Below are 72089 nucleotides of genomic sequence, written 5' to 3'. Positions count from 1 at the left end.
AACAGTCCTAAAATCCACATCATAGTGAACATTTTTATATAATGCAACTTATTAATAATAAAACCCACACATAAAAATCAAATAACATCCAAACAATGTTATAAAATACTAGATTTTGATATATATTATCAGGCTTGCTACATTTCTAAGATTAATATGTCCTGAAGTTTAAATTATCCAAGTTTTTAAATGATAATTTCTTTTAATTCCATGTTGTAAAGATTAATTTTCATTCTTTTATCTTTAAAATAAACTTGCTTCATTGGAGTTAAATTGAAGATTAGTATCCTTTGTATATTAATGGCAACATGGAATCACATATTTAAAATATAAAGAGCATGACAAATTTAACTGTTATTTTATATATGCTTGAATTAATTCAGAAGGAAAATTTAATAAAATTATCATAGAAAATTAACAAGTATTTTCCCATGAATGTCAGTCATTTATTCTTCCATCAATGGTGCATGTGTAATAATTGGAGGTTCTGAAGATTAGCATTAAGAATATAATTTTATTACAGGTTTGGGTGATAGGCTTAGTCAAAGTCAAGCTTCCCTTAAAATTGGAATACTTCAAATCTGAAGTTCATAAATTTTAGGATTCATTTACTCTTGACAATATGCCACATCTTAGTTCAAAGAAAGATATATACACATCTAAGGGATAAGGAATAAATCTCAATGGCGTTATTAACTGTATATAACTCTTTAAAATGCAGGATTTACATGACTTAAGTACAAGCTAATAAAAAAATCATAAATTAATTTTCTTTAGCATAGTCTAGGAGCTTTAAGTGAAAGTAGAAAGAGTTCATAAAATGTTCTACTGGTTTCATATTCTTCAATGTACTAAAGGACAAAAAATTGATCATAATATTTGAATCCCACTGTGGAATTAATTTAGCTGATTGGAGAGAAAATAAAGTATACATATATTAAAGTAATATCTAGAACAATCAATAAATCTTTTGAAATAAATACAATCCAGAAAATCAATTACTTTTATTATTTTTAGTAAAAATTGTAATCTGATTGATACACTCATTTAATTAAGTTTATATTGATTGCAATATATTATTGACAATTTATTTGTGGAATATTTTTTGTAAAAATAGAAATAAGTACATGAGGAAAAGCACTGTTTTTCCTATATAGAATTAATTGTAACAAATGTGAGTAATTTTATCCATATGAATAAATTATTTGTTGCAGTTGCACTAATATTACTATTTTGACATTAACATTTTCCAATTTTTTAAACTCAAACATTTACCTCTAAATAGTAAAACTGAGGATACAATCATGAAGTAGCTAAAATTATGTTACAAGGCCCTTTATTCATCTAATGTATGATCACGAATTATTTGAAGAATTGTAGTGTATTAAGAGAATGAAATTTAATGGAATATTTTGAAAACATTAAAAATGTCATGGAACCTCACCATGGAGTGGGCAGGAACCAGGAGGTCCAAAGGAGTAGGGGTGGTGGGAGGGGAAGGGGAAAGGCAAGAAGGGAAAGGAAAAATTATGAGAAAGAAAAAAATTGAAACAAAGTCTATGTAAATAGGGAAGGGTGGTGAGGGTGAAGGGCTCATAGGTAATAGGGGAAAAAATAAGAACTAAGATACATCATGTTCAGGTACAAACACCCAATGATAAATGTAAATGTATTGCATACCTAAAATGTACCAATTAATATATAAATAAATCAAAAAATGTCATGGAAGTTTGCCTACTGACACAGACAAGTATTAATGATATTCCATGACAGATAATAATTATGTCATAAACTGTCATTACTACTCTTGCTCCATGCTACTCTGTAAGGCAGGTAAGGCAAGTATAGGGTAATTGCGGTTGGCATTTTTGATCTCTAGTTTGCAAGGCTGATTATTTTCCAGCCAGGTCTTGTTTCAGGGAAACATCAATCGAAAATGATAGGTTGCAAACATCACAGGTAAATAGCTACACCTATGAATTCAGATTTCATATATAAGTATTATGGTTTGGATAAATGCCCATCAATGATCAAATTGGGTTTTTTTCCCATTAAATTTATTGGTACATTTTAGGTATAAAATACAGTTACATTCATCATTAGGATCTTGTAACATTACATGAGTATCTGGTTCTTATTTTTTTCCCCTTCCCTTGACCTCCCTTGAACCCCTCCACCCTTTCCTATTTGCAAATACCTTGTTTCCATTTTTTTCCTCTTCTCATATTTTTTCCTTTCCCTTTTTTCCCGTCCCCTACCCCTCCCAATTCCCCTGCTCTTTTAGGCCTTTTCTTCCTGTTACACAATATCAGTTACACATTTTTCAAATTACAATATTAATATCTAGGAGACATTACCACAGATTTTACAGAATTTAAAAGGATATAGAAAACATATTACAAAAGTCTTTTTTGAAATAAATTGGACAACTTCTAAGAAGTACCTTGGAAGACAAATTAATGAAACTAACTTTGGAGGAAATATAAAATTTGAATAGCACCTATTAAAGAAAGTATATTCCTGGCTTGAAAACCTACCTATATGACAAGAGCAGGCTCATATACATTTTAACTGATAAATTATATTAAACAATTAAAGCAGAAAAAAGAAGGAACACTTCTCCCCTCATTTTAGGAAATCAACATTGTGCTAATCCTAAAACTGGATAAAGATAATAGAAGAAAAAGTATGAACATAGATAGAAATTTGTTTAACAAAACAAACTATTGGAAGTCAGATCTGGCAGGATGTAGAAAGTGGTTTATTATAGAGATGGCAGTGTTAGTCCAGCATTGGAAGATCCACCCCCAAAGTCATCATTTTAACAGAGCAAAGGAAAAAGCCATATGATCCTGTCACTAGTTGGAGAAAAAGTATTGGACTAAATTCCACAGCTGTTCATGGTAAAAGTTATCAGGAGACTAGAAGTAGAACAGAACCTTCTCAACAGATTAAAGACATGTACTCCATACTTCCAGCGAGAATCCCTTATAGGAATGGAGAAGATACAATGCTTTCTCCTTAAGGTGTGGAACAAAGGCAGATATGCTTACTCTTTATCTGTCCATTAAACTTTGAAACCTAGGCCCAACCAAAATAATCTGGCAATAAAATGACACAATTAGGATAGGATTGACAAGGTAGAAGTAAAATCTTTATATATAGATGAAATGATCATCTACAGAGAAAATACTAAGAAATTTCTAGGAGCCCCTAGAATTTGTATTTGAATTTAGCAGGATTAGAAAACACATGGTATATATAAAAATTCAGGTCTATGTATACTTGCTATAAATGAAGAATTGAATATTGAAATTTAAAGGTTATGTAGTAGTACAAAAGAGCTAGAAAAGTTTTTTTAAAAAGACAAAAAACTGTTGAAAGATGTTTACTACCTAATTTTAAGACTTCTTCTAAAGCTACAGTAATCAAGGCAGTGTTGGTGTAAGGAAAGACATATAGATCATTGGAATAAAACAGAGAATCTAGAAATAGAACCACACACATATATGGTCCACTGAGTTTTGAAAGATTATTTAACATTAGCATTTTATAGAATATGAACTCAATTCAAGAGCTGAGGAAGAGAAAGTGTTTTCAGCAAATGGCACTAGAACACCTGGTATCCATATATAAAATATTAACCTCAACCCTTTGTTTCCATATATGAAAATAACTTGAATGGATCTATGAACCTAAATATGAAAGCCTCAAAGTATAAAACTAAGAAGAAATTATAAGGGAGAATGTTTATGAATTTAAGGTAGGCAAGAACTACCTAGGATACAAAAATCATGATGTATAAAAGAAAAAAATTGATAAATGAGATTTCATCAAAATTTAGAACTTTAAGTGGCATCATTAAAATGAAAAGTAGTCCTTAAACAGACCGTATTTACAATGCATATAACCTATGACCAGAATATATAAAGAACTCTTACAGCTCATTAATAAACAACCCATTTAAAACGTAGACATAAGATGATAAATAGCCAGTATAGCACAAGGAAACATGTGCAATTCTAGAATCAGAAAAATACTAATCAGTACATTAACAAGATTGAATTATACACTCATTAGGGAGATGAAGTTAAAAGTTTTAAAAGCCTTGTCATGACTTTTTCTTTTTGTTGGATTCTCCCCCTTTGCGTTTAATTTGTAATGCCCAGTGGATTCATTCTGCTGGGTTTCTGGGGGTCATGATCCTCATTGTCTTTTCCTAGGATATTGTCTAAAACTTTTTGGAGTGCTGGTTTGATATTCATGAAGTTCCTGAGGTGCTCTTTATCATGAAAGTATCTTATGTCTCCATCAATTTTGGAAGATAATTTTGCAGGGTACATCAATCTGGGTTGGAGGCTGTTTTCCTTTAGGGCTTGAAATGCATCACTCCAAGCTCTTCTTGCCTTGCGGGTTTGCACTGAGAAGTCTGCTGTGATTCTGATGGGCTTTCCTTTGTATGGGATTTGTTTCTTTTCTCTCACTGCTTGTAGAATTTTGTTCTGTTGGGTTTCTGGAATCCTAACTATTATATGACTATGTGTAGATTTTCTTTGATCAAGGCTAGCTGGAGATCTATATACCTCACTTATCTGTATGTCAAGTTCTTTTCCCCTCCTTGGGGAGTTTTCTGCCATCACTTCTGTGAACAGTTTTTTTTACGTCATCTGTACTTTCTCGTCTTTCTTCATTGACTCCAATCAGTCTTATGTTATTCTTCTTTGCATCATCTAGGAGCTGCTAGATTGATTTCTCGTGTTCACTTACAATTTTAAAGCAATTTTTCTTTTCCTCCTCACTAATTGCAATCTTATCTTCTATATCTGAAATTCTATCTTCACGTTGATTCATTCTGCTGTGCAGACTTTTGATGGAGTTTTAATCTCCTGGAAATCTGTTTGCATCTGTTCTATGGATTCCATTTGCTTCCTATGTTGGGATTCCATTATGTTCCTCAGATCCTCTATTTTTTTATCTGTGTCCTCTCTAGATTTATTAATCATGTCTTGCACCATGAGCAAAGTCTTTGCTGTTATCTGAGTAATTATTTCTGATTTCATTTTTCCCAGATCCTCTTTTGTTGCCAGTTCAGAGAGTCCAGGTGGTTGAGTATCAGATTGTTCCATCTCATTTCCCTTTGGGGTTGCTGTAGGTGATCTGGAAGTCTGTTTTTGAGGCTTGTTTACATGTATTCTCATTTCCACGGGGGGGGGGTGCTTCCAGCACCCGCTTAGCTCACCTTCTCTCCCCTAGGAGCATGGAATGGTGGCAGGGGAGCTTCCTTCTGGGTGCTGGGACCAGCTCAGCTTCTCTGATGATCAAACTGTTAAAGGCTTTATTCTCAGGCCATGAGCCAAAAGGGAGGCAATGGATCTTTTATAGGGAGGTGGTGTTTAGAATCAGGAAGTTAGGAATATTTGACTGAGGTCTTTTTTCTGTTTTTCTCTTTTCTCTCTTTCCCCCAGGTCAGCAGTTTTACTCTTCCATTCTCTCCTGCCATGATACTACCCAGTCCACCTCAGCCTATCTACTGTGGACTGAAACTTCTAAAACTGAACTAAAATATGTTGTTTTTCTTTCTAAGTTTACTATCTGAAGTAATTGTGATATTAATGGAAAACTGAACATTTAATGATATGTTAAATTGTCATTTGATATCCAATTACAGAAAAAAATGTATGGAAAGAATTGTCAGGAAGTAGGAAAAGCTGAACCACTGACTACCAAACTTTTAAAAGTTATTAAACATCTAAAATTATTGAGGTTATTTGAAACTTTTATTTCAAACATAGCTACTCTTATCCATTATATTTTATATTGAAACAGAAATTATTTAAAACATAAGAATACAAGTACACTTCCAATTATCTATCAAAATAATTACATATATAGAGCTCCCACATTTAAATATTCATAAAAGAATGAGAATTAACAATAATAATAGAGTTTTGACACTGAGATACCATCTTATTCTAGAAAGAATGGCTGTCATCAAGAAATCAAATAACAAATGTTGGCATGGTTTTGGGCAAAAAGGAACCCTTCTCCATTGTTGGTGGAAATCTAAATTCATAAAAGCACTATGGAAATCAGTATGGAGATTCCTCAAAAACTAAAATAGAAATTCCATTTGGCCCCACTATTCTCCTTCTAAGTATCTTTTGGAAACAGTTAAAGTTATCATATTATAATGCTACATGCATACTTATGGTTTAAACAAAAATATATCATAGACAAATCTTGGAAATGTCCTTTATGCCAATCGACAGGTAAATGAATAAAGAAATGTGGTAATTACACATTATGAAGTACTATTCTACCAAAAGGAGAAATACATGTGAGGCAGTTACAGGTAAGTGAATGCAGCTTGAGACTGTAATATTAAGTGAAATAAAGTCAGACATAAAAGCTTAAATATCACATGGTTTCTCTTATATAAAAAAATCAATCTTAAAGTAAAACATAAATAATGGGAAGTAGGGAAAATGTTTTAAATGGGGGGGAGCAAGAAGAGATGAAGAGAGGGAAGAGGGAGTGGAGGGAAAGGGGATGAGACAAAAAAAATCAAGAAAAAAAATTACAAATAAACTTTTTGGAAATGAACCAAAAGTTGGAAGGCGCAGGGAGGGATGAGAGGGATGAACAAAAGAATTAATATGTGTTATGTACATGCAACATCTCCCTGTGATGAATGAAATCACTATGTACTACAAACATGTACTGATAAAAAAAGAATAAGTACATAAATTTTTAAAAAGAATAATAGAGTTTTGGCATTATTATGACAAAAATTTCAGCATGACTGATTTCCTGAGAATCTTGGGAACACACCTTGAACCACATCTTGTGTATTGATGGTTTTAAAATTGTCATTAGTGTGAATTTATCATATATATATATATATATATATATATATATTTCAATTTAAGGACAAATTCCATTTAATCATATATGCACTATTCTGAAATTAGAAAAAATGAAATTATCATCACAGTGTAAATGTCACTGGAAAAATAGACTTATGGAAATAATCTAGTTTAACCTGACTCATAGTTTGTATATAATGCTAAAAACATTTTTTCTTATGTCTCTATACATTGCTATCTTTTTTTTTCATTCTTCTTCTTGCTCTTTGACCTTTCAAACCTTTTCACTTTTTATTTTTTTAAAGAAAGAAGAACAAACTGAATATTACTTTCCTGCTAAATTTAATTATACATAAATAGCTACCAAGTGCCTATCTTTAAAACCTCAAGTACAATGATTATTTTGAATTCACATTCCATACTAAATGAACCAGATTTGGATTTTTCTTTCATATTCTTCAGATTCACTTGTCAGATATTTTCTAAGTTGTAAGCCCTTGTTCAAACCCTCCACAATGAAGGAAAATCACGCATATTTTCCAGCACACAAAGCTTTGGCTCTTCTTCATGTCACTGTAAGATCTTTAATCATTACCTTTGTGTAACTTTTCCATTTAAAAGAATTAAAAGCAGCAAATGAGTAAAATAGTTGGTTAAAAACTTCAGTGTCATGTATCTTTTTCAATATTTACTATGCTTATCAGAGGCAGTAAAAACTGTTGGCATATAGGTTGTACTTTTATCTGTTAATTTAGAAAACTACTATCACATATTGATAATAACAGTGTTAAGACACTCATACTGAGTGGCAGCAAATAAAAGTGTTTTATTGTCTTTAAAAAAAAATAACAAAATGTCTTGCATGAAATTTTTATTAGAATGTAAACTGCAAAGTCATGTTGGTGTTGATGCAATCTTTTTTTAAAAATTATATTGGTACATTTAAGGTATACAATATAATGACATTCATCACTGGAAATTTGCATCTTTACATAACCCATCATGGTTCTGATTTTGCCCCATTTCCCTGACCTCTCTTCAACCCTTTCACCCCTTCCTATCTACAAAGACTTTGTTTCCATTTTTCTTTTTCTCATATTAATTCCATTCCCTTCTTTCTTTTTCCCTACCTCTACCTCTTCCCCTTCCCCTCTGCCAATTTTCTTCCTATTTCACATTAGCTATTATACCTTTTAGTCCTTATTTACACTTTTAGTTTCTCACACTAAAGAACCTATTCAGAATTTACATGTGTATCCTATTTATTTTACTTAAGAGTATTGACTCAATGTTCATCCAATTAGCTATAAATGTCTCTAGTTTCTCATTCTTTATGGCTGAGTAATACTCTATTTTTTAAAAAAAAAAATTTTTTTCTTTATCCAGTCTCCAGTTGATGGGCATTTGGGCTGTTTCCAAGTTCTAGCTATTACAAAGTGTGCTGCTATGAACATGGGTGCACATATATCACTGTAGTATGACTCTTTTAATTCTTTGAGGAGGATACCCAGCAGGGCAATAGCTTGGTCAAATGGGACTTTCATTCCTAGTTCTTTGAGATATCGCCACGTTGATTTCCACAGTGGTTGCACCAGTCTACACTTCCACCAGCATTGGAGTAGGGTTCTTCTTTTCCCACAGCCCCGCCAGCATTTGTTATTGGTTGATTTCATGATAGCAGCCATTCTTTCTATGGTGAGGTGGAATCTCAGCACTGTTTTCATTTGCATCTCTTGAATGACCAGTGATGTTGAACATTTTTCATATGTTTATTTGCTATTTCTACTTCTTTGTCTGAGAAATATCTGTTCATTTCAGGTGGCAATTTTTGGATTCAGTCTTTAAATTTGGGAGGTCTGATTTATTTTTTCAGTTCTTTATATATTCTACATAATAGACCTTTGTCTGAGGGAGAGCTGGTGAAAATTTTTTCCCACATTGTGGGTTGCCTCTTCACACTGTTGGTGGTTTCTCTTGCTGTGCAGAACATTTTTAGTATGAACAGATCCCACTCCTTGATTGTTTGTGCTAGATCACTGGCAACAGAGGCTTTGCTCATAAAATCTTTTCCTACACCAATATCTTCAATAGTTCTTCCTAACCTCTCTTCCAGGAGGTTTAGTGTTTCTGTTTTAATATTTAGATCTTTCATCCATTTATATTTTAGTTTAGTGCATGGTGAGGGATATAGGTCTAGTCTTAATCTTTGGCAAGCTGAAACCCAATTTTTCCAGGATCATTTATTAAAGAGGCTATCTTTCCTAAAGTGAGAGTGTTTGGCTCCTTTGCCAAAGATGAGATGGCTGAGTGTGTCTGGAGTTGTTTCTGCATCTTCTAATCTGTTCCACTGGACCTCAGGTCTGTTTCTTTGCCAGTAGCATGTTGTTATTATCACCATACCTTGTAGTATACTTTCAAGTTCGGGACTGTGATGCCCCCTACCTTGTCTTTATTGGCTAGTACTGCTTTTGCTATTCTAGGTCTCTTCTTGTTCCAAATGAATTTTTGGATTATTTTCTCAAGGTCTGTGAATTATGCTGCTGGGATTTCAATTGGGATTGCATTGAATCTATATAGCAGTTTTGGAAGTATGGCCATTTTCATTATGTTGATTCTTCCTATCCAGAAGCAAGGGAAGTCTTTCCATTTTCTAATATCCTCTTGAATGTCTTTTTTAAGAGTGCTATAGTTTTCAGAGTAGAGGTCTTTGATTTCTTTTGTTAGGTTGATTTATACATATTTCAATTTTTTGGATACTGCTGTTAAAGGAATTGATTGCCCCATTTCTCTCTCAGAGAGTCTGTTGTTCATGTAGAGGAAAGCTATTGATTTTTGTGTGTTGACCTTGTATCCAGCTACTGTACTGAATTTGGTTATTAAGTTTAGAAGACATTTGGTGGAGTTCTTAGGGTCTTCTATATAGAGTATCATGTCATCTCCAAACAATGACAATTTTACTTCTTCATTTCCTATCTTTATTCCTTTTATTTCTTTCTCTTGTCTAATTGCTGTGGCTAATGTTTCCAAAACTATATTGAATAGGAGTGGTGACAGTGGACAACTTTGTCTTCTTCCTGATTTTAGTGTGAAGGATTTCAGTTTTGGACCATTTAGTATGATATTGGCTGCTGGTTATTCATAGATGACTTTCATCAGGTTGAATTAGATACAGTCTATTCCAATTTTTTCTGGGTTTTTTTATCATGAGTGCAGGTTGGATTTTGTCAAATGCCTTTTCTGCATCTATTGAGATGATCATATGGTTTTTGTCTTTGGCTCTATTAATATAGTGCATTACATTTATTTATTTGTGTATGTTGAGCCATCCCTGCATCCCTGGGATGAATCACATTTGGTCAGGGTATATGATCTTCTTGATGATCTTCTGCATTCTGTTTGCCAGTATCTTATTAAGAATATTTGGATCTATGTTCATTAGTGAGATTGGCCTGTAGTTCTCTTTATGGTTAGGTCTTTCTCTGTTTTAGGGATCAAGGTGATGCTTGCTTCCTGAAATGAATTCAGAAGTATTGCCTCCCTTTAAATTTCAATGAAGAGTTTCAACAGTAGTGGCAGTAGTTTCTCTCTAAATGTCTTGTAAATTTACCAGTGAAGCCATCAGGACCTGGGTTTTTCTTAGTTGATAAGTTTTAAATTACATTTTCAATTTAATTGATTAATATTGAGTCATTTAGAATTATTAAGTCATCTTCATTCAACTTTGGCAATTCACACATATCTAGGAATCTGTCCATTTCTTCTGTGCTTTTCATCTTATTGTTATATAGGTTCTCAAAGTAGGTATCGACAATACTCTGGATTTCTTCTGGGTTCATTGTAATTTCACACTTTTCATTCCTAATTGCATGGATTTGGGCCATTTCTTTCCTTTTTCTGATAAGTTTGGGTAAGAGTTTGTCAATTTTGTTTATTCTTTTGGAAAACCAACTCTTGGCTTCATTGATGTTTTGTATTGTTCTCTTAGTCTCCATTGCATTGATTTCTGCCCTGATATTTATGATTTCCTCCCTTCTATGGAATTTGGATTTGTCCTGCTCTTCTTTTTCTAGAAGCTTGAGGTTCAGCATCAGGTTGTGTAATTGATCTCTCTCTGTTTTCTTAATGTGAGTATTCACTGCTATGAATTTCCCTTGTAAGACTGCTTTCATTGTGTCCCATAGATTCCAATATGTTGTATTGGAATTGTCATTTAGTTGTAGGAACTGTCTAATTTCCCCGTGACCCATTGATTAATCAGAAGTGTGTTGTGCAGATTCCATGTGTTTATGAAATTCTTCTGGTTTCTTTTGTTATTGATCTCCAATTTCATCACACCATGGTCTGACAATATACAGGGGATAACTTCAATTCATTTGTACTTACTTAAACATGTTCTATGAGTGAGTATGTGGTCTATTTTAGAGAATGACCCATGTGAGGGTGAAAAGAATGTGTATTCTGTTTTTGTGGCTTTGAACACTCTGTAAACATCTGTTAAGTTAATTTGTTCAAGAGTTTGATTAAGTTCTAGTATTTTGTTGTTTATTTTTTGCCTAGTTGATCTATCTATTTGTAACAGTAGAGTATTGAGGTCACCCACTACTATTGTATTAGTATTTATTTGATTTTTCATGCCCATTAGCATTTGTTTTATACAGTTGGGTGCACTAGTGTTTGTTGCATAGATATTTATGATTGTCATTTCTTCCCATTGGATTGTTCTCTTTACAAGGATGTAATGTCCTTCTTTGTCTCTCTTAATCAGTATTGGTTGGAAATCTACTTGATCTTGCAAAGAGGATGTTTACTCCTGCTTTTTTTTTCAGGTTACTGTCACATGGACTATTGTTTTCTACCCTTTAATGTTCAGTCTATGAGTTTCTTTTTTAATGAAGTGTGTTTCTTGTATGCAGCATATTGTTGGGTTTTCATTCTTGACCCATTCTGCCAGCCTACTTCTTTTGATTGGTGAGTTGAGACCATTAACATTAATGGTTATAAGTGATATGTATTGACTAATCCTTTCATGACTTTTTCTTTTTGTTGGATTTTCCCCCTTTGCATTTAATTTCTTGTCATGCCAGATGGATTCATTCTGCAGGGCTTCTTGGGGTTGTGATCCTCATTGTCTGTCCCTAAGGTTTTGTCTAAAATTTTTTCGAGAGCTGATTCATTATTCATGAAGTTCCTAAGGTGCTCTTTGTCACAAAAGTATCTTATTTCTCCATAAATTTTGAAAGATAATTTTGTAGGGTACATCAATCTGGGTGGAGGCTGTTTTCCTTTAGGGCTTGAAATACATCACTCCAAGCTCTTCTTGCCTTGAGGGTTTGTGTTGAAAAGTCTGCTGTGATTCTGATGGGCTCTCCTTTGTATGTGATTTGTTTCTTTTCTCTATCTGCTTGTAGAACTTTGTTCTTCTTTTGAGTTTCTGGAATCTTAACAATTATATGCCTATGTGTACATTTTTTTTTATCAAGGCTAGCTGGAGTCCTATATGACTCACTTATCTGTATGTCAAATTCTTTCCCCTTACTTGGGAAGTTTTCTGCCATTACTTTTGTGAAGAGTTGTTTTTTATGTCATCTGCACTCTCTCCTGTTTCTTCTTTGACTCCCATCACTCTGATATTATTCTTCTTTACATTGTCAAGCAGCTGCTGGATTAATTTCTTGTGGTCCCTTACTATTTTTAAGAAATTTTTCTTTTCCTGGTCACCAATTGCAATCTTACCTTCTATATCTTAAATTTTATCCTTGCATTGGCTCGTTCTGCTGGGTAAACTTTTAATGGAGTTTTTAATCTCCTGGAAATCTGTTTCCATCTGTTTTTGGATTCCATTTGCTTCCTATTTTGGGATTTCATCATATTTCTCAGCTCCTCTATTTTTTTTCTGTGTCCATTCTTGATTTATTAATCATGTCTTGTACTATTGGCATAAACTGTGCTGTTATCTGAGAAATTATTTCTGATTTCATTTTTTCCAGGTCCCCTTTCATTACCAGTTCAGGGAGTCTAGGTGGTTGAGTATCAGATTATTCCATCTCGTTGCCCTTTGAGGTTCCCTGGTGATCTGGAAGGCTGGGTTTTGGAATTATTTATGTGTCTTCACATTTCAACATACGCAGCCTGCTGTGTCTTTGTTGAGGTGACTTTTTGCTCACCCAGTGGTCTTGAATTCTCAGCAAGCCACCGAGCAGCCTTTACTCTGCTGCTCACCAGTACACCAATTCCTGGGTCCAGAGTGGTGACCTTCTAGATCCCTGAGCTGACCTTTTGTCTGGGAGGGCTTCTGGCTGGGGCCTGAGCACACTTGGGATAGTATCTAAGTGTGCCTCTCACTGGGGTGCCTATGTAGCTATTGTCTATGGACCTTTGGTTGGATGCTGTGCACTCCAGTGTCTGTTGTATGCACAGGCTTTGGCTAGGGTCTCCTTGCACTTATCAATGTTATTGGGCAAGCCTCTGGGTAATGCTTGTGTGTCTGTACAGCATTTCTCCAGGTGGGTCCCTGGCTGTGGCTGATGGTATGGTGAGCCTCTTGCTAAAGCTATGTGCCCCTGCAGCCCCTTTCTGGGCAGTCCTTTGGATTGGGTTGGTGTGCCCAAGCCTCTGGGTTCAGGATGGAGCCCTGGCTGGGATCTGCCCAAAGCTGCACTGGTCCAGGCCACACAGCTGCTCCCAGGGATCTGCCCACACTTAAGTATGGAATAGCAGGTCTCTGGTGGGAGCCCATGTGCCCCTGAACCTCATCTCTGGACAGCCTCCTGGCCTGGGTGGGGGGAGGTTTCTGAGCCTCTCGTGTCAGGGCAGACCTCTAGATGCCTGCAGCCAGGCTGGTCTGAGCCACACTTGTTGATGCAATCTTAAAGGTTATTCAAATATGATTTTCACTAAGTATATTTATAAATTTTAATGTATTCCCCCCACCAGCAGACCGGAGGTGAACCACTCCCAGTGCACAAGAGGAGGCTTTTGGGCCACCATATCACCCCCACCAGCACACAGGAGGTGAGCCGCATGGGTGCCACCAGCACCCCCCCCATCGAAACGAGAAGACACATAAACAAGCCTCAAAAACAGACTTCCAGATCACCTACAGAAACCTGAAAATGAAATGAGATGGAACACTCTGATACTCAACCACCTGGACTCCCTGAAGTGGCAACAAAAGAGGATTTGGAAAAAATGAAATCAGAAATAATTTCTCAGATAATAGCAGAGATTTTGCTCATAGTGCAAGCTATGATTAATAAATCTAGAGAGGAGTTCAGGAACACAATGGAATCCCAACATAGGGAACAAATGGAATCCAGAAAACAGAATCAAACAGATTTCCAGGAGATTAAAAACTCTATTGAAAGTCTATGCAGCAGAATGAGCCAATGTGAGAACAGAATGTCAGATAAGACTGAAGATAAGATTCATACTGATATAGAAGATAAGATTGCAATTAGTGACCAGGAAAAGAAAAATTGCTTTAAAATTGTAAGAAACCATGAGAAATCAATCCAGGAGCTGATAGATGATGCAGAGAAGAATAACATAAGACTGATTGGAGTCAATGAAGAAACAGGAGAGAGTGCAGATGACATAAAAAAAAACTCTTCACAAAAGTAATGGCAGAAAACTTCCCAAGTAAGGGGAAAGAATTTGACATACAGATAAGTGAGGCATATAAGACTCCAGCTAGCCTTGATCAAAAAACATGTGCACATAGGTATATAATTGTTAAGATTCCAGAAACCCAACAGAAGAACAAAGTTCTACAAGTAATTAGACAAAAGTTATACAAAGGAAAGCCCATCAGAATTAGAGCAGACTTCTCAATGCAAACCCTCAAGGCAAGAAGAGCTTGGAGTGACATATTTTAAGCCCTTAAAGAAAACAGCCTCCAACCCAGATTGATGTACCCTACAAAATTATCTTTCAAAATTGATGGACAAATAAGACACTTTTGTGACAAAGCATCTTCAGAACTTCATGAACATCCAAACCAGCACTCCAAAAGATTTTAGACAAAATCCTAGGGACAGACAATGAGGATCACAATCCCAGGAAGCCCAGCAGAATGAGTCCATAGGGAACAACAAGAAATTAAATGCAAAGGGGGAGAATCCAAGAAACAGAAAAGTCATGACAATGATGTCAATATGTATGAATTGTAACCATCAATGTTAATGATCTCAATTCACCAATCAAAAGAAATAGACTGTTGAAATGGGTTAAAAATCAAGATCCAACAATATGCTTCATACAAGAAACACACTTAATTCAAAAAGAAACTCATAGACTGAAAGTTAAAAGGTGGAAAACAATACTCCATGCCACAGGAACCTAAAAAAAAAGCAGGAGTAGCTATTCTTTTTGCAGATCAAGTGGATTTCAAATGAAAATCTGAAACACTCTCATCCCAAGAATTTCAGATAAGGAACACTCAACTTGTATGCACTAATCTATTGTGAACATGTGGTTTCATTCCTCTCAAGTAAAAACTTAAGAACAGGACTGTTGGTTCTTAACAGTAATACAAGAAATTTCTATATTTTTTTTCCAAAATGATTTTATTATTTTACATTGACATTACCAGTATTAGAAGGTTCTAAGTGGTTCACACCTAAGCTGTTGTTCTTTTAAAACTTTTAACCTCATCTCTCTAATGAGTGTATAATTCAATCTTGTTATTGTACTGATTAGTATATTTCTGATTCTAGTGTTGCATACCTTTCCTTCTGATGTACTGGCTATTTATCAACTTCTTGTGTCTACTTTTTAATTGGGTTGTCTATTAATGAGCTGTAAGAGTTCTTTATATATTCTGGTCATAGGTTATATGTGTTATAAATATGATTGGTTTAAGGACTACTTTTCATTTTCTTAATGATGTTATTTAAAGTTCTAAATTTTGATGGAATCTCATTTATCATGTTTTTCTTTTATACATCATGTTTTTTATATCCTAGGAAATTCTTGTCTACCCTAAATTCATAAACATTTTCCCTTATAATTTCTTCTTAAAATTTTACAGTTTCAGTCTTTCATATTTAGGTTCATAGATCCTTTCAAGATATTTTTATGTATGAAAATAAAGGATTGAGGTTAATTTTTTATATACAGATACCAGGTGTTCTAGTGCCATTTGCTGAAAACACTATCTTTTCTTCTGCTCTTGAATTGAGTTTATCTTCTATAAAATGTTAATGCTAAACAATATGTCAAAACTCAGTGGATCATATATGTGTGGTTCTATTTCTAGATTCTCTGTTTTATTCCAATGATCTATATGTCTTTCCTTACACCAACACTGCCTTGATTACTGTAGCTTTGGAGGAAGTCTAAAAATTAGGTACTAAATGTCTTACAACACTTTTTTTATTTTCTTTTTACTCTTTAGGTCCTCTGAACTCCTACATAACTTTTAAATTTCAATATTCAATTCTTCATTTATAGCAAATATACATAGACCTGAATTTTTATATATGCCTTATGTTTTCTAATCCTGCTACATTCAAATACAAATTCTAGGGGCTCCTAGAGATTTCTTAGTATTTTCTCTGTAGATGATCATTTCATCTACATATAAAGATTTTGCTTCTACCTTGCCAATCCTATCCTAATTGTGTCATTTTATTGCCAGACTATTTTAGTTTGGGCCTAGGTTTCAAAATTTAATGGACAGATGAAGAGTAAGCATATCTGCCCTTGTTCCTCACCTTAGGGAGAAAGTATTTTATTTTCTCCATTCATATAAGGTGTTCTCCCTGGAAGTATGGAGCACATGTCTTTGATCTGCTGAGAAGGTTCTGTTCTTTTTCTAGTCTCCTGATAGCTTTTACCATGAACAGCTGTAGAATTTAGTCCAATACTTTTTCTCCAACTAGTGACAGGATCACATGACTTTTTCCCTTCCTCTGTTAAAGTGATGACTTTTGGGGTGGATCTTCCAATGCTGAACCAACACTGCCATCCCTATAATAAAACCACTTTCTACATCTTGCCAGACCTGACTTCTAATAGTTTGTTTCATTAAACAAATTTCTATGTTCATACTTTTTGCTTCTATTATCTTTATCCAGTTTTAGGAGTAGCACAATGTTGGTTTCCTAAAATGAGGGGAGAAGTGTTCCTTTTTATCTGCTTTAAATGTCTGATATAATTCATCAGTTAAAAAATATATGAGCCTGTTGTTTTCACATAGGTAGGTTTTCAAGCTAGGAATATACTTTCTTTAATAGGTACTATTCAAATGTTATACTTCTTCCAGAGTTAGTTGCATTAATTTGTCTTCCAAGTTACTTCTTAGAAGTTGTCAAATTTATTTCAAAATGGATTTTTGAAATAGGCTTTCTATATCCTTTTAAATTCTGTAAAATCTGTGGTAATGTGTTGTAGATCTTGATATTGTAATTTAAAAAATTTATAATTGATATTGTGTAATAGGAAGAAAAGGTCTAAAGCAGTAGGGGAAGTGGAAAGGGTAGGGAAAAAGAAAGAAGGGAAAAGAATAAATACGCAAAAAAGAAAAAAAATGGAAACAAAGTCTTTGCAAGTAGGGAAGGGTGGAGGAAGTGAAGGGAGGGCAGAGGAAGGGGAAAAAAATAAGAACCAAGATACTCATGTAATGGTCCAAGATCCCAATGATGAATGTAACTGTATTTTATACCTAAAATGTACCAATAAACCTAATTGGAAAAGTTTTTTTAATGTATTAGAGGGTATTTGTAGAATTTCAGAAAGTGGGCCTTGAAATATCTTCAGCAGTTACTTTTATTTTCTTGATAAGGGCAAAATTTCTTTTTGCAGTTTTCAAACAAAATAAAATAGCTATTGATAATTAGAGTGGTAGATTTGTCCAGCGATTTCTTTCAAAACTATGTAATGGGCCAACCTTAAGAGTAAGTGTATATTTTTATATAAACAATACAGTTACTTTCTTATGAAATTCAGAAGTTTAATCAAGTAACTTTATGTATTCTAGAGAATTATTTAAATATTAAGAATAAAGAGGAAGAATCACCTATATTTTACAGGTGTTAACTATTGTAAAAACGTTACTATATTTCATACATATAAAAATGTATTTCTTGGGCTAGGGATTTAGCTCAGTGTTTCCAGTGCCTGCCTCGCAAGTGCAAGGTCTGGAGTTTGATCCCTGATGACAAAATTCCTTTTTTAAATGTATTTCTCAATCTCTATATAAAATCAATGGCAATTCATATAATTTGAAAGTTTTATATAAGGTCTGCAACATAACATGATAAAATTGTTAGAATTTTAACATGCAAATTTTTTGTATTTTTCTTGTGACAGTTTGATTTACTTTTTATTATAATTAGATATTTTTAGTATTTTATTTATTCAACAGCAATTTTATTTTATAAATTTTTGGTCACATTTTTTCCCTTTTTTGAAAGTAAGATAATTGATATAATTTTTCTGTATTAATATGGATTATATTTTGGATTGGTACAAATTGATAATGAGTTTGAACTGATGAACAGCCTTTCTGTGTACAGTAGATTTAAATGCTATACTAGGTCTACTTAGCTTTATGTAAGGAAAGAATGGAAAATAAAACATTTTCAACTTATTCATCCTAAGGACCAGCAGCTACTGAAATGTGCATCTTCCTGTGCCTCTTTGCACACACACAGAGTGAGCAGAGATGGCTGAAGAATGTTATTGCATTCAGCCATAGCTTTGGTATCTTACCAGTTTTCTATATCACTTCATTTAAGTTCATGGTTTGCATGAGAACTCACAGCAACCACAAGTCACGGTAAGCTAAAAGGAAACAAGACACACACATCAATTTTCACTTACTTTAATACAGAAGATTCACAGGAAACAGAAATTCTACATCTTTTTTGGATGCAAAACTGGGTCAAAACCTGACTGAATGTTAATCTTTACTGTGACGTGCAATGAGGATATAGCTTTCAGGTTCATAAATTCTGTTTAATCTTTTTCATGTATTTAACATGTACATTTTTATTTGATATATATTTTATTTTCTAATTCATGCCTGACAGTAGTTGCTAAATTAACAATTAAAATTAATCATTCTTTCAATGTGAACCACCAAGTGTGCTAAACACTTACATGCATTACTTTACTGCATTTCCTATTTGTGTATTTTGTCTAAAGAGTCACTTTTCCTAATGACATAATTATATTTTTATGTTTAAATTTTCCATTTATACATAATTATTTTAAGTGTGCTATAAATGATGCTTATACTAATGTCAAAGAAACCATTCTCTAAAATGCAACAAAAAATAAAGATCAAAATTTCCACCCCACAAAGCTTACATGTTGGTGAAGAGAACACAAGCTAAATGAATAAATATGTCCAATATATTTATGAATATATATTCATAGTCGTAAGTGGATCCCCAGAGAAATCACATAGGCAAAATAGGGAGAGGAAATTTTTGAGTTGGAAACAAGGTGACTAATGGCACTTCACTGTGAGGTTGATAGTTAAGTAAAACCTGAAAGAAATGTGAATGTGTGTCTTTGTTGAAAAGATGTTTAGTTTTCCTAAAATTAACATGAGCTTAAGTTTATCTAAAGACAAAGACACCTAGTCTGGGGTGAGAATAGAAGGAAGTGACAATAGAGAATTAAAAACTGGCCAACTTAGTGGAAGATAAAATAGATATAACCCTTGAAGTCATAGGTATAGGCAATAACTTTTTGAACAAAACTTCAGTTGCAGAAGAAATAATAGCAATGAGCAGCAAATGGAAGTATATCAAATTAAAAGCAAAGGAAACAACCAAAAGAATTGAAAGACAACCCACAGAATGTGAAGAAAATTTGTCAGCTATACCTCAGACAGAGGACTAATGTCTGAAATATAAAACGAGTTCAAAAATTAGATTTCCTAAAATGAAAAAACCAATAAAAATTAGTGGGTAACTGAAATACTCTTCACAGAAAAAATACAGATGGTCAACAAACACATGAAAAAATGGTCACCTTCACTGGTCATTACAGAAATGCAAATTACCACGATACTGAAATTTCATTGTTTCATCTTATTTCAGAAAGGATGTCAATCATAAATAAATCAAATAATATCAAATGTTGATGAGGATACAGTGAAAAAAGGACTCTTCTACATTGTTTGTGGGAATGTAAACTAGTACAACCACTATGGAAATCAATATGGAGATGATTTAAAAAACTAAAAATAGATATTCCACTTAACCCAGTTATTCTCCTTCTAGGTATCTTTCTGAAAGACTCAAAGACATCATATAACAGATATATATATATATATATATATATAGATAGATAGATAGATAGATAGATAGATATCAGCACTATCCATTATAGCTAAATCTTGGAAGTAGCTTATATGTCCTCTAACAGATGAAGGGATAAAGAAAATGTTATCTATTTATAATGGAACACTATTAGGCTATAAGGAAAGATAAATCTGTGACATTTGTAAGAAAATGGAGGCATTTTGAAAACAACGTTAAGTGATACAAATCAGACACACAAGCTTAAATATCACTTTGGTTTCTCTCATTTGAATAAACCAAAACTCATACAAATAAAGACCAAAATAAAAGATTGATAGAAATGAGATAGATCTTATGTAAATGGAAAGCAACCAAGAGGCCAAGGGTCGGGGTTGGGGTATAAAATGTTTTAAGTTGTGTCATGTGCATGTACCAACTACTCACAGTGATGTAATTATTATATGTACAAATTTGAACTAAAATAATGTTAATAACCATAATAACAATGATAATGATAATATAAATAGAGAAAAGGACTATGGAGATGGAGGGAGCAAGGAGGGTGGGAAGGGGAATAGGAACAAAAACAATCAAGATATATTAAGTACATATACCTACTTCCTAAGATGAACATCAACCTCACTTACAGCAAAAATGTACTAATTTAAAAAGGCAGAAATAAAATAAAGGAGTTCATAATTTTAAAAATTGCCTATATTATCTCTCTCTCTCCATGCCTTGCTATCTATCCATCCATTCATCCATCCAAAAGTGCATGCCCCATCTTTGTCCATTTTCTGCTGCTAAAACACAACACTACAGATTGAATAATTTATAATGAAAGTAATTTAATTCCCACAGTTCTGGAGGCTGAGGTAGCTGTGAAATCTAATACAGAAGGGCCATATTTGGTGATCATATTATGGCAGAGGGCATCACATGTCGAGATAGCTTATGAGAGAGACAGCAAGAGAGTAGAAATTGGACAAAACTTGTGAGAATTAATTGCTAACTGACTTCTACCATAACTAATTTACTCATTATCAAAGGGTTTAATTCAACTTAAGGCTCTTTTGAAGGTTTCATCTCCCATTATCATCTAAGGGACATTTACATTTCAGCATTAATTTTAGAGGAGGTCTATCCTATAGCACTCTTTCATCTATTAACTTACCTACCTATATATATGTCTCATTGTATATCTATCTGTGTTACTGTGTTACTTCAACATTCCTTCTTAGGAAATCATTATAATATTTTACCAGCATTTTTATTTGAATTTTGTCCTGTCCCTATATTTTGGGTGCTTATATACCAAATCTCAACATACTATATAATTTTTTTTGCTATCTAGTTCCAACTGGCCTTGAACTCACTATCTACTGCAGCCCACTCGCAAACTCACAGCAATCTTTTTGCCTTAGTCTCCTGAGTAATGTCTACAGATGTGCACCAACACTCCTGGTATATAAAGTGAAATAACTGTCTATTTTATACCATTTGTATGCATAATATGTTAAGATTCCCAACTTTTAAAATAAAATAAATAGCCTGGTGTCTTCTATTTTTGTTTGATACTATATGAACTCTGATAGGTAACCAAGCTACACCTACAATGTGTTTCTTTATATCTCTGTGAAGATTTCTCTGGAATATAAACAAAGAATCAATGAATGAAGACTTGCAAATGCTTAACCTAACAAAGTTGTAACAAGTGCATGCAAATTTCTAAGTGAGATTTTACTACTCTGAGTTTTTTAGTATGGGTAGAAATGTGTGTGGGGGGGTGGGAGTGTAAGGCTTGTGATTTTCATCAATAGTTGTCTAATAAAATTTATCCTTTTTTGAACTCCTGATTAATTAGTACTGTATAACATATGAAACAAATCTCAGATAAGATTCTGTAGTTGAATTTTAAGCAGGTAAATAAATATTTCATTATTGCAATAATCTCTGTGATTTTGAAATATATAGATTTACTGTAATGAATTTCTTCCTAAACTTAAAAATGTCCTAAGTCTGTGTATCTACCTGCCTCTTACTTTGCAGTCCACATATTTTAACTTTTATGTTTAAAGTTATTAAAATATTCTGTGCATTTAAGAATTATTTTCTTAAATAGAATTTATTTGTAATGTTTTTATTTTGTTTTATTTCTTTTTCCTTTTTAAAATTAATTTCATTGGTACATCTAAGGTGTACAATATAATGACATTCATCAGGAGAAAAAGAAAAATGGAAACAAAGTATTTTTCCTTTTTTAATGAATTTCTTTCACTTTGCTCTGTTTTGTTCAATATGTTTAATTAACAACTTGAAACATTTTTTGGCTCCATTATTTTTGTAATATCTTGCTAACAGCCATTGTGTTATATAAAGAACTATCATTTACTAAACATATTTATAGGATAAAAGCCTCATATGTTATTTCATATTTACAAATGATCTGGCTGGTTTTATTGTAATATTAATATTTTCTAGCATAAAAATATTAAATTATTCAAAATAAATATGCACAGATTTACCCAGAGGAGTCCTTGTTTATTACTGTTTTCCAAGTATATTAATTAATAATGAAACAAATTTAAAATATCTATTTGGACTAAAATTATGTGGTCATTCTAACAGAAAGAGTTTTTATTGAACTGTTATTTTAAAGTTTTGTGCAATATATAATGATGCTATATTATGAAACAGTAATGTAATGATAAAATAGCTAAAATATGAGGTCTTCTTCATTACAATGTCTACGTCTGAAATAACATAAATCTCAAAGCAACCCTATGAGGGATTAGTCCCATTATACAGATAACAAAATTGAGACATAGTAAACTGAATAAATTGTCTTTAGTTAAACAGATAATAAGTGCTATGTTTTCTGAATTTATTATGTATTTTATAATCACTGAGTACTTGATTTTATATTGATATAAAAGATTTTTAAAGGATTCATTGAAATCACCAAAAGTAGTATTTCAAAATTCACTTTTTTCTTTACCAATCTGTCATGTGGTACCATGTTTTTTGTCAATAGATATCATTTTATATTCTTTTTCCTTCCATAGGTTTGGCAAATATTCATACTGTTTAAATTATGCATTTGAACTTCAAAATCTTTTAAAAGTGTGTCTTTGACATTATAGATGACCATTCCTAATTAAGAAATCTGAAATCTGATGTATTACAAAGTCCAGAATTTATTGAGTATGACATGACACCAAAGTGGAAAATCCCACAATGAAATTCCTGTGACAGGTCAGAATAAAAGTTCACTAACAAATTTTGGTTGTGCAAATTACTTTCATGTTTTGTGTATAAAGAATATATGAAACATCAATGAATTTTATATTTAGCTGAGTCATATCACCAAGAAATCAATTTCTCTCTGTCTCTCTCTCTTTCTGTCTCTCTGTCTCTCTCTCTGTTTCTCTCTCTCTCTCTCTCTCCCTCTCTCTCTCTCTCTGCATGTTCTCCAATGTATACAGTATACATATTCCAACATACTCCAAAATCTAAAACATTCCAAATTTGGGGGTCCCAAACATATCACATAAATGATACTCCACCAATATTGTCTTGAAATACATTTGCATCCTTAATAAATATGTTTTAAATTTAATATCAATATTTTAATTTTTGTTTTGGTAGGGCAAATATTTAACTCATTTTCCACACAAAACCATTCCATTTACATCTCCAATTGACTTTTGGTCCCAGACACTGACCGTGCCAACCCACAGTCACATTCTGACAATTTTTATGAATTGTGCCAAGCCAATGGCTGAGCATGATGAAACTAGTGACAACAGCTCCTTTTTATTAAAACTGGGACTTTTCTTTAGAAGACTAACATTGGCTCAAGAATCCCATCAGCTTAAACAAATGCAAAACTGCATTTCAGTCTGAGACTCTTCCTACCCTATTATCCTTTCTCTTCTCTTTCCTACAACATGGTCAGAAGTTCAGTAGTCTGAAATCTCTTCTCACCTACTTTGGTTTTCTTCCATTTATTCTTCACAGGGTGCAGACCTTTCTTATCTATGGGGAATACTTTCAAACTGTGGATAGTATCAAACGCTAACATACTTTTTCTTATATATCCATAGTTAGGATAAAGTTTAACATACAAATTAGGTTCAGTAAGATTAATAACAATAATAAAATAGAACAAAAGCAATAATATACTATAATTAAAGTTGTGTAAATGTGGACTCTATTTCATTGTCTGAAAATATTTTACTAAAGTATAGTCACACTTTTTGTTTTTACCTGTGTGATGATATGAAATGAAGTGAATGATGCAGGCCACTACATAAGTGTTACTTGAACACAAGTACTATGACACCGTGTCAATTGATCTTTTTTTTTTTTTTTTGGTACCAGGGATAGAACTAAATCCCTCGAACTAAATCGAGCTAAATCCCTCATATGACAATAGATTTTAAAGCTAAGAGGGCTCCTAAGTGACTAATGGAGAGGTAGCAATTACTGCAGAGATACACTGGAAAAAAGGATGATTTATGTACCAACCAAGATGGAACAGGATTATGAAAGATTTTATCATGCAACTGAGAAAGGTACACAATTTAAAATTTATTATTCCTGAAAATTTTCATTTAATATTTTAATGTTTCTATTTTAATATTCCTAACCATGATTGACTGCAGGTAACTGAAACCATGAAAATTCAAATGGTAGATAGAGGAGGACTATTGTAGTTTCTTCAATAAATCTCTTGCATAAAATCTCATATGCATCTGCTTCTTAGAGAACTAAACAAGGGAAAACTGTTCCTACATAAGTGTCTCAACTCATTCACCTTAAACATGAATACATTTTGTTCTTTCCATTTTGAGATAGGCAATGAACTCAAGCAATAACATGCATATTTGAACTTCTTTCATAAATAACCATTTTATATCTTCTGTTTCTTAACACATACAGAATATTATTTAATTTCAATTTATGAAGTTATTTTTATTAAGACTATTTTTATTACTTCCAAACTCTTAAAACAGCCCTAGGATAAAATATATAATAGACTTTAAATGACCTCCATGATTATATTACTAACAAAAAATATTCAGAGAGAAAATTGAAAAATTGAAAGTGTATTAGATATAAATGAGAAATTACATTTATATACATCTAAATTAATATATTTTATATTTCCATGTTATTACATTTTAATCATGAAAGCATTGTGAAGCACATTTAACTCATTCAATTCTGCCATGTAATTATATTGTATAACAGGTTTCCTCATTCCTAAAGTCTTAATATTGCTTGATTTATTAGTTTCCTTGTGGAAATTTTCAAGTTATTTAAAAATCACATATGCATACTGGTTTCCTAAGCATTTTATTTTTAAAAATTATAACCCATTTTCAATTTAAGGTGAGTAGCCTTATACATGTATAACTATTTGATTATATAATTACTGGGATACAAGTATTTCCTCTCAAAATGTAATAATGGTTCATTCATTACCTTCTTTCACTTTGCCATGGCATTCTTTATGGAAGTCCATTTACTATCTCCCAAAATTTCAAGTCAAGTTGACAAAGAGGAGAATCTGAGTGCCCCAATTTATTTTGTTGCATCAGAAAATGAGACATTAATCAATTGATCTGATAGTGGGCTATCCTTGTCTCACACCTGGTACAAGAGATAATTGTCTGCAGTAACCATGTCAGCATGGTGAAAAGTGGTCTTAGAGAGGTTCTGGGGAGGACACAGCACTGGAAATGGCTGAAAAGCAGACTCATAGGAATCTATAGAGGAAGTCTGCAAAAATAAGCAAATGAAAATGAAACAGCTGTGGCTTATTCCTTCACCTTAAATTTTGCCTGGGTTAATTCTTGAAGTTGGGAAATTAGGAAGAATATGACAATAGCAGAGCACCATCCTTTGCAAATCTTATTGCCCTTTGCCCTTGTTATCACAAGACCATGCCTGTATTACACACCAATATATAACTTTGAACAGGTAAATTATTTCTTCTGCTAATACATAGCTGAAATCCTCCCACACATAATGAAAAAATAATTTTACAACAGTAATAGAAATTATCTGACCTATTGCTCATTTTAAAAATTGTAGTTTTGACTCATATATAATAAAAACAGGAACAATAATAAATCTATTAAGTGTTGTTCTTTCATAAAATAATATATAGCCTTTTTGAATGGATATATATGAAAGAAAACAAAATGTTAGTATTTTCTTGGTATGGTCAGATATTCAAGAATATAAATTTCTTTCAAAACTATAATGAATAAGTTTAATAAAAAGTTAAAACAAATGAATCAACTTAAAAATCCATTGAAATGTATTACACTGAATTGATAGAGCTTTAAAGAAGCTTTATTTTATGTAATTCAAATGATGAATGATAACATCTGATTTTAAAGCAATTTTCTATATTCAGGCAACAGAGAAGAATTAATATGAAGGTATTACATTATAATAGTAGTGCAAAAATTCACATGTATTATGAAAAACATAAATATTGAGGCAACCAGTAAGCTTAGTTCCTTTACTTTGTTAGAGCTTATTAATATATTTTAATACTCAGATTTCATCAGCTAAAAACTAGTCAGATCAATACTTGCCTTGGGACTATAATTCTTTACTAAAAAGCAGAGAGGGACACCTTTATTTTCATATCTGCATTATACTTATTGTCATACTAAATTACATTGTTAGAACAACATGTCTTGATTCCTTACATAATAGGCATTATTGGATTAATAACAAAATTAGCCCTTCAATACTAGAGACAGCACATTATATTGAAAAAGAAAGTATTGTCATGAGAGACTGACTTACCTTTGTGTAGTTTCTGAAAGTATAATTCATAACCTATATAGTAAAGTCATACAATTTCCAGAAAGAAATTATATTAAACAAACAATTTATTATGTGGTTTGAAAAATCTCCAGGTTATGCCCTTACTATATAGATTATGTGAAATCAAAGATTTTTGAAATATTATATACTACATGGTATTTAGAATATTACATCTAGTCAAATGTTTTATGTAGAAAGATGACACAAATTATTTGCTACTACTGCCACTTAGAAATAAACTCTAATTCATCACTCATTCAATCTAGGCTGGTTTGGGTGACTTGCTTGACTGAAAGAGAGTAGTGTATTTGATTTGGGGTGAGGATTTCTAAGGCTAAGTGAAAAAATAGTGTACCCTTTATGTTGACCATTTAAAGAGGACACTGAGGTGTCCTAAGGTAACATTTAAGAATTCTGAATATTATATAAACTGTTTTGAACACTCTTAGCCTTTCCTTCTAAGATAACATATAAGTAATTATTCCAACTTGAATGCTCAAATTCAGCTATTTTGCAAGCTAAATGTCATGATGTGACCTTCACTGACATCAAGAAGGGATAAATTATCAAGCAAGACCCATACAAATTTATGACTGATAAAATAATGAGATAAATAAAATAACTTTTATTTTCAAATAAAATTTAGAGTATCATGCTACACAGCTTCAAATAACAAAAAGAGTTTGATACTTAAATGTGGGTGTTGCCTTGGGAAAAACTAAAATATATGGAAGTAGCTTTGGACCAATTGATGGGTAAAATTGAAGAGAACCTCTAAGCAAGTGTTAGCAAAGAGTTACTCAGAGGATATTGTTCTTGGAGGCTTGAATGAAGTTAATAATTTTATAATAGTGGGAAAAATTTGGACAATACTACTACCAGTAGCAATACAGAAAATGGAGAATGTAGCTAACGGCTGGGGATTTAGCTCACTGATGTTGCAGCCTGTTGTGCAAGCGCAAGGACCTGAGTTTGATCCCCAGTACCAAAAAAAAAAAAAAAAAAAAAGTGAAGAAAATGTAGCTAAATATCTGGTGGATTTGGATAAGAAAAATTTTAGAAATAATATTAAAAATGTTTTTCTTTTTTTAATTTTCTGAGTATAAGTTTGCAGTACATAATTATATTCACTGTATAAAACTGGTTTATGTACATAAAAGATTTAAATTTGTTTTTTCAGTTTCCTTCACCCCATTTAATTTTTATACAGTCAGATTCACTTATTTATCTTATAAGAACAGGAAGAAAACCACATTAATAGGCTGAAGAACATGTGAAACATATAAGACGAACTAAGTCAAGGTACACTTTTAGATACATGGTACATGCTAAATTACAGTACCTTTTCTCTCTCTCTTCTTTTCCAATTATTGTTCTTTCACTTCACTTAATATTATGGTCTCAAGGTGCATCAATTTTCCTCAAATGTCTTCTTTATGATTCTTTATGGCAGAGTAGTGCTCCACTATGTAAAAATACCACAATTTCCTTATCCATTCATTGCTTGGCAGACATTTAGGCTGTTTTCAAGATTTAGCTATTATTAATTGTGCTGCTATAAACACATGTATACGTCACTATAGTATGATGTCTTTAACTCAATTCAGAAGATACCTGGAGGTAGAATAGCTAGGTCAAAAGGTATTTCTATTTTTATTTTTGGGGGGAATCTCCATGCTGATATCCATAGTGGTTACATCAGTTTACAGTCCCACTTAAAGAAGAAGTCATCCTTTCTCCCCACAGCCTCTCCAACACTTGTAATTGGTTGATTTCTTGATAGTAGCCATTCTTTTGGGAGTGAAATGGAATCTCAGTGTTATTTTAATTTGCATTTTTCAAATGGCCATCAATGCTGAACAATTTTTCCTATATTCATTGATCATTTGTATTTTTTCAACTGAGATTTTCATTCTTCAGATGCACATTTTTTAACTGAGTCTTTAAATTTAGGAGGTCTTTTCTTTTAGTTCTTTATACATTCTGGATAATTGTCTGAAGAATAGCTGGCAAAATTCTTTTCCATTCCGTAGGTTGACTCTACACTGTATTAGTTGTTTCCTTTCCTGAACAGACGCTTTTTAATTTGATGTGAGACCATTTTTTGATTCTTGGTACTATTTCTAGTATAACCTTTTTTTTTTCTGAAAATCTTTGCCTACACTTAGGTCTTCAAGAATTTTACTTATTTTGTCTTCCAGAATATTGTTTCTGTTCTAATGTTTAGATCTTTGATATATTTTGATTTTAGTTTAGTACATGATGAAAGATATAGGTCTAGGTTCAACCTTGAGGATGTGGCTAGCCAGTTTTCCCAGCACCATGTGTTAAAGAGCTTAGATTTCTTCCAGCAAAGAGATTTTTCAAAGATAACTTAGCTGAGTATTCCTAGAGTTGTTCATGAATCCTCTATTCTACTCCATTGATTGATGAATCTGCCTTTACCTGCCACTAGTTTTTTCAGTGAAGCTTTGCTTCTTTCTTTCTTTTATTACTTTAGCTAATTTACAAGAACTATATTGAACAGAAGGGATGATAATAAAGATCCTTGTCTTGTTCCTGATATTAGATGAAAATCTTTCATCTTCTCTCCATTTAGTATGGTAGTAGCCATTGGTGTGTCATAGATGATTTTTATCAGATTGAAATTAAAGACCTGCTATGCTGATTTTCTCCAGAGGCTTTGGGTTTTTTTGTTTGTTTTTTTGGTTTTTTTGGTACCGGGGATCGAACTTGAGACTTTGTGCTTGTGAGGCATGTGGCAGCACCACTGAGCTAAATCCTTGGTCCCTCCAGAGTTTTTGTCATGAATGTATGTTGGATTTTGTGCTTTCTCTGCATCTATTAAGATGACCATGAGATTTTTTTATTCTTGCTCCTGTTTATGTGGTGTATTACATTTATTAATTTGTGTATGCCGAATCATCCCTGAATTTCTGGAATGAATTCTACTAGGTCCTGTTGTATGATCTTTTTTATGATTTACTGCATTCTATTTGCCAGGATTTTTACATCTATTTTCATCAGAGATTGGCCTGTAGTTCTCTTTTTTGGTTGGGTCCTTTTCTGGTTTTCAATCAGGTAATGCTTGCTTCCAGGAATCACTTTTGGCATACTGCTTCCCTTTTTATTTCATCAAACAGTTTGACGAATACCTGTGTTAGATCTTTAAAGTTCTTGCAGAATTTGGCAGTGAATCCACTGGGACCTGGGCTTTCCTTACTTGTTAGTTGTTTTTTTTTATTACTTCTTCATTTTAACTGACTGATATAGGTTTATTCAAAATTTGTATACCTTCTTGGTTCAGCTTTGTAGCTCATATGCATCTAGGAATTTATTCATTTCCTCGTAATTTTCTATTTTATTAGAGTACATGTTCTCAAAGTAGTTACCGGTAATCTTCTGAATTTCAGCAAAATTCATTGTGATTTCACCTTCTTTTCTAATTCCATGGTTTTCGGTCTTTTTTACCCTTATTTTGTTAAGATTTGCTAAGGGTTTGCCTATCTTGTTTAATCTTTCAAAGAATGAACATTTAGATACATTGAACTTTATATTGTTTTTAAAATTTCAATTTCATTAATTTCTGCCCTGACCTTTGTAATTACCTTCCTCATATTAGCTTTCAGTTTGGATTGTTCTTGTTTCTATAGAACTTTGAGATACATTATTAGGTTATTTATTTGAACTCATTCTGATTTTCTGATGTAGGAATTCATTGTTATGTACTTCCCTCTTAGAATTGCTTCCATAGCATCCCATAGGTTACAGTATGTTGTACTGGCTTTATGGTTTGATTGTAGAATTGAATTTCTTCTTTAATTTCATCTGTGACCCATTGATTATCCAAGAGGACACTATTTAATTTCCATGTCTTTGCATATTTTCTGTGGTGACTTTTTCCACTGATTTCTACTTTCAGTGCATTATGGTCTAATAATGTACATAGGATAATTTTGATTCTTTTGCATCAACTTAAGCATGCTTTACTGGCTAATATGTGGTCTATTTTGGAGAAAGCACCATGTGCTGCTGAGAAGAATGTGTATTTTGCTTTTGTTGGATGGAACACTCTGTAGATATCAGTAAAGTGCATTTGTACAAAGGTTTGATTCCACTCTGATAGTGATTTGTTGCTTTTTTGCTTAGTTGATCTGTCCACTTGTGACAGTGGGGTACTGAGGTCCCCATTTACAGTTGTATTGGTATTTACCTGATTTTTCATGTGATTAGTGTTTGTTTTAAGAAGCTGAGTGCACCAATATTTGGTATGTATATGTTTGTAATTGTTATCTCTTCCTGTTGAACTGTTCCCTCAACCAATATGTAGTGGATTTCTTTATCTCTTCTGATCAATCTTAGCTTGAAATCTACCTTGTCTAAAATTAGAATTCCAACTCCTACTTTTTTCCATGTTCCTGTGGCATGGAATATAGTTTTCAATATTTTAATTTTTAATCTGTGAGTATGTTTCTTGATGAAGTGTTTTTGTATACTGCATATTGTTGGGTTTACTTTATTGATCCATTCCGCTAGTTTGTGTTTTTGTTTGTTTGTTGTTTTAGTTTGCAGGAAGAAATGAAACAAATGTTAAGAGTTTTTCTTTTTTTCCCCTAAACATAAATCACTCAATAAAACCAACTTAACTATAGAAATGTATCAAAGTAAGAGAAAACCACAACAGCCAAAGAAGCAAAGGTTAGGGAGAAGGGGAGGTACAGTACACATATAACATATTCACTCATGCCATATGATTCACCTGTTCAGGATGTCCTTCCAAGAAGGCAAGCACAAGGACCCATCATAAGAAGATGTTTTCCCCAAACATTTGTGAATCTTTCAATTTAAAGCTTAAGATTAATATAGAAAAGAAAGGGAAAAAACATAACCAAAATACACAACCCCAAGAACCACTCAGCCATAATCACCTTCCGTAATTGACCTTAGGCATTTCTTTTCATTTTATAAATAATAAAAATATTGAAAAAATTATTTCCTCATCTTATATTTGTAAAGGTAACAGAATTCAAAAGTTTCTTAGAAAACCAGTCAGTAACTTCCTTCTAGTTTCCACCCCTGTCACTGAAGAACAGCAGGACTAGAATGTTTGGGATATTGGAGCTGCTGGTGGAGAATGGGAAACCCAGCACAGAAGAAATCAGAAAATACAGCAGAAAGGTGCATGGGAGTGGTTCGGAGCAGCCCCATGTGACACATGGCTACCCAGAAAAGAGGAACATGAGGTGGTCAGAAAGGCCTTAAATTTCTCCTTGACATACAAAATTGTATTTTACAAAGATACAAGCAGTTTGGTGGCAAACTTCAATAAACACTTCAATGTTTGCTTTCTCTTTTAAGATTTAAAGTTGCTCAAATTAAATATTTCTACTAATATCACTACATATACCTAAAAAAAGAACAGAAAATGAGGGCTTTTAAAATCAGAACAGGGGAAAAGAGATTGGAATTCTTCAAATTAGTCCTCTTAGCTCCAAATTAAATGAAAAATTTAAAAAATTAATTTCTAATAGTGAACAAACTGAAATCAAGGATTGCTCTCCCTCCCCTATCTTAATCCCTGACCTGTACACCAACAACAAATGAGAATACAGCTAGGACCCAACATGTCGTATTTTGCTGAGAGATGGGGCTGACCTCAGCCTCTGTGGTGGCATCCACCATCCAGTGGGACAGAGCAACAGGGATGTTTTTCACTGTAGTAAGATTCTGCATGGCTGATGGGACATGGGTTGGGATTTTCAGGATCTCCTTAACACTCCTCTGTTCAGCTCCTCACCAGCCATCTTCCCAGGGGCTTTCTCCCCTGAGCAAGGGCTCCCATCAAGTGTGGGTCATATTCACTTTTGGGCTGTAAATTTTCCTCCTTTTCTTGGTTCTCTGTTCCACTCATCATCTTCAATCTCCCCTTCCTCCCCATTGAACTTGTCATGGGCCTAGTTGGGGCTGGTACTGGATTTCTGGAACATAAAACAACCCCAAACAGAGAGAAAGACTTCACAGCCCTGGTCCCAGCTCACCCGCTATCATTCCCTTCACCTTTGTGATAATCATCCAAGTGATACTTCTTGCTTTTGGAATATACTCGATCCCATTCCTCTTCCCTGTTTCTCTTTTGAGAATCATTGTTACTGTGTTATTGTTTCCAGAGTAGTTGTCTCTACCCCTGGCTCTCCCTCCGGCTTAAAACTGAATGGATTTATGGGCTGTGCTGTATTTCCTTTCACTTGGACCCATGAACTCTTTGGCTGCCAGTCTTGATTTGTCAAAGCCCATGGTGCTCTCTTCTCTCTCCTCTGTCTTCTCAGGATACACTTCCACTTTGTAGGAGTGAGATGACTGAGAGGAGGAGGAAAAGGAGAGGGAGAAGAAGGAGAAAGAGGAGGACGTTGGCCAGTGTTGTGGTCTCCGATGCTGTTTCTGCTTCTCTGCTCCTTTATTAATTTTCCCTGTTTTCTCAGTTGACTTTTCCCTTAAATGGCTTCAGTCTCCAGAATCCACTTATTCTCTTGATTTACCTTGTTTAAAATCTCTCTCCTAATATTTTTTTACAATGCTCAATATCAAGACAGAGATCAACAGAATCCAATTTTTGTATTTTCCCTCAGCCTTGTATCCAGATTCTCAAGGGCTTTTCATTTCTTTATGAGCCAAACCATGTTTTCTGAATGTACTGGGGGAAAGGTCAGTCCTGCTGTGTATCTATGAGCTCTTCTTGTTTTTAGCTGCTTCCTGTTTAGCTTCTTTCTTTAGGTATTTAGTAAAATGTTCATGCGACTTCTTTCCAGAGGACCCAAAGTGATTCTCTTTAACATAGTGAACAGTGGTCACTACATGGTGGGCAAACAACTCTGAGGGACTATGCTGAGACTGAGCTCACTGTCTGTGTTGGAAAATGGGATGAAACTTAATTGTTGCTATGGTCTGGATCCCAACAAAGCTTGTGATCTTAAGCCAAAAAGCCATTGGGCTGTGCAAGGTCCTTATAGAAATAGTTCAACTGGACATTAACTTGGGCCTCTTCAGTAATGGAAAATGAAGACTTTTCTGAAGAAAAATCTCCTTTAGCTTCCAGATTTTCATGGCTCTCAGAGATCTTCCTTGGAGGAGGCAATGAGTTTTTCTCTTGGACAACCGTGTAAGTAGCCACTGGGAAATTCTCAGGCACAAACCACCACTGTACATTTTTGATCCTCTTAGCACCTCACTCTCCATTTTTTGATCTCTCTGTGAAAGAGTCCATTTCCAATTCCTCTGCTTTCCCTTCTCTGCATACACCAGACCCTCCCACTTGCCTGATTTCTCTTATTCTCCTTGGATTTTGCTTTCACTGGCTATAATTTTAGGCATAAATTTGGGTTCGTCACTGAACTCAGACTCCTTCCCTTAGTTTAGTCCTTATCTTGGTCATCCATCTCCTCTTTGTGGGAGTCTTTTCAAAGTCGTCATAAGCTTCTACCTTTTGGATGACTGACTCCCCAGTTCACTTTTGCATCTGCATCAGAGAAGTTCCTTTTCTCCTTTTATTTCTCTTTATCAGAATTTGTCTATTTCTGCCACTTAACTTCCCTGTTCTCTGTCTTCTGTTCTAGATACCTCTTCATACAGGCTGCTTCTCATGCAGCACTCCTTCTGAGATAAGCCACGAGTGGAGCCAGTGATTGGGAAATTCTTACCCAAAAGGGTTCTGAGTCTTTTGATTGAGGAATGGATACAATTAACATTGAGAGTTATTACTGTGAGGCATTGATTTATTCCTGTTATTGCATTATTTTCCTGCCGATTTTCTCATTTTCTCCACTTTTGCTTAGTTGCTCATCCCTCCAACTGTTTTCATTCTTTTTGATTTATTGGTATTGTTGGCTTCATTATCTCTTTCTAGGATATCCTTAAGAATTTTTTTCTGGTGCAAGTTTGGCACTCATGAATTTCTTGAGGTGCTCTTTATCATGGAAATATTTAATTTTCCCATAAATTATAAAGGAAAGTTTTGTAGGATACAAAAGTCAGGGTTGGAAGTTGTTATCTTTATGGGTTGAAACACTTCATTTCAGATGACCCTGGCCTTTAAAATTTTTGTAAAGAAATCTACTGTGATTCTTTACCTTTGTATGTGATTCCTTGTCTTTTCTAACAGCTTTTAAGATTTTGTCCCCATGAAAGACTTCTGTAATTTTGAGTAGAATGTGGTGAGGCAAGGTTCTGTTATGGTCATGGCTATTTGGTGCTCTGTATGCCTTATTTATCTCTGTGTTGATTTCTTTCCCTATATTTGGGGAGTTTCTGCAATTATTTCTGTGAAGAGGTTTTCTAATGCCATTTGTGTTGTCTTCTGATTTTTCCTTATTACAATTTTTCTTAGATTAGTCTTCTTTACATCATCTAGCAGGTGTTGGATCTAGTTTTCATTTTCCCTTGTTATTTCTAAGATGTCTTTGAGTAGTGGGTCTTTGAAGGTATCATTATCTTCAAGTTTTGAAACTCTTTCCTCACTTTGGTTCATCCTGTTGCCCATACTTTCAACATGATTTTTAATCTCCTGGATTTCTGATTGAAACCTTTATCTCTAATTTTTGGTAAATGACTCTAATTCTTTGGTAAAATGGTCATTCATGCTTTGTACCATTTAGTTTAGCTCACCTGTCTTTTTATTAGTGTCTTCCGAGAGCTCTTGCATCTTTTTGGTTATTACTTCCATTATCTATTTAGTTACATCTTCTCTAATCCCACTGTTTCTCTTTGAGTTGTTTTCTAACCTCCTCTTCTATGCTTTCAAGTAATTCAGGTGGGTGGCTTATAATATTATGCCCCTTGTTTCCCTTTAGATTATCTTCCAGGGAGTTGGGAGTTTGGGGAAGCATTTTGTTGCCTTTACTTCCCATGTTTCTAATATTTTGATTGTTTGTTTTTGTTTTATGCTAACATTCATGAATGTTTTTAATCTAAAGAATTTGTTGCTAATATAGAGATCTCTTTATTCACCTTTCAGGGAGGTATGTTGGGCATGGATAACTGTAATCCTTTGCCACAGTCCCAAGATTTGACCAACTTGGTTATTTTGGGAGAGAAGGAAGCAGTATAGTCAGCCCATAAATCAAGTTCTGTGTGAATGTACTCTAGTATTATTAATGACATAAAGACCACCTGAATGTTGGCTTACAGAAAAATAGAGATAATTATGTGACCCTGTTTATATCAAGTGAGGCAGCTATAGTGGTTTTGCCAGACATAAATTAGATTTCAACATACCATAAGAACCAGTTATATACCACCCTTAATCCCAGTGAAAAAACTAACAATTATGATGTAAAAATCAAGACAAACCAAGCATTGATTTACAGCTAATATGTACTAAATGCAACAGCTCTATCTCTGCAAATGGTAGAAAAGAATTGAACAATAATTTTACAGTTGACTATCATAAAATTACCAAAATTTTATGGGTACAACATAAAAGATTTAGGGTTTGAGAATGAGAGATGCCAAAGGAAAACTTTGAAACCTTAAACAATGTAATGAGGAGGAGCGAAAAGTGCTACAGAGAATTTATTGAGGAGTAGAAAGATATCTATAGAATTAGTTCTTTACTTTTTCAAATGCATGCATTGTTAAGCATTAATAGAAAGATATTTGTTAAATTTTAAGCAAAATTAAAGGACTTATAAAATAGGACTCACTGAGTATTTGAAATAATGTTTTTCATTTCTAATCTCTCCAGATGGTACTAAGCTTCAAAAAATAAGAAGTGGCTTCTGGGTAAAGATTATCTCCAGTAGGTGGTTCTAGTGTTTTAATATTAAAAATGTATGTGAAGATTTCAGAAAGACTCAATTGTATGCCACACATCCTATTTTAGCTACAGTGAAAAAATACTGAAATATTTAGCCCAAGCAGAACAAGTTCTAGTCTTAGGAAAGATACACAGACCTAGCTTTTGCCTAATGCACATAACTTTAACAAAATTTCCAGGAAAGCAAAAGATATTTAAGCATCATGAGCTAAAAATAAAAGGGGGAGAAGAGTAAGAGGCCATTCAAAGTGTAACAATCAACGATAAAAAACTCCTTAGTGCTCAGTAATTATTTGTGAAGAGGAAACAGATTGATAAAACCCCCAGCAGTAAACAGGGGCCACTTCTTAAACAAAAGTGTATGAATCAAGGTAATTCTCTTTCAACTCTATGTAGATACAATTCTCAACCAATGACAACTTCTAATGAATTATATTCCAAATTCTTATTTTAATATATTAACTTGGCTGGGGCCGGGGATTTAGCTCAGTGGTTTCACCACCTGCTGCGCAAGCGCAAGGAACAGAGTTCGATCCCCGGTACCAAAAAAAAAAAAAAAATGGACTTGAACATCTTGGGAATTCCAAGATTAATAATGATGTTATTAAAATATTAAACAGTTTATATCATAAACAGTTATTTTTATGTCATAATATTATATGATCTTAAAACCAATTTAAACATTTTAACCATCTTCTATTCATGTAACTGAAAGTCATCTTATTATTCCTTTATAAAATTTATCTGAGAATACATATATAAAATACTTTTGAAAGGATGAAGATAGAATACAAATAGAGATATCACATACTAAAACAGTGATGGCAAACCTAAGGTGTGTTTGTTGTTTGTTTGTCTTTTAATACAAGCGATGTTAATAAATGAATTGTTTTTTCTAAACTAAAACCTCAGTATTCAGGTTTAATTTCAGTGTTGGTACTTTGCGATAAATAAGTGGATTTTGGTTTGCAGTTTGGGAATTGGTCTCTAGAAGTTCCCTCTTACTGTCCTAAAACATAAAACAAATGTTCTTATCTATGTATATTCATCTTTTATTCACCAACTAATTACTGAGGAAGCAGTATATGTCAGGCATTGTATTAAGCCTTGAATTCCACTGAGAGTAAGAAAAAGTCACACTGGTTTTCAGGGAACTAATTGTTCAATGGGAAAGACATAATCAAAATATAAATTAGCAATACATAAAACATTTATTAAGCATGGAAAGTTTTGTGAAGGAAAGAAATAAGGACTTCTGATAAAGAACAATTATGGAATTTCCTTTGGATTGACCAGAAAAGAAAGTATTCCATTTAAATATCGTCAGGAATTTACTTGAAGAGGAGAAGTCAGCTTAAAAAAAAAAAGAAAGATAAACCTGGGAAATAGGTATTTAAGGCACAGGAAACAGCAGTTGCAAAGCTTTGAGTTCAAGAAAGAAGGTCTACATGATCTGAAAAACAAATTAGGTTGAAATATGCTTTTTGCTTCATAGATAATGTTTTTTCTGAACAACTACAAAAGACTACAATTGTGGAAGGATAGAGTCCTTGATAGTAAACTTTATAGTTCATTTGATTGATCTGAGTAATTTATCTGAGGGTACAGCAATGGAGGTGAAGAAACATTAAAATATTCTAGATATAACTTGGTGTTCAAAAATAATTGTTTATAATGCCTTTTTGTATTGAAGTTGAAGAAGAAATGAGACTCAAAGATGATTCCATGTTTATGACTTGCAGTTTAGTTGAAAACATGTCATTTGGTGAGAAGAACCTGGAGGAGGAAAACTATGAGGAAGACAATTATTATGGATTGAATTGTGTTCTCCCCAAACATCTATGTCAAAACCCTAACTCCAAAATATCTCAATTTGTGACTGTATTTAGAGAAAGGGCCTTTCAAAGGTATTTAAGTTAAAATGAGGCTTGTAGAGTGGGCTCTAATTCATTGAACTGGCAACATTATAAGATGAGGAGGAGGTTAGGACATGAAACATCATGGTTGTGTGAGCTCAGTTGTGTGACCTTAAGTGGCACCAAGCAGGTGATTATCTGCAGGCTATCGAGGAGGAAACCAACCATGCTGGCACCTTGGTCTTGACTTCTCAGCTTGCAGAACAATAATAAAGCAAATTTCTGTTAAGTCCCTTCAATCTGTAGTATTTTGTTAGGTCAGCCTTAGCAAACTAATGGAATGAACAGTAGTTTTGTTTGGGGATTTTCAAGAGATTTTGGAATTTGTGTATAGATCCTGCATAGGCAGCTGGATTTACAACTCAGGGAAATAGCATCACTGTATTGATCAGTAATTTTTTAAATTTCCAGATTGTAGACAATATTTAAAACAATTGAAATGGGTAAATCATGTATAAAGAGAATGTCAAGAGAAAAAACTAAGGAAGCCCAGAAAAGAGCACTTAATATGTCATTTTTATGAGCTCATATATTACATTGGCTTAAATTGAGAGAAAATGCATAATCCAAAATCAAATTTAAAACAAGGTACAATATTCTTAAAACTTTTTAATACTTCTTTTTTAATTCTCTCTTCAGACTACATTTTGCATTGTACATATTTCTCATCTCTTACAAACTCAAATTACTCAATTTATAATTTTTCTCTTCTTTTGAAACTTTCAGTTTGATTATATCTTTTTTGTAAAATCTATTTTACAAAATGCATTTTTTACACTTAACAGAGAAATTGATAACTCCTGCTAAGGCAAATATATTGTCTTTATTCAATAAATTTGAGATAATTCCATAAAATTTACAATGAAATTATAAAATTGCATAATTTAATATGGTTGGAATTCATTTTTATTTCAAGGTTATTTGGAAAATATATTTGCGTATAACTTCTTAAATTATTAGACTACTTCTATAATATATTTTGAGACATAAAAAATACTACATTGTTGCTAATCTTAAGTAGGATAGTACAGTTTGGTAAATAGCAAAATTTTTAACAAGAAAAGTCATTAATTATAAAGCATACTAGCATTACATAAGGGGTGTTATAGATCACTAATTTGGGTAATAGTTAATAGGAAGAGGTTGTTCAGTTTTGCATCAAAATTATGTCAACATTTTGTTCTTTTGGTTTTTTGTTTGTTTTTGTACCGGGGATCAAACTCAGGAACTCATGCCTGCCAGGCAGGTGCTGTGCCTCTGAGCTAAATTGCAAGTGCCTATATCAACATTTTGTGAAGCCAGATCATTGTGTGCTGGCTGCCTCTTCAGCCCATGGCATACTGGACTGCAATTTCTACTATTGTTCTAGTCTGAAGAAATACAACATTCACATTGCCAATAAAGTGAGACAACTGTATTACTCATAGATGGGAATCAAGGAATGATAAAAGCCTAAGATTTATGGCAAGTTCATCATCCAGAGCTCAACAAAGCTGTCCACAGTGGATGGACTCCGGTCTGCATGTATTCTAATTGCACCATACCACAGCATCCTCAGAAATCAGCTTCCTCTGGGAATTATACTCTGGGACAACAGGACATGCTAGGCTAAAGCACTATAGGACCTCCTGTTCTAGGAAAACTAGGAGCAGAGCCATGACTCTTCTGGTCATTTCGTCCTGATTTCAGCATATGAGCACATTCTTTAGTTATTTTTGAGAACTACAGAGGAGAAAAGAGGAAGAACTAGGTTTGTCCAAGCCCATCTGGAGAACATAACCTACCCATTTCTGTAAGAAAGCATGGTAGGTAACATTTGCTTCATTCCTAGATATTCTCAGCCTCAGACTTGGCAATTTTGCACTAATGCATACAATGAGGAATAGTTCATAGTGAACTGTTTTTAATATATCAGAATTTAAATTACCTAGATTTTTTAACTGTTCATTTGAATTGAGCTATCTGCCAAAGTCAAACCCTTCAGTGTACCATTACATTTTGAGCAGGTTTGTAAAGATGTTTAAAAGCACAAAACATTAGCAGGAAATAACTTGCTAGTGTGCAGTTGTACATAGACTTATACACTGACTTCATATATGTGCAAACACTGACTGTGAAATGACGTTATCTTGGTTTTATAAATATAACACTAAAGAGAATAACAAGTGGTATACTCACAAAAGATTTATTCATGAATGTTCCATCTTTATATGATTTATAAAAATATAAAATTTTGGGCTGGGGATTTAGCCTGGCAAGTGCAATATGCTGAGCTTGATTGATTCCTCAGTACAAAAAAAAAATCTAAAGTTGAAACAATGCAATTAGTAATCTTAAACTCCTCTTTTGTACACTTTATTTTCTTAAGATTTATAATATAGACAGATATTGTAAAACTTAAATTTGTTTTTGTAATTCTTCATTTATTTATTTTACTATTTTTATTTTTATTAGTGCATTTTTGCAACACATAATGATTACATGACTTGTGGGGAGATGATAGATGTGCATAATGTATCTCATTTCTTTTTTTCATACTCTTTTCTCCTCTCTGCCTGCTACCTCGATCTCTTGGTCCCCTTCCCCTTCTCCTTAATCCCCTTCCATAGATAGACCTTCCCAAGATCTATGTACCTACTTCCTATTATCTATCTTTTATTTTCTTCTATTTATATTTTAAGTTTCTCATATAATACATACCATGTGATATTTAAGCTTGTGTGTCTGATTTATCTCGCTTAACTTTATGGTATCAAGGTACATCTGTCTTCCTACAAATGATACAAATGTATCTTTCTTTAGACAGAGTAGTACTCCATTGTGTATAAATAAATTTTCTTTATCCATTCATCTATAAATGGATATGGAAGCCACTTCCAAGATTTAGCTATTATAATTTATGCTGTCATTAACATGGGTATGCATGTGTCATTGTAATATGATGTCTCTAACTCTTTTGGGAAGTTACTCAAAGGGGGAATAGCTGGATTCAATGGAATTTCTAGTTTTAGTCCAAAGCAAAATATACCAGTGTATTAATGCACAAACTCAGGCTTCAACTTCAGCCTAAATCATCTGAATGGAAAATGGAAATCAAGAAATGGGATTATGACTCCTATAGTAAGTTGTGGATTTTTTTTTTTTGATTTGTGGATTATTCACATAGTTTTCCCTGATAATTGTTGGTAAATTTTAACATGGTAAATAATAAAGAAGGAAATAAACATACAATATTTGTGTACATTTGGATATTTAAGAGTAAGAGGTTGTAGGACTGAGGACTAGATAAATTCTAAATGACAGTAATTGAAAGAGATACAATATCTCCCCGATGTTTCATTTAACATCATTTCAAAACCAGAATATACTTGATTGAATGACAGTGGCAGTTGATACAATATCAGCACTTTCTCATGAGGCACGAGAAAAACCTAGATGATTATATTAAATACATGCACATGTAATCGTTCCAAATATTTTCTTTTGAAGTAAATAGTAATAATTGAATTACTTTTCAAAAACATATAAATATTATGACTTCAAATTTTTGGCCAAAGGTATATATTTGAATATATATCAAAACTTCTCTTGGATACACCAAACGTAGTTATTTGAGTCAATTATCAATAATAATTGATCAAATATCACAATCTCCGTCATGATTGTCATATTGCACCTTAAGCATATTCTTCTTTTTAGAAACTGATAACAATATTGATACTGATATAAATGTACATATAAAATAAATTAAAACAATAAAATTAACATTAAATTACTACACAGAAAGATTAATTGAAATAGATTTAAATACAAAATTTTGACACTAGCAAAAAAATGAAGAGGTAGGAATAAAGAAATAACAGAAATATAGGTCCAATAATTAAATTATGACCCAGCTTTGAATATAAGGAACAATGTTTAATGAAATATCAGTATCCAATAAATGGATAAATAAATTATTAAGCATATATTACCATTAAAATGATGTTAATTTCATGAACAAATATTAATGTGAGTTATTTCAAAATATAAATTCTTTCTATAACAGAAGCATAGCTGGGTACAAAGTTAACACTCAAACATCAAGAGCATTCTTCTACACAAATGACACACTCACCAAGAGAGAAATTAGGGAAACCACACTTTTCACAATAGCATCCAAAAATGAACTACCTAGGAATCAATCTAATGAAGGAAGTAAAATATCTCTACATTGAAAATTACTATTTTGAAAAAGAAGATTGAAGAGAATAGCAGAAAATGGAAAGATAGCTCTTGTTCTTGAGTATGAAGAACCAATATAGTGAAAATGGCCATACTCTCAAAACTGTTACAAAGCTTCAAGATCGTCATGGAATTTTGAACAATTTAGACTTTGTACTCAGCTATTCTACTGAATTTGGTTATTAAATTTAGAAATCTTTTAGTGGACTTTTGAGGTCTTCTATGTAAAGTATCATGTCATCTGCAAATACTGATAATTTAACTTCTTCCTTTCCAATCCTTATTCCTTTTATTTCTTTCTCTTGTCTTACTGCTCTGGCTAATGTTTCCAGAACTATAATAAACAAGAGTGGTGACAGTGGTCATCCTTGTCTTGTTCCTGATTTTAAAGTGAAAGCTTTCGGTTTTTGTCTATTAAGTATGACATTGGGTTTTGTTTTATCATACATGGCCTTTATCAGATTGAGATAAAGACCATCTATTCCAATTTTCAGTAGGTTTTTTTTTTTTAACCATAAATGGGTGTTGGACTTTGTCAAATGCCTTTTTGCTTCTATTGAGATGTTCATATGTTTTTTATCCTTGGCTCTGTTAATATAGTGTATTACATTTATTTATTTGCATATGATGAACTACCTCTGCTTCCGTGGGATGAGTCATACTTGTTCTTGGTATATAATCCTCTTGATGATTTACTGCATTCTGTTTGTCAGTACCTTATTGAGAAATTTTGCATCTATGCTCATTAGAGAGACTGGCTTGTAGTTATTTTTTTTTATTGGATTCATCTCTGTATTTGATATTATGGTAATGTTTGCTTCCAAGAATGATCTTGGAAGTATCGCATCTCTTTCAATTTTGTTAGCGTTTGAGAAGTAGCAACATCAGGTCTTCTCTAAATTTCTTGTAGAATTCAGCAATGAATCCATCAGGACCTAGGTTTTTCTGTGTTGGTAGGCTTTCAATTAGATCTTCAATTTCATTGACTGATATTGATTTAGAATTTTTATATCTTTTGGATTCAGGTTTGGTAATTCATATGAATCTAAGAAACTGTACATTTATTCTGTGTTTTCCGTCTTATTAGAATACAAATTCTCAAAGTAGGTATTGATGATCTTCTGGATTTCCAAAAGATCCATGATGATTTCACCCTTTTCATTCCTAACTGCATGGATTTACGTCTTTTCTTTCCCTCTATTTAAAAAAGGTTGGCTAAGGGTTTGTCAATTTTATTTAATCTTCCAAAGAACCAACTCTTCAATTCATTCCTGCTTTGTATTGTTTTCTTAGTCTCTGTGCATTAATTTCTGCTCTGATCTTTACAATTTCCACCTTCATATGAGCTTTGGCCTTGACATGTTCTTTTTTTTTCTTAAATTCTTTTATTGGTACATTTTAGGTATACAATATGTTTACATTTATCATTGAGTGCTTGTACCTGTACATGTATCTTAGTTCTTATTTTTTGCTCATTACCTGCGTGCCCTTCACCCCTCCACCCTTCCCTATTCACATAGACTTCGTTTCCATTTTTTTTTCTTTTCTCATAATTTTTCCTTTCTATTCTTTCCTTTCCCCATCTCCTCCCACCACCCCTAGCACTTTGGACCTTTTCCTATTTCAAATTATCAATTATTAGTTATTAAACCTTTTATTCCTTATTTACACTCTCAGTTTCTCACACTAGAGAAATTATTCAGTATTTACACATGTGTGTCCTATTTATTTCACTTAAGAGTATGGGCTCAATACACATCCATTTAGCTATAAATGACTCTAGCTTTTCATTCTTTATGGCTGAGTAGTACTCCATTTTATTAAAAAAAAACACATTGTCCTTATCCAGTTTCCAGTTGATGGGCACTTGGGCTGCTTCCAAGCTTTAGCTATTACAAACTGTGCCACCATAAACATGGGTGCAAATATATCTCTGTGGTATGATTCTTTTAATTCTTTTGGGGGAAAACCCAGCAGGGGAATAGCTGGGTCAAATGGGACCTCCAGGCCTAGTTCTTTGAGGTATCTCCACATTGATTTCCATAGTGGTTGCACTAGTCTGCACTCCCATCAGCAATGAAGAAGGGTTCCTTTCTATCCACACTCCTGGCAGCTTTTGTTGTTGGTTGATTTCTTGATAGCATCCACTCTTTCTGGGGTGAGGTGGAATGTCAGTGTTGTTTTCATCTGCATCTCTCAAATGACCAGTGATGTCGAATAATTTTTCTTATGTTTCTTTGCTGCTTTTACTTCTTTGTCTGAGAAATGTCTGTTCACTACAGATGCCCATTTTTGAATTGGGTCTTTAAATTTGGGGGGTCTGATTTTTTTTAAGTTCTTTATATATTCTAGATAGTAGCCCTTTGTCTGAATTACAGCTGCTAACATTTTTTTCCCATATTGTTGGTTGCCTGTTAGCTCTGTTGGTGGTTTCTTTTGTAGTGCAAAAGCTTTTTAGTAAGATGAAATCCCAGTTGTTGATTCTTTCTGCTAGTTCCCATGCTATTGAAGTTTTGTTCATGAAATCTTTTCCTATGCTAATATCTTCAAGAGTTCTACCTAACCTATCTTCCAGGCAAGTTTAGTGTTTCTGTCTTAATATTTAGATCTTTAATCCACTTCAATCTTAGTTTAGTGCATGGTGATATATATGGGTCTAGTTTTAATCTTTGGCAGGTTGAAATCCAGTTTTTCCAGCACCATTTATTAAATAGGCTATCTTTCCTCCAATGAGGGTGGTTGGCTCCTTTGTCAAAGATGAGATGGCTGAGTATGTCTGAAGTTGTTTCTGCATCTTCTAAACTATTCCACTGATCCTTGTGTCTGCTTCTTTGCCAGTTCCATGCTGTTTTTACCTTAGTAGCTTTGTAGTATAGCTTCAAGTTGGATAGTGCGATACTCCCAGCCATGTCTCTGTTGCCCAGAATTTCTTTTGCTATTCTAGGTCTCTTCTGGTTCCAAATGAATTTTTGGACTGTTTTCTCTAATTCTGTGAAGTATATTGTCAGAATTTCAATCGGCATTGCATTAAATCTATACAGTAGTTTTGGAAGTATGGCCATTTTCACAATATTGGTTTTTCCAACACAGGAGCAAGGGATGTCTTTCCATTTTCTTATGTCCTCCTCAATCTCCTCTTTTAGGGTGCTGTGATTTTCAGTGTAGAGGTCCTTTGCTTCCTTTGTTAGACTGATTCCTAGATATTTCATTTTTTTGGATGCTATTGTAAAAGGAATTGTTTCCCTAATTTCTCTCTCAGTGAGTCTGCTATTTGTGTATAAGAAGCCTATTGGTTTTTGAGTGATGACCTTATATACAGCTACTCTACTGAATCTGTTAATTAAGTCTAGAAGTCTTTTGGTAGTGTTTTTTGGCTCTTCTATGTAAAGTGTCATATCATCAGCAAATAATGAGAGTTTAACTTCTTCCTTTCCTATCTTCATTCCTTTTACGTCTTTCTCTTTTCTAATTGCTGTGGCTAATGTTTCCAGAACTATATTGAGCAGGAGTGGTGATAGTGGGCATCCTTGTCTTGTTCCTGATTTTAGTGTGAAAATTTTCAGTTTTTGACCATTTAGTATGATGTTGCTTGTTGCTTTTTCATATGTAGTCTTAATCAGGTTGAGATAAAGACCGTCTATTCCAATTTTCTGTAGAGTTTTTATCTTGAATGGGTGTTGGATTTTGTCAAATGCCATTTCTGCATCTATTGAGAGGATCATATGGTTTTTATCCTTGACTCTATTAATATGGTGTATTACATTTATTGATTTATGAATATTGAACCATCCTTGCATCCCTGGGATAAATCTGACTTTGCCAGGGTGTATAATCTTCTTGATGACCTTCTGTATTCTGTTTGCCAGTGTCTTGTTGATGATTTTTTGCATCTGTGTTCATTAGGGAGATTGGCCTGTAGGTCTATTTTTAGGTTGGGTCTTTCCCTGGTTTTGGGATCAAAGTAACACTTGCTTCCAGGAATGAATTTGGAAGCCTTGCTTCCCTTTCAATTTCCTTGATGAGTTTAAAGAGTAATGGCATTAGTTCTTCTTTAAATGTCTTGTAGAATTCAGCAGTGAAGTCATCAGGACCTGAGCTTTTTTTGGTGGTAAATATTTTATTACATTTTCAATTTCACTCATTGTAATTGGGGTGTTTAGAATTTCTATATCTTCTTCATTTAACTTTCACAATTCATATGTATCTATTAATCTGTCCATTTCTTCTGTGTTTTCACTTTTATTAGAGTACAGTTTCTTGAAATAGGTATTGATGATCCTCTGGGTTTCTGCTGGGTCTGTTGTGACTTCCCCTTTTTCATTCTTAATTGCATAGATTTGAACCTTTTCTTTCCTTCTTTTTTTTTGATAAGGTTGGCTAAAGATTTATCAATTTTATTTATGCTTTCAAAAAACAACTCTTTGATCCATTAATTTTTTGTATCATTCTCTTTGTCTCCATTGTATTGATTTCTGCTCTGATATTTAAGATTTCCTCTCTTGTGCAAGTTTTGAGTTTGTTATTCTCTTCTTTTTCTAGGAGGTTGAGGTTCTGCATTAGGTTGTTTATCTGAGTTCTCTCTGTTTTCCTAATATGTGCATTCACTGCTATGAATTTTCCATGTAGAATTGCTTTCATTGTGTCCTATAGATTCCTGTATGTTGTACTGGCATTTTCATTTACTTGTAGAAACTGTCTAATTTCTTTTTTAATTTCCTCTATGACCCATGGTTGCTCAGGAGGGTATTATTCAATTTCCATGTGTTTGTGGGAGTTTTACAGTTTTGCATATTATTGATCTCCAATTTTATTGCACTATGGTCTGATAATATACAAGGGGTAATTTTGATTGTTTTACATTGACTTAGACATGTCCTATGAGCTAGCATGTGGTCTATTTTGGAGAATGACCCATGTAGAGCTGAAAAGAATGTGTATTCTGATTTTGTGGAGTGGAGCACTCTGTAAATATTAACTCAATTTGTTCAAAAGCATGGTTCAGTTCTTGAATATCATTGTTAATTTTTTGTCTAGATGACCTATCTGTTTGTGATACTGGGGTATTGAGGATCCCCACTACAACTGTATTAGTACTTATTTGGTTTTTCATGTCCATTAATATTTGTTTTGTATCATTGGGAGCATTTGTATTTGGTGCATATATATTTAGGATTGTCATCTCTTCTTCTTGGATTGTTCCCTTCACAAGGATGTAGTGACCATCTTTGTCTCTTTTAATTAGTTTTTGTTTGAAATCTATTTTGTCTACAAATAAGATTGCTACCTCTGCTTTTTTCTGGGTTCCTGTTGCATGGAGAGCCGTTTTCCATCCTTTTACTTTCAGTCTATGAATTTCTTTTTGAGTTCAGTGTGTTTCTTGTATACAGCATATTGCTGGATTTTACATCTTAATCCAGTCTGTCAGTCTACTTCTTTTGATTGGTGAATTGAGGCCATTAACCTTGAGAGTTATAATTGATAGATATTGACTCATCCTTGTCATGATGTTTTACTGTTGTTGGTTCTTATTTCTTTTTCTTCCTTTCCCTTTAGTTTCTTTCCTTGCCTAGTGGCTTCCCTCTGTTGAGCCTCATGGGGTTGTGACATTTGTTGCCTCTTTCTAGGATATTGGTTAGAATTGTTTGGAGTGCTAGTTTGGTGTTCATGAAATTACTCAGGTGTTCTTTGTCATGGAAGTATCTAATTTCCCCATCAATTCTGAAAGATAATTTTGCAGGATACAACAGTCTAGGTTAAAAGTTATTTTCTTTTAGGCCTCAAGATACTTGACTCCAGGCTCTCCTTGAGTTGAGGCTTTGTGTTGAGAAGTCTTCTGTGATTCTGATGGGCTTTCCTTTATAGGTGATTTGTTTCTTTTCTCTAACTGCCTGTAGGATTTTGTTCTTCTGTTGGGTTTCTGGGATCTTGACTTATATGTCCAGGTGTAGATTTTTTTTGATCATGGCTAGTGGAGTTCTATATGCCTCACTTATCTGTGCATCCAATTCTCCACCTCTGTCTGGGAAGTTTTCTACTATTACTTCTGTGAACTGATTTTTTATGTCAAATGTACTTTCTCCTATTTTTTTCTTGGACTCCTATCAGTTTTATGTTATTCTTCTTTGCATCATGTAGCAGCTGCTGAATTGATTTCTCATGGCCCCTACTATTTTCAAGAAATCTCTGTTTTCATGTTCCTTCACCACAATCCTCTCTTCTATATCTGATATTCTAACTTCAGATTCTCTTAATCTGCTCTGCTTGATTTCAATGGAGTTTTTAATCTCTTGAATATCTGTTTGAATCTGTTTCATGGATTCCATTCTTTCTTATGTTAGGCAATCATGGTTTCCATTTCTTTCTTATGCTGGGCATTCATGGCTTCCAGCATGATTCTGAGCTCATCTATTTTTTTATCTGTTTCTCTTCTGGAGCCTCTAATCATGCCTTTCACTCTGCTCACCATGTCCTTAGTTATCTGGGAGATTATTTCTGCTTTGAATTTTTCTAGAGCCTCATTCATCTGTTTTGTTACTTCCTGTGCTATCAGTTCAGGGTATCCAGGTAGTTCATGATCAGACTTTTCCACCTCATTACCACCAGAATTTGCCTTTTGGGGAGTGGAAGTTTGAGTTTGTGACTTGCTTAAATGTCTTCTCATATTTGTTTTTGGTACTGTACTTGGTTTAGTTCCTGGTTTGATATTTTGAAGTTGCTTATTGTAAGTATCTTTGTTGATGTATTTAGAACCCTTATGGAATGATTGCTTCTCAGAGATGTCTTCCAGATATAGCTGGTCTTTAGGTTTTGAGCCTCTAATGGCTCTGAGGCTATCTCATTTTCATTATACCAGGATGGACAATTGATTAGATCAATCACAACACCTTAGCCCAAGTGATACAATCAAAATCACCATAGCATCAAATACATCATTAGAGAATGACAATTTGTAGTAGTTATTAATCTATCACCTTTAGAAATGAAGAGCCTCCTTCAGGGTATGTCCTTGCTGTCACAATAGACAACATTGGCAGCAGTGTGCAGTTATAAGTCAATGAGTCTCAGTAAGCTAGCCCCAGATCTGTGAGATTCAGGCAGATTCCTGGCTGCAAGTCCCAAATTGAACTCCCTGTCCACCTGCAGTGTTGCACTCTGCAAGGTTCTATTGCAAGTTTCAGCTGCATTTTCCCTGAAGAAAGTCCAGGTTCCAATGGGAGCTGATGATCCCTTCAGCTTACCAAGCATGGTGGTCTGGTGTGCTTTTATTGCAGAAATTCTCTCCACTTTTCCAGGCTTGTTTTCATCATGGAGCCTGAGAGAGGCCCTCCCTGTGTTGTTCACTTCTGCAGCTCAGGACAATGGTTTTATGTCCCCCTGTGCTTCTGCAGTGTAGAGCCAAGTAGCTGCACAGCCAGAAGGCCAGAGCTGGTGGGGGAGGGGTTGTTGTTGTTGTTGGAGGCACCGGGGTGGTCAAGCTGGGGCTGGTGGATGTGTCTGGGGGGTTCTCCTCACCCTGTCTTGGTTCCAAGCCTGTCCTGGCAGCAAGCTGGTGGAGCAAGCTGGAGAAAGCAGGCCCCAGTCAGGCTGCAACCACTGGGCCCCACTCTGGCCTGCTCAGGCCCACCCAACCCACTCGGCAAAGCTGGGGCAGGTGGGCATGCCTGAGGGGGTCCTCTTCGCCCTGTCTTAACATGCTTTTCATTTTCCAAAAGCTTGAAGTTCAACATTAGGTTGTTTACTTAGGCTTATTCTGTTTTTTCTGATATGGGAATTCAGCACTATAAATTTCCCTTCTGAGACTGCTTTCATTGTGTCCCATGAGTTTCAGTATGTTTTATTGGTGTTATTGTTTAAATGTAGAAACTGTCTAATTTCTTCTTTAACTTCATCTGTAGTACATTGGGTGTTCCAGAGTGTGTTATTTATTTTCCATGTGTTGATGAAGTTCTTGTGATTTATTTTGCCATTGATTTCCAATTTCATGGACTGTGGTCTGATAATATGCATGAGATAATTTCAGTTCCTTTAGATTTATATAAGCATGTTCTATGAGAAAGTATGTGGTCTATTTTGGAGAACATCCAATATGCAGCTGAAAAAAGTGGGTACTTTGTGGGGTGGAACACTCTGTAGACAACTACTAAGTCCATTTATTCAAAAGTTTGGTTCAGTTCTGATGTTTCATTGTTGATTTTGTATCTAGTTGACCTGTATATTTGTGATAGTGGGGTATTGAGGCCCCCCATTACAATTGTTTAGTGCTTATTTGGTTTTTGATGTCTATTAATTTTTGTTTTGTATGGATAGGTGTTGTGGTATTTGGTGCATATATATTTGTGATTGTTGTCTCTTCCTCTTGTATTATCTTTACATGACAGTGACCTTCTTCATCATTCTTCATCAGTTTGGGCTTGAAATCCACTTTGTCTACAAATAGAATAGCTATCCCTGCTTTTTTCTGTGTTCCTGTCACATGGAGTATTGTTTTTCATCCTCTGACTGTCTATGAATTTCTTTGTGAATTAAATGTGTCTTGTATGCAGCATTTTATTGTATCTTCTTTCTTGATCCATTTCACCAGTTGTTTTCTTTTGATTGGTAATTGAGACCATTAGCATTGATGGTGATAAGTGATATGCATTGGCATATGCTTGTCATGTTATTTCCTGATGTTGATTGACTGTCTTTCCCCTCTGTTTAATTGTTTACTTTGCCTGGTGCATTCATTCTGTCTAGGTTCATGGAGTTGTAGTCCTTGTTATCTCTTTTTAGAATGTCCTTTAGAACACTTTGTTGTTCTGATTCGGTGGTCATGAATTTCCTCAGGTGTTCTTTGTCATGAAATTATCTTATTCTCCATAAATTTTGGAAGGTAGTTTTATGGGGTACATCAATTTGGCTTGGAGTTTGTTTTCTTTTAGGGCTTGAAATACTTTACCAGGTTCTCCTTGATTTGAGCATTGTGTTGAAATGTCTCCTGTGACTGAGGATTTTCCTTTATAGGTGATTTATTTCTTTTCTCTAACAGCTTTTAATATGCTGTTTTTGTGTTGAATTTCTGGAATCTTGACCCTTATAAGCCTTAGTGTAGAATGTTTTTGATCATGGCTAGTTGGAGTTCTATATGCCTCACTTATCTATGCCAAATTCTTTTTCCATGCTTGAGAAGTTTTCTTCCATTACTTCATGAACAGGTTTTTTATGTCATCTGTGCTTTCTCCTGCTTTTTCACTGACTCCAACCAATCTTATGTTGTTCTTCTTTGTATCATCTTGCAAATATTGGATTGATTTTTCTTAGTCTCTTGCTATTTTTAAGAAATCTTTCTTTACATGGTCACTAACTGCAATCCTGTCTTCTATATCTGATGTTCTGTCCTCAAATTGGCTCATTCTCCTGGATATCCATTTGAATCTGTTTCATTGATTACATTTCTTCCCTATGTTGGAAATTCATGGTTTCCATCATTTTCCTAAGCTTTTACACTTTTTTGTCTGTATTTTCTCTAGAGTCATAAGCATGTCTTTCATTATGGTCACCATCTCTGTAGTTATCTGATAAATTATTTCCAATTTTTTTGAGAGCCTCATTCATCTGCTTTATGATTTCTGCTGTTATCATTTCAAAGAGTCTAGGTGGGTGGCTTTCCAATTGTTCCACCTCATTGAACCCTGGGTTTCCCTTTGCTGATCTGCAAGACTGGGGTTGCATCTTACTTCTGTGTCTTCTCATTTTCTTTTATTTTTTTTAAAGTTTAATTCCTGGGTTGAAGCTTATAAATTGCTTATGATGTGTAGCATTGTTTGTAGTATTTAGAACTCTTAGGAAATGACTATCTCTCAGAGATGTCTTCTAGGGATTTGGATAGCTGGGATTTGAATTTTGAGTCTTGCAAGATCCTACCATCTCAGTTTATTTGGGATGAGAAGCTGCTGCCTACTGGGCCCAGTGCCCGGTTCTTTTGTACTGGTATAGTTTATGACTCTTAGACAATCTCAGTCTTGACATACTAGGAAGAGAAACTGATCAGAACAATCATATCACCCTGGCTAATCAGCAATAACAATAGCATTAAACATAGCCTATAAAATGACAAACTGTGGTAACTATTAATTTGCCACTTTTAAACATATGAAATTGATTTGTGGCTATATAACAAAATCCAAAACAAATCAGAAAGTTGTACACAGAAAACAAGCCCTCAGTATGTTGATTTTTACCCTCAGGGAGAAAATTCAAAAGAGGCTGGGGAAAAAAGGAGAAAAGGAGAAGAGAAAAAAAATAGAAGCAAGGATGGAGGACACAGGAAGATTAGAAGAATTTCAGGAAACTGGTGAAGGAAGGAGGGAAAGAGAGAAGGAAGAAATAAAGACAAGAACAAAACATAACATTTTAACATACTGCATGATGAGTGGATGAGGTAGTCCATTGTACCATTTCTTCCTTTGGATTCTCAGGCATGGTTTGGCAGTGCAAGAACTCTGTAACATTAACAAATTCAATAAAAAGTAAATTAAAAAAAAGAACAAAACAGAACAACAACAAATGAGAAACACTACTCACACCCATATAAAAATAAAAATGATCAAAAAAAGAGAAACAATATAAAAACAAGAAGAAAGATAGGAAAATGTCCACTTCAAGGTGTGTCTCTACTATCCCTGGTAAACAAAGTGGGCAGACAGTCCAAATTCACGTTAATCAATTTCAGCAAGCCAGCTGTACACCCATATCAGGGTAGTGAACAATCCCAACAAGCCTGTAACTTCAGTTCCACCAGAGATCAAGCTGGTCTCTGGCTTTGAGGGTGGGACCCAATTTGTTCCAGACACTCTGTGTGCCTCCTGCCTGCTGGAACCTGGCTCCCTGTGGGCTGGTACTTGGTTCTTGACTTCCTAATGACTTAACTCAGCAGACTCTCCTTGACACTTCAGTAGCTAAACAAAGCTTGCAGCTCCCCTGAATTCCAAGCTCAGTTGTCCCTTTTCCAAGATGGCTACTAGCCAATCAACCTGTCTTAGTGGGTATCTGAAACCAAATAACTCACCAGATACTGCAGTCCCCTGTGTCCACTGCTTTGTTCCACTGGACTGTTTCTTCATGGAGGCCTCTAAAGTTGCCAGTAGTCACAATGAAGATTTGAGCCACCCCTCCCACACAATGAGTCAGGGCTCAAGGGCAATGTGCTACTTACTAACTCCTACTTCTTCATTGAAATCTCTCTCTTTGCTCCCCCTGTGGGTTTCAACTCTTACTTCAGGCCTTTTCCTGGGTTCTGGGGACACACTTTCCTCATCTTCTTCTTCACATTGCTATATTACAAGGTCAGAATGCCAAATCTCTGACAGGCTCTTCCTCTTCTATTTACCACTCTGAAATCTTCCTACATAATCTATTTGAAGAAAACCAAGTTTTCTTTTATTAGATGCATACAAAAAAATGCTTTTTCAAGTTTTGTCCCTCATCTATTTTATTCATTTTTAAATACACCTATTAGGATTTGCTCACAAGAATTGATGATTTAGCATTATTTAAAAGAGATGAAATAAACACTAAATATTTAAGCCATACAAATATATAGATAAGTGATTTTAAGATTGACAAAACTTCCTTTTAAGCTTTGCTTCTTCATGTCTACAGATTTAAATTACTCCTGTCAGAGGAGGCTTCCAGGTAGGTGTGTCACAGCTCCCAATGCAGAGGAGGCTTCTGGGTCAGTGTGCCTCAGCTCCCAGTGCAGAGGAGGCTTCCAGGTCAGCTTAACACTGCTCCCAGAACAAGGGAGGTGAGCAGCACTGGTGCCAGCAGCACACTCCCACCCTCTGTCAAAATGAGAAGACATGTAAACAAGCCTAAGAACTAGACTTCCAGATCACCTACAGCAACTCTAAAGGGAAATGAGATGGAACACTCTGATACTGAACCACCTGGATTCCCTGAACTAGCAACAAAAGACAACCTGGAAATAATGAAATCAGAAATAATTTTTCACAGAACAGCAGAGATTGTGCCCATAGTGCAAACATGATTAATAAATCTAGAGAGGACACAGATAAAAACATTAGAGGACCTGAGGAACATGATGGAATCCCAAAATAGAAAACAAATGGAACCCATAAAACAAATACAAACATATTTCTAGGAAATTAAAAACTCCACTGAAAGTCTATGCAGCAGAATGAGCCAATGTGAAGACAGAATTTCAGATATAGGAGATAAGATTGAAATTAGTAACCAGGAAAATAAAAATTTCTTTAAAATTGTAAAGGACCAGGAGAAATCAATCCAGCAGCTGTTAGATGATGCAAAGAAGAATAACATAAGACTGATCAGAGTCAATGAAGAAACAGGAGAGAGTGCAGATGACATAAAAAAAGCTGTTCACAGAAGTGATGGCAGAAAACTTCCCAAGCAGGGGAAAAGGACTTGTCATATAGATAAGTGAGTCATATAGGACTCCAAATATCCTTGATCAAAAAAAATCTACAAATAGGCATATAATTGTTAAGATTCCAGAATCTCAACAGAAGAACAAAGTTCTATAAGAAGTTAGAGAAATCAAAGCACATACAATGGAAAGCCCATCAGAATCACACCAGACTTCTCAACACAAACCCTCAAGGCAAGAAGAGCTTGGAGTGACATATTGCAAGCCTTAATGAAAAACAACCTCCAACACAGATTGATGTACCCTAGAAAATTATCTTTAAAAATTGATGGTGAAATAAGATACATTCATGACAAAGAGCACCTTAGGAACTTCATGAATACCAAACCAGCTCTCCAAAGAATTTTACACAATATCCTAGGAAAAGACAAATAGGATCACAACCCAAGGAAGCCCACCAGAATGAATCCATAGAGCACGACAAGAAATTAAGAGCAAAGGGGGAGAATCCAACAAAAAGAAAAAGTCATGACAATGATAATTCAATACATACCAGTTATAACCATCAATGTTAATGGTCTCAATTCACCAGTCAAAAGAAAGAGACTGCCAGAATGGGTCAAGAAGCAAAATCCAACAATATGCTGCATACAAGAGACACACTTAATTCAAAAGAAAACTCAGACTGAAAGTTAAAGGGTGGAAAACAATACTTCATGCAACAGGAAGCCGAAAAAAACCAGGAGAAGCTATCCTCTTTGCAGATCAAGTGCATTTCAAACCAACACTGATTAAGAGAGATGAAGAAGGACACTACATCCTTGTAAAGGGAAGAATCCAAGAGGAAGAGATGACAATCATAAATAGATATGCACCAAACACTAGTGCACACAACTACATAAAACAAATACTAATGGACATGAAAAGTCATATATGCACTAACACAATTGTAGTGGGGTACCTCAACACCCCACTGTCACAAATAGATAGATCAACTAGACTAAAAATAAGTAATGAAATACTAGAACTCAATCGAACTCTTGAACAAATGAGCTTAACAGATGTTTACAGAGTTTTCCACCCCACAAAATCAGAATACACATTCTTATCAGCTGCATATGGGTCATTCTCAAACTAGACCACATACTCACACATAAAACATGTTTAAGTAAGTGCAAAGGAATTGAAGTTATCCCCTGTACATTATCAGACCACAGTGCGATGAAAGTGGGAATCCATAGCAAAAGAAACTCCAAAAATTTCATAAACACGTGGAAATTGAACAGCACACTTCTGAATAACCAATGGGTCACAGAGGAAATTAAAGAAGAAATCAGACAGTTCCTTCAATTAATTGACAATGACAATACAACATATCGGAATCTATGGGACACAATGAAAGCTGTCTTACGAGGGGAATTCAGAGCAGTGAATATGCTTATTAGGAAAACAGAGTGATCCCAATTAAACAACATGATGCTGAACCTCAAGCTTCTAGAAAAAGAAGACCAGGACAAACCTAAAGCCTGTAGAAAGGAGGAAATTATAAAGATCAGGGCAGAAATCAATTCAATGGAGACTAAGAAAACAATACAAAAAAATCAATGAAGCCAAGAGTTGGTTCTTTGAAAGAATCAACAAAATTGACAAACACTTAACCCTCCTTATCAGAAAAAGGAAAGAAAAGGCCCAAATCCATCCAATTAGGAATGAAAAGGGTGAAATTCCAGTGGACCTAGCCAAAATTCAGAGAATCCTCAATACCTACTTAGAGAACCTATACGCCAATAAGATGGAAAACACAGAAGAAATGGACAGATTCCTAGATATGTATGAATTTCCAAAGTTGAATGAAGACCTAAAACTTCTAAACAACACAATATCAATTAATGAAATTGAAAATGTAATTCAAAAATTACCAACTAAGAAAATCCAGGGTCCTGATGGCTTCACTGCTGAAATCTACAAGACATTTAGAGAAGAACTACTGCCACTTCTATTTAAATTCTTCAATGAAATTGAAAGGGAAGCAATACTCCCAAATTTGTTCTGGGAAGCAAACCTCACCTTGATCCTCAAAACAGAGAAAGACCCAACCAAAAAAGAGAGCTATAGGCCAATTTCACTAATAAACATAGATGCAAAAATCCTAAATAAGATACTGGTAAATAGAATGCAGAAGATCATCAAGAGGATCATACACCCTGACCAAGTGGGATTCATCCCAGGGTTGCAGGGATGGTTGAATATATGCAAATCAATCAATGTACTACACTGTATCAATAGAGCCAGGGATAAACACCATATGATTATCTCAGTAGATGCAAAAAAAGCATTTGACAAAATCCAACACTCATTTATGATAAAAACCCGACAAAAAATTGGAATAGACAGTCTCTATTCAATCTGATAAAAGCCTTCTATGAAAAACCAACAGCCAATATCATACTAAATTCTCAAAAACTGAAACCCTTCACACTAAATCAGAAACAAGACAAGGATGTCCACTATCCCCACTCTCGTTCAGTATAGTTCTGGAAACATTAGCCAAGGCATTAGAAAAGAGAATGAAACAAAAGCAATAAAAATAGGAAATGAAGAAGTCAAATTGTCATTATTTGAAGATGACGTTATACTCTACATAGAAGACACTAATAACTCCACCAAAAATCTTCTAGACTTAATAACCAAATTCAGTAAAGTAGCTGGTTACAAGGTCAACACAGAAAAATAAATAGATTTTCTGTACAAGAGCAATAGACTCACCGAGAGAGAAATACGGCAAATAATTCCTTTCACAGTAGCATCCACAAAACTGAAATACTTAGTAATCAACCTAACAAAAGAAATCAAAGACCTCTTCTCTGAAAACTATAGCACTTCGAAAAGAGAGATTGAAGATGATATCAGAAAATGGAAAGACATCCCTTGCTACTGGGTAAGAAGGACCAACATAATGAAAATGGCCATACTTCCAAAACTGCAGTATAGATTCAATGTAATCCCAGTTGAAATCCCAGCAGCATACTTCATAGACCTTGAGAAAACAATCCAACAATGCATTTCAAACAAAAAGAGACCCAGAATAGCAAAAGCAATTCTAAGTAAGAGAGACATGGCATGGGGAATCACAAACCCCAACTTGAAACTATACTACAAAGCTACTGTGATAAAAACAGCATGGTACTGGCAAAGAAACAGAACTGAGGATGAGTGGAACAGAGCAGAAGACGCAGAAACAACTCCAGACACACTCAGCCACATCATCTTTGGCAAAGGAGCCAAACACCCTCACTGGAGAAAAGATAGCCTCTTTAGTAAATGGTGCTGGAAAAATTGGGCTTCAACTTGCCAAAGATTAAAACTAGTCCTATATCTCTCACCATGCACTAAACTAAAATCAAAATGGATTAAAGATCTAAATATTAAAATAGAACCTCTGAACCAGTTGGAACAGAGGTTAGGTAGAACTCTTGAAGACATTGGTGTAAGAAAAGATTTTATGAACAAAACCTCAGTTGCCCATGAACTGGCACAAACAATCAACAAGTGGCATCTCTTCTTACTAAAAAACTCCTGAACAGCAAGAAAAACCAACAGCAGTGTAAAGAGACAACTCACAACGTGGGAAAAATTTTCTCCAGCGGTCCATCAGACAAACATCTACTATCTCGAATCTATAAAGAACTTAAAAATATCAGACCTTCTAAATTTAAAGACCCAATCCAAAAATGAGCATCTGAAATGAACATACATTTCTCACACAAAGAAGTAGAAATGGCAAATAAACATATGAAATAATGTTCCACATCACTGGTGGCTTGAGAGATGCAAATGAAAGCAATGCTGAGATTCCACCTCACCCCAGAAAGAATGGCTGTTATCAAGAAATGAACCAATAACAAATCCTGGCGGGGCTGTGGGCAAAGAGGAACACTGCTCCACTGCTGGTGGGAGTGCAGACTGGTGCAACCACTGTGGAAATCAGTATGGAGATACCTCAAAGATCTAGGACTGGAAGTCTCATTTGACCCAGCTGTTCCCCTGCTGGGTAGCTTCCCCAAAGAATTAAAAGAATCATACCATAGTGATATATGTGCACACTTTGTAATAGCTAAAACTTGGAAGCAGCCCAAATGCCCATCAACTGGAGACTGGATAAAGAAAATGTGTTTTTTTTTTTTATAAAATGGAGTACTACTCAGGCATAAAAAGTGAGAAATTAGAGACATTTATAGCTAAGTGGATGCATATTGAGATGATACTCTTAAGTGAAATAAATAGGACACACGTGTAAATACTGAATAGTTTCTCTAGTGTGAGAAACTGAAAGTGTAAATAAGGACTAAAAGGTATAATAGATAATGTGAAATAGGAAGAAAAGGGGCAGAGGGGAAGGGGAAGTAGGAGGGGTAGAGGAAAGGAAAGAAGGGAATGCAATTAATATGAGAAAAAGAAAAAAAGGAAACAAAGTCTTTGTAAATAGGGAGGGATGGAGGGGTTGACGGGAGGTCAGGGGAAGGGTGAAAAATAAGAATCAAGAGAGATTATTTAAAGGTGCAAATTTCCAATGATGAATGTCATTATATTGTACACCTAAAGTGTACCAATATAAAGGATATACAGTTAAAAAAATTACTCCTATTGCTTTATGTCAACCTTGTTTTGTCAAAATCAAATATGACATAATATTTTTAAAAATACTTTTTAAAGTGTAATAGCACACTCTATGTCTAGCTGAATATCATATAGGATTTCCTAAAAGACTGTAAGTATTCAGTTTCACATAAAGTTATCTTTTAAACTGCATTGATAAACGTCAAGAAAGTTATAGTCAGTTAAGTAAAAGTATGACTTCATATGTGTCAGAAAACAATTCACATAGATTTTATCCTCAGAATAAAGACTGTTTTCAAGCTTTAGTTTTCATAGCCTATTCTGGCATACAGTTTAGGAAATAAAACCTAGAAATTATTTTTGGCATTTAATTTAATAGCATACTCCCCACATATCTGACATTCAAATGGAATTTAGGGAAACTGGACTAGAAATAAGCATATATGACATAACAGAATGGGCGGTCTCAAATTTTAGTATAAGGTGAAAAAATCGTTTCTAAACACTTAAAACATAAAGCAGCCTTTCTAAAACTTTCATTCTGATCTATACTGCCAAGTTGTATATAGCCTGCAGATCAGGTAGAATAAAATTTTCAAAACAAACATGAAAAACTGTGAGAAAATATATGTACTGATTACATATAACTTAAAATTTTATAAAAATGTACAATGACACTAAACTATGAACCAAAGAAATCAAGAGAAATTGTTAGTAAAATCATACCAGAAAAGATTTTAGATGCTAAAATTATTCATATAAAATAAAAATCATACTTTTTATTTTAAATATATTGACATTTTATTTTCAAAGGAAAGTGCAAACATAATGAAGAAAATACCTATGTACCAATCATTCAGCTTTGTTCAAGGATATAATTTTGTCTAGGAATTAGATTATCAAAGGGAATGATAAACATTGGAATAATATTAATGAAATTACAGACCTCATTAGCAACTTTAAACTAAATTTGTTTGGTTTACAGTTCTCTAGATTTTCATCCATTTTGAAATACACGCAATCCTCACTACAATCAGGATACAATATCCTTCCTCTCCCCTAAATCTCATCGTACTACCTTTTTATTATAGACACCCTCTCTCATGACCTTAAATCCTACTATCTACTCATCTCTTGTTTTGTTTTTGTTGTTTTTAGAGACACAGTCTCCTTTTGTAGTTCAGACTGTTCTCAAACTCGCAGCAATCCTCCTGCCTCAGCCTCCTGAGTGCTCGGATTACAGGTGTGTGCCACCATGCCCTGCTCTGCACTCATCTCTTGTTAAGCACTGTAATTTTGGCATTCTGAGAATGTCATATTAAAGACATCATTATTCTGTAAGTTTCTGAGATTTTATGAATAAACTGTAGTTTATCATCTTACCCAATAAGCCATTGAAGGGCATCTGAGTTCTCAATTTTTGACATCTAAATTTAAAATTTCTCTGAACATATTACCCATATGTTGTTATGTGAAATACATGTTTTTATTTCTCAAAAAGAATTATCCAATATTCTTGAGATTGATGATCCCTATGGTAAGTATTATTTTAGTGTTTTGTATAACTGTTAAAATATTGCATACAATTGCACTATTTGCATTTCCAAACACAATATATAAAAGGTTTATTACCTCTCATTCCTAAATACTTAGAATTGTCAGTATGTGTTAGTTTAGCCATTCTAAAAGATTTGAAACAGTACCTTTTCATAATTATAAGTAGCGTAACTTAATGATTAATTATTTTGAGATCCTCTTTAGATGTTTGTCACCACCTATACCTTTTGTCAGTCTTTTGTGCATTTCTGAATCAAACTTTTAAAATTTTTTACTAAGAAAGTTCTTTATATATATTTTTACCAGTCATTTTTATTTTTGTGGCCTGTGAATACCTGATTCCATCTCATCTAATAGCATCTCCATTATCAAATATCTCTGAATAAAGGATTAAAAGCATAATTGTCATTTAGAAGGTCTAGGTAAAACCATTCAATTTTCCACAAGTTTATATTGTTAGCTTGCCAGTGAATGATTAAATAACCAGCAAACCAATATTTTTGAAAATCAGATGAGTGCTAACTTTTATCAAATTTGAAAAAAAAATTTAATCATCTAGTTAATCTATCTCTAAAACTAGTTATAATTTTGGGTCTGGGGATTTAGCTCAGGGGTTCCAGCGCCTGCCTCACAAGTGCAAGATCCTGAGTTCAATCCCTGGTATCAAAAACAAACAAGAAAACAAATTATAATTTTTGAGGGAAACCACTATTTGGATTTTGTCTACTAACACTGTAAGCGTTTTTTAGTGTTGTTATAACAAAATACAGTATCTTCCCATCAAATTATTTATGAGGGCATGGTTTTTGCATTACTTTCCCTTCCAAAAACATAATATAGGAATATAATTGACACTGAAGCCAGTCTAAATCTAGCACTAAGTAATATTCATTAATAAGTACATGAAAAATTTTATAAGGTATAATATGCAAATAGATACCACAGAAGACAAATTTTCAATAAAACTTTCCTTTTTTGCTTAAGATTTTAATTTTTTAATTTTTTGACTAATTTTAGGCTAAAAAGACATTTTCATGCATTGTTGAGATATTTTAGTGTTTCTAACCTTGTGGATAGATGATTTCAAAGTATAGTTCGGTGTGCATAGAAGCTTTGTAGGAGAAATTAATGATGTTATGACCAATAGGAAAATCTAGCTGAATCTATATGACATACTGGAATAATCTATGAGAAATGTGTAATAAAAGCATGAGTTCTTAAAGAAAAGTGACAGAACCAAAATTTGCAGACTCCTGGAGATATGAGCTCATTCATGCATCTATTTTTCTTCATTGGTAAAGATGATCTATCAAATTGCTTTCGAAGTTAGATTCTATTCAGGCTATTTAAAAGAAAATACAACAATTTTATTTTAAATATCAATATTTATAACTATTTAATAGAAATTATATTTCTGTCTACCATGAACCCAATAAGAAATCTGCTATATGAAAATGTAAATATTGTAATAAAATATGTGATCACAACTGAAGGACAAGGGCTTATAATTTTTCTTCCATGAAAACCGAAAATACAATTACAAGAAATTGTAATATGGCACAATTAATTAAACATGTATTAGTAATTAACAAAATTATCCACCTGTGTTTTATAGATATCTCATCATATTTATGAACTTTCACTTTAAAAATCTCTGCCACAGCTGGACGTGATGGCACATGCCTGTAATCCCAGCACTCCAGAGGCTGAAGCAAAAGGATTGCCGTGAGTTCAAGGACAGCCTGGGCTGCATAATGAGTTCAAAGCCATCCTAAATTACAGAGTGAGACCCAGTCTCAAACAAATAAATTTAAGAAATCTTTACCATTAGAAGATGTGACACTTAAACTGGACTGTTAACTTTATTAGCTTGATTGGCATTAGTAAAGCACATTTCTGAGTCAGTAATAGAAAGATGAACTGTACTTTATGTAGTCCCTGGCTCTTTCCTCCCTGGCACTGTTCTTCTTCTTTGTTTCCCAGCTTCTGTTAAGTGAGAAGCTCAACTCTGTCACTCATTTCCACCATGATGCTTCTGCCTTGCAACCAGCAGGCCCATGACTAACACTTTTAAAGCCATGAGCCAAATTAAAACCTTTCCTGCTTTAAATTGTGGAATCAGATGTTTCCAGGCAATAAAAAGTGCCTTATTAATATGAAGTAACACACTAATTAATTAATAGCAATGTAATCTAGGAACACACAAGAAATATATATATATATATAATTATATATATATATAATTATATATATATATAATTATATATATAATTATATATATATATAAAAGAGGAATTCTGTAAAGGTATATGTGATGATATGGAGAAATCGAAGTTGTGTGACATTGTGAGAAAACATAAAATAAATTTTAAAGAACACTTACATACAAAATACACTTACAATGTTTTCTTCATTTTTTCAATGTTAATTAGAGAAAATATCTCAATCCAAGTGAGTTTTTCCTGTTGACTATGTATATTACTTCTCATGTATATTACTCCAAGAAAAAGTAGTTTATGACTATATATTTTTATTGATAAAAATTTTTTGAATACTTTTAATTTTTACCAAGGTAACTAAGCAAAAAAACGTACTTTAAAATATTTTAGATATATTCACATTTTATACTCAAATTCAGTGTTTTATTTAACAATTTCTATGTTTATACTATGTAAGTTAAAAATATGAATTGTAAGTATCTAATATTCCTACTTTTGTGTTTAATGTAATTTGATTAGTTTCCTAGTTTCTAAAAGTACAGAAAATAATTTTTTTTATTCTTTAGGGAAATACATAGTTTATTTCATTTTAAACTGCAAATGAAATTACTTCAGTTTTGCTGAGCCACATTACTTATTCAAATACCTCCATAGTACAAAGTTTTATGCTCTTATCATCGTAGATAAAACATTTTAAGATGCATAGAAACCATATAAATCACACATTTCCAAAGGAAATGACAATATGCAATGAACTTAAAATTGGTGAAAACTGAAGTCTTTTAATCTCCAGTGATTTCGAGAAATCAAAGCAGAAATATGGCAGATCCTTGATGTATTGTTCTGTATTTTATCTTACCCACTCAGAGAAAATTCCTGCTCTGAATTAACACAAAAAACTACCAGTGACACTCTATTCTTTTGTTCATTGGTGATTTGATTCTTAATTTTCCAAAATATTATTCTTACCAACACTTAGATTTTTCTAGAAGATCTTTAGCTAAAACTCACCCAGGGCGTTGCTTAAGAAAACAATAAAACAAACAAAAGACAAACGAACACTAGAGAAATTGCACTGTTGAATGAGAATAACAAGGATTCTGTTTATCCATTTCACTCTCCTATTCTGGAGGAGACAAGTGGTATGTTTCTGTCCCTGGAGAAAGCTCTTGGTATAAGCTTTGAAATGTCAGGCATAATTAAGACAAAGTGTTCTTTTAGCCCAACAAAAGAAATACATCGTTCAAAATGACTGTCTCTTCAAGTTAGAGAACACAAATAGTCTTATCTGCGTTGAAACTACTCATTGTGTAAGGTCAGTTGGCAACTTCAGCACGGCTCCAAGCTGGTAGATCATTTAGCCAGCACTCTATCCTTTAACACTGTTGCTTGTGCTGGCAATGGTTATAGTCACAGGATAAGAATAAAGTTCTGAGTATTCAAAGAATAAAATGAAACAAGATGGTAGCTGCTAGAAATGTAAAAATATAAATTTGTCTGTGTTAGAATCAACTCAACTTAAAATGGTAAATTCTTAAGTCACTGAAACAAACAAAATTAAAAAGTAGACTAAACTCTGTTTAGCATTTCACTGTATTTCTTATTTAGCTGTCATAGGTACAATTTTACATTTTAGATATGTGGGATTTCATTTCTTCAGAGAACAGTCAGGCATTGAATTAATACAGAGAATGTAAATTTTTCTGTGATTTCATGGATGACTTCTCAAAACAGCGTGTATATTAATGTAACATAAAAGTATGTGTAAACTGTGTTGTAGGAGATATTGAAAGAATTATGTTTATACTCAGTACCTGACTGGATACAAATGCATCCCAAACATTTAATTTCTTATTAAAATTACCCTAGCATATTTTTTCCAAATATGCAACATTCCAGTGTCTTTACATAAATAAAAATTTTATATGTTTTCATTTTGTGTCTTTATTCACAGCTAAGGAGAAGCTCTTTCAGTAGACAGACCACTCTTAGATCTAAAGATGCCTAAGTTCTCACACCAATAACCATGACACACTATAATCTAAGCAAGTGGTAAATGATCTCCTAATCAGTACTTTATTTTCATGGTACTTGAAGGATCTCTGAGCTTTACAATTATCAGTGCCCTTCATAATTCCTAATTGTTTTAAAAGGGCATTTTTGAAATTCCATAACCTGGAATATAATTTTGAAACTTTGAAGGACAGTCTCCTGAAAGAATACATATTGTTGACCTAAATTCATCTTCATTTGTCAGTTTTGAAAATCCTGTGTCTTTTCTTATTTCCTTTCCTCTACTCTCTAAGACTTCATTATTTTTTCCTCTCCTGGTTAAGATTATTTATTCTTCAAGATTGAAGTCAATTGCAACTTCATAAATATAGTATTCCCCAATCCCTAAAGAGATCTTTCACTTTAGCTTACAAGACATTTTGCTATTGAATTTACTACAGATTTTACTCCATTGATGATGGTGGGGTAAATATGTATCAGACTCCCAGGTTAACTGACAGTTTTTCAAAGGCAGAAGATATTTATTTTTTAAATCAATAGTTACTGACAACTAATGACTGTTGACACATTTTAAATGAATTGAATGAAATAGAAATATCATGTCCACAATTGTTTAAGTTCATATTATCTTATATGTAAAAGTTGAAGAACATAATCTGTATTTCCTGTATGATCCTATTTATATGTCTTTAAGATGGTTCCCATTTGACAGGTAACCCATGTGATCAGATAAGAAGAAAAGTGCAGAAATTATATGGAATATGCTATGAATCTGAATCCCTTCTTCATAGAGAAATTCTTAGTAAAACTTCTTTCTAGACAAAAAAAAAAAAAATTGTCACCAGTTTCAGGTCACAATTTTGAAATTTCAATGAACCATAGTTCAAGCCCCCAAATCAATGAAAGGGTGATATCTCAGATTTTTTTAACCTAGAAAACCTGGGCCTTTAGGAGGCCCCATATATTCCTACTCCCCTTTTCTCCCATTGGACCCTTGACTCACCAACTTGATTGGTTCCTGAGTGCTGGTTTTTTGTAAGTCAGTACAGCCAAGATCTGGATATTTGCCTGGGTTCATGCTATAGGTAACAAGAGGCAAATGAATCTTCCATTAACCTAATTAACCCAAGTTGTTCACATGTCAAGCCAGTATTAACTTGAGGATTCATTGTATATAACTCAGCATTCTCTGGATTAATAGCTAATAAGTGATTTCAAGACCATGGACAAATATAAAATATGTGCATTCACTTGTTAATCATTTATTTGGCAATAGTATATATAGTATGTTAAAAAAAGTGTTCCCTATTTTTCATGTTTTATTTCATTTTTTCTTCATAAAAAAATTATAAGGTATATATGTAGATGATAAAATTGAGGCTTATAGACAGTAAGCTCAGAATTCAGACTTAATCTCAAGACTGTCAAATTTAAAAGCTTGTGTATTTAATTATTCTGTGCTTCATTCATAAAGAAACCTTCGGTTGACTATTCCATATTAATGACTGTTTTGCTAACAACATGTGATTCTGCAAATATGATAAAGCAAAACATTGCATTTGCCTTTGAAACATCTTCATAAGGAGAGATTATTTAAAAGGGACTAAATTCTCAAGTCCAAATAGTATTCATCCACGACAGAAAGAGCAGGTAATCACTAAAATGAATAAAGTTCTAATATTTCAAAATTAGGATAACTTATGAACCATAAGGTATCCGTATTGAAAGCAAGCATTTCATAAGAGATGGTTTATTCCTCCTTTGGTTTGCATATGAGCCAAATTCCTGTGATCAGGACCATGTGAGAAGTGTACTATCATGTTAAAAACCTGATTGTAATTTTTCAAGTTGACCATAAGCAGTTACCAAGCCTTAACCTGACAGACCTCAGGGGGAGCCATGCCCTACCCACCCCAGCTTCTTGAAGTTTCTGAAGGGAGGTGCAACCATGGACTCAGCCTTCAGGACAGGTTGTCCTTTCACATGTTTCCACTCCAGCTCTGACAGCCTTCACTCTTCATTGTCCTTATCTGAGGCTTTGGGCTGATGTCTTCTTCAGGTGCCTCTGTAGAGACCTTCTTATCCAGGGAAGAGGTCCACTCTGACTCAGTGCTCAGTACTTTTATCTTTCTTCTCTCTTGCTTTCCTCTCCATCTTGGAGTCCATCAATCTTTGGATCAGACAGCGTCCTCAACAGTAAGGTGACACCCACACCCATGCCTATTTGCTTAGCCCTCAGGGCTAAACCATTCTGGTAGGAAGACAGAACAGGAGAAGGCAGACTCAGTTTTGCTTCATACTTGTTCCACTACAGAAAGTGATTAAAGCCAGTTCTCTCCTGTTTGGCTGATGGTTTCTAATCCGTTACCCCAACACCTGACACAGATTTTTCCTCTAGCTTATCTGAGGCCCTGACACCATGTAATAAAAAAATCTGACTAATTTTTGATGCATGATTGTTGATAGCTTTTAAGCCTCATTCCTCTTCCTTTCTGCCCTGTATCTGGCCTAACTGATAAATCTAGCCATCTCACTCTTTTGATGTGAAGAGTACATTCAAACTGTGCAAGTGGCTTTCTGTGCAGGGCAGCTATCATTCCAGCCCCTCCCAATAATCACAATTAATTAAAAACCAGTGTCCTTCCAATTTCAGGTCATTTTAAGATTTTTTTAGGAGACTTCCTATTCTCTTCAGAAAGCCTCATTATAAGTAATAAAATGTTTCATATTTGCTTATTGTGTGGGGGGGGTGTTTACGATTATTGCTGTTAGACAACTTAAATTTTGGATAGGACTGTATGTTCAAATTTTGTATACTGGCTAAAACAGACTATAATGGGAAGAATAAGTTATGGAATTAGTTGACATCACTATGTTCACTCTAGAGATTCAAGAAGACTTTCCAGAGTATTTAGCTTCTTAGATAAGCATGAAGGCAAAAGAGAATTATACAGGTAATGAGACAAGTATATTTTATGCAAATTAAACATATTTGAAAAGGCATAGAGATAGACAATATGTGGCCCAAAGATATTTGAAATATACAATAAAAGTAAAATATTTGTTGTATTATTTTGATATCTATGAGTTTTGGGGGAGGAAGAAAGTATGATACCCATCTTCCGCCTTGAGTAATTTGCTGCCTGAAGGTTCAGATTTCTGATACATTAGGTGTTTTTATATTTCTTATTTCACCAAAATGTTTTTCATTTAACCAACATCTCCTTTATGCTAATCTATATAATCATCAATAATAGGACCTTTTAATTTTATTTATTGATTAATTTTTGCTTTGGTGAGATAGAGTCTCACTATATAGTTCAGGCCGGCATGGAGTTCTCTATGCAGCCCAGGCTGGATTCAAACCTCTGGCAGTCCTTCTGCCTCAGCCTCCTCAGTGGTGGGATTAAAGATGTGTGTCACCAAGTTGATTAGTATTCCATTGAGTATATATGTCACATTTTCTGCATTCATTCTTTGATAGATATTTAATTTGATTCCTATCTTGGCTATTTTGAATAATGCTGCAATGAGTATAGGAGAATAGATATCTGATGTCCTTATTCAAAGAGAAAGAAACATGAATATGCTCACTCTCAAAGCATGTGCAGTGAAAAGGTCAATACCAAAGTAAAGCAAGATGATGGGTCCCTGCAAGTCAAGAAAAGAGATCTCACCAGAAATCAGCCCTGCCATCAAATTGATTTTAGACTTCTCACCTCCAGAAGTGTGAGAAGATAAATGTATGTTGTGTAAGTCTACAGTCTGCGCAGTTTTGTAATGGCAGTTCAAGCAGAACAGTACAGATATGATGGACTCAAAATGCAGGGAGAGGGAAAGGAGCTTAATGAGAACTATGTACCACAGAAAAGTCCAGAAGAATAAGAAGGAAAATATAGAGTTGCTTTACAGTGAAGTATAATCTATGAAATTTGATGTCAGATTTGAATAGGAAAAGGCAGTGAATAGAATAAGTTATGACCAAAAAAAGAAAAAAGAAAAGGGAAAACACTATGGGACAAAAAATAGCCTGGAGGCAATAGAAAAGTTGAGGTAAGACTTCTTTTAAGGCAGACTTGAGCATCTTTAAAAGTTAGAGAAGCTAAAAGTGTAAATAAGGACTAAAAGGTAGAATAGGAAGAAAAGGTGCAAAGGGAAAGGGGAAATGGGAGGGACAGGAGAGAGGAAAGAAGGGAATGGAATTAATATGAGAAAAAGAAAAAATGGAAATAAAATCTTTGTAGATAGGGAAGGGTGGAGGGGTTGAAGGGAGGGCAGGGGAAGGGAGAAAACATAAGAACCAAGATGGATTATGTAAAGGTGCAAATTTCCAATAATGAATGTCATTATATCATATACCTTAAATGTACCAATATAATTAATAAAAGTATCCATTTCCTCACAAAATGCAAATACTGAGGGTTTATATAAGAGAACGACTTTTAAACAGAATGAAGCTCAGATGAGGGATTAATTAGCATTATTTACATATGACTTTACAGATGCACCCATCTTCAGCGCCTGTGTTGTCTGAATGCTGACACTGAGAGTCTAGTCTCTGAATACATGAAGCCCCTGTAGAGATGATCACACATGTAATCTCCTTTAGCCTTTCTCAATTTTCTTTTTGGATGGAAATTATATAGTAAAAACACTCAGGTATGCCACTTAAAGTTTTAGTCATATTTCTCCATTTCCTGAAAACTTTTCTATAAAGAGCAGGTCTAAATGAAAATTGTATATCTAAAAACAGAGACTGTATACTTATAAGAGCATTGAAAACCCTACAGCTTTCAATTCCCAAATATCTAATACTTTATGAGACTATCCACCAAATTAGTTGATAGACACTTACTACATACTTTTTATGTAATGACCTTTAAAAAATAACTCTTTAATGAAAGGTCAAATTATCAGCCATCAATTTATTTTTTTTTATTTATTTTTTGTTTTTGTTTTTTGGTACTGGGGATCGAACTCAGGTCCTCGCGCTTGCGAGGCAGGCGGCAGAACCACTGAGCTAAATCCCGGGCCCCACCCATCAATTTAAATTGGGAAAGATTTATAAAGCTCTGTGGAAGGACTTCCAAATAATAATCTATTGAAACACTGTTCACAAAAAGAGATTAGACTTTAAAAATGCAAGTGATTTTTAAGTCTTTTCTTTTGATGTTTTCTGTGCTATGTGTAAAATTTGTCTATAAAATCGAGAATCCATCATTTAAATAATGTGCATCAAAATATGGAGGAAAAATACCTTTAAAACACTTGAACAATTTAAAGTATGATGTAGTTTTCCGAGAGTACTTCCTACTGCAAAAACAACTTCCTGGGGATTTAAGTAAGTACTGTTTCTATAGATACCAGTTTCGTGCATGGCCACTTTCCAGGATCACATATTATTAGAAAACATATATGTAGTATTAAGAATAGTTCTTATAGAGTTTTAGAAGAAAATTTAGCAAGATATTATTTAAACTTTACAGATTCTATTTCTAGAAATTTATCAGGAGGAAATATATTTAAACATGAATGTAGAGAATTAGCTCTATAGATATTCAATATTTATTACAAGAGAATATTAAGAAATATTTTTAAAGTCTCCAAATACTGAAACAATGAATATATTAAATCATATCTGTATAATGATATACTATGGAAGTATAATATTAATATTATGGAGAAAATGATATTAGAAAATATTTCCTGGAAGTTGACTATCAGTAAATATTTAAGACATACGTGGATGAATGAAAATAACATATTATAATATAGTATATTTAGTCATATCTAATATTTGTTTTATACACTATAAAAGTGCACAATACACCTGCATGATAACATTAATTTTCTCTGCATAGTATGACATAAGGAGATGACATATACTCTATAAATTTTCTATAATTAAAATATATAATATTTGTTTTGGGAAGTGAATACACAGAATATGACTGTCATTATGATTTACAATGTATATTCCCTCACATTTCTATCTGTTTGTGGGTTTTCAATAGTCTTCTTTTTCATCTTTTATTTAATCAAGTACAGTGACTATAGGAGCCTATTTATTTAAAATTTTGTTTTACTAAATTCTTATTTTTTTCTTATGCATTCTTTTCCTTTTCTATATAATATGCTGTGAAGAGCCTACATTTGTTTCTTGACTATACCCTAAAAATACAGTTGCCACAGGTTTTATCTTTCATTTTTTAAACAAATCACTTGAGATTACATAAAAACACACTATAGATAAACAGCATAAGACCAACTTTCTTTAGATCTGTATCTTCTAATGGTGGTTTAAGGGTGAAATTTCTTATAATTAAAGTTGGAAGGACTTTAAAAATATTTTTTACCTTATCCCTCACTATTC

The 72089-nt window shown here is 33.8% G+C and overlaps 1 pseudogene; it reads right to left on the bottom strand.

Moving 5' to 3' along the window:
- Window positions 1–32759: 32759 nt before the first annotated feature.
- On the bottom strand, window positions 32760–54024 carry LOC101711054 (thyroid hormone receptor-associated protein 3-like; annotated as a pseudogene).
- Window positions 54025–72089: the final 18065 nt, after the last annotated feature.

Source organism: Heterocephalus glaber, unplaced genomic scaffold (assembly GCF_053883595.1).
Source record: "Heterocephalus glaber isolate CG9 unplaced genomic scaffold, H.glaber_assembly_v1.0 deba00001461, whole genome shotgun sequence".
NCBI lineage: Eukaryota > Metazoa > Chordata > Mammalia > Rodentia > Bathyergidae > Heterocephalus > Heterocephalus glaber.
Note: the sequence above shows the minus strand (reverse complement) of the source record. Positions and strands in the feature narration are given on the sequence as shown.